The sequence below is a fragment of the Carassius carassius genome, chromosome 12, assembly GCF_963082965.1.
Source record: "Carassius carassius chromosome 12, fCarCar2.1, whole genome shotgun sequence".
Taxonomy (NCBI): domain Eukaryota; kingdom Metazoa; phylum Chordata; class Actinopteri; order Cypriniformes; family Cyprinidae; genus Carassius; species Carassius carassius.
In genome coordinates this window covers 18,809,259-18,870,206 of record NC_081766.1, presented here as the reverse complement: position 1 = coordinate 18,870,206, position 60,948 = coordinate 18,809,259, and the positions used below count along the sequence as shown (strand labels likewise).

Genomic DNA, 60,948 nt, shown 5'->3' with positions numbered 1-60,948 from the left:
GTTCAAACCTGATGTATATATGCATTCATGACTTAACACAGAACGTTTAGCTGTGGTTCACCGGGCTATGAACGTTATTTTGTTCTCAATAATTGGTTGTGAGTGCCATTGCCATTCTTTCGGCTTCTGCTCTTCTGTTCGCTTTACCGTCAGTACTTCTACTTGCCACCTATTTGGAATAGACCACTTTTTGTTTGGGAGGGATTGTTTACATGTGTCATACAAATACTTGATTTTCCTATGGTTTAACGTATCCAACATGTTTATGTTGTGTAAGATTTTATAATAAATAAGTAGTTGCCGTTGGGCAATCACAATATTGACATTATTTTAAAATAAATTTTATAAAATTTATGGAGCCCCCCTCAATGAGTCGCAATGCCTTTGTCTGTGGACCATCGAGCAAATATGGCGGCTTCGCAATAGATGGAAAGCTTGAACAGGCAAAAATGAAATGATTTCACTTCAGTGTTATTGTCCACGGTCGCAGCTGCATAAAGGTAGGCTAAAATTGCATTTGCCAACCACATTAAAAGGTGAAACCATCCAAGGCCCGCAGTATTCTGCTAGGTGCAAGTGGTTTTAAGCTTGATGTTGAACATAATGGGGCTTGATTGCTACCTTGCTAGCACACTCTCATAGTATGTAGTAGCAGCAATGCCAGAAAGATGTCAGTAATATATTTCATGTTATTAATTAATGAACGTAAATGTTGATATGTACTGTCACTCTGAATTGTTAAAAAAATACTATTTGTGCTTAAATATGTTGCAGGTTGAATGCATGCTATAATGTTTTGTGAACCAATAATTATGCAATATAGAACCTGATCCACTTAGAACTTGGAGCACAACAACAATAATATAATGACAACTGTTTATGCATTTAAACGTGTCGTTTATACATGCAGACATAAATGTTTGACTATAGGTACTTTTCTCAGATCATGTGATTTATATATCATTGTCATATGACGAGAAGACATTTCTTCTGCTATCTGTTGGTGATTCATTGTACAATAATGACAGCTTTTTTATATATTTGTTTTTGTACAGTGTGTCATAATGCACATAAACAATCTGAACTCCTTCCTGTATAATTATGCACACTGTAGTGCCTGTAGTTGTTATCCCTGTTTCTGCTTAGTATCAAGTGTAATGTTTAATGCATCTATAATAGTGTTATTATAGTATTATTAGATTAAAACCCGTCTAGTTTTTTGTAATTTCCACTTTCACTTCTGTAAGCATTCAAGTCCAACCAGTAGGGGGTGCTTACACACACACACACACACACACACACAAATTAATTAATGTTGAAACTTGCTTTAAATTTTTATTGTTAATCAGCTTGTCAAATGTAGCATGCATTGACATTGTTAACCAGCAATAGTACTGAGCTGTCATGATTGGCCACATTAATATTTTTATTGTATTTTTATTAATAGTGTTTTGAAGTTCACTTATATTATAACAACACAAAAATATATGTTACAGTTAAAACATCTAACTATCATATACACTTGAGTATAGATACTACCCATAAACGAAACTATTGTATTTACAAATGTGAATTGCAAAAAAATCTTTAATACCCATGGCATGTACTGTTAAGTCCATAAAGTGTAGGAGATATTTAAATTGAATTCAGTGTGCATTTCCCATTTGTTTATTTATACTTTGAGAAATCTGTTTATTTTAAAACTGCATTTACAATATATGAAATTTTATCCAGAGTGACTTTGAGGATAATAAAAGCATAATTATTTAGTTTAACATTGGTTTGTGTGCTTTACGAGATTTGATGAGGAGGTATATCATTGTATTGTTGAGATAAAGAGGAAAGTGTGAGTGAACAAACAGCGCTATGTAGAAATTTACTTTTTTTCTGGTGGCATAAAAATAAGGTTAATTACTTTTAAGTGATTGTTTGACAGCTATAATTTAAGCACAAATAATGAAAAAATGCATGTTTTAAAATATGTATGTTCATGCATGGATTTTTGAAAACAAGTAATCTATCTAAACCTAGTCTATTGGTTGATTATTCCAGGTATATATTTGCACGAAGCAGGTGTACATGGTCAACAGTGGCCAAGTTACTTTGCAACTTGCCACAATAATATGCAGACATAAAAAAAAATCACCTTTATTTATATAGCGCTTTAAACAAAATACATTGCGTTAAAGCAACTGAACAACATTCATTAGGAAAACTGTGTCAATAATGCAAAATGACAGTTAAAGGCAGCTCATCATTGAATTCAGTGATGTCATTAGAGCTGCAACTAACGATTATTATTTTTTCTGTTGACTAATCTAACGATTATTTTTTTCGATTAGTCGACTACTCTAACGATTATTTTTATTACAATAATTAATCTAATGTTCTTTTTTTGATTAGCTAATGAATCCTTTGGATAACTTTACAAAAAAATATAAGTACAACTTCTAATATAATATTTCAACCTTTATTCATTTTCAACCAATGTGGTTGAAGTTTTTACAGTATACAAGAATAAAAAGGCAACGAAAATGATTTTACTATGGTAAATATGAGTTTACGATAGCGTTTATAATTAAACCACAGTAGCCACAAATTTACAGTTGTCTGAGACGTCATGAAATGTTCTTTAGCATCTTTAACCATAAAATGTAGTCAGGGTTCTGCTCTGGAGCTGATTCGGGGTAGCTCGGTGGTTTGTGACTGTTGTCTCGTGGCGCGCTGTCTTTTAAGGGCCCGTTCACATATTCACAAGTTCGTTATTTCCAATGTAGGTGTGCGGTATGCGCGCTCATAATGGAACCGACGCGCATGCGAAAACAGCATTGAGTTAAAAACATCTCAACTTTTCAGAATGCCGCAAGTGCACCGCGGGTCATGTGACAAGAACTAACCTATCAGTAGGGCTGGACGATTATGGCCTAAAATCAAAACCTCGATTAATTGAACATTTTACCTCGATTACGATTAATGAACGATTATTTTGTTTCTGTTTTATTTTTTTGCCCTCATAGTTCACTGACAAGGTTTGTACTGTAAATAGGATTAACTATCAGCAGTTATTTTATCTATGTTCGTAACATTTCTTACTAGGGTTGGGTATCGTTTGAATTTTATCGATTCTGATTCTGCTTATCGATTCTGATTCTTATCGATTCCAATAAGATAAAAAATCCAATATAAAAAAATTAAGTCAAATATTTAGATGTCAAACATCTTTTCAAAGCATTCTGTTGCAGCTGAATAACATGAGCAAAAATCAGCAGCCTCAAAACACTGCAAGAGGAATTTTGCCTGTGATTAAAAAAATACCATAGCAAAAACAACTAGATTAATATAAATACAAATATTAAAGTGTTAAAGACAAGTAAACAGTCAGTAATAAGATAGGAACAAACAAATCAATTAGCAATATCATAAATAAATGCAACTAAACAAAATTTCAGGTACAGAAACTGTAATTAAAAGTTTAAAAACAATGCATAGTTTTCTTTTTATAAATAAAATAAAGATTAATCAAGTAAAGTTATTAAATCTATTCAGTCAAGATCAGTGAATGATTTTCTTTTGTTCTTTGATTAACATTAATGACAGACAGCGAGTTTATTAGGCTGTTGTCTCTTTAAGCAAAAATACTGCACATGTGTGTTTTCTTTCTCATCTATTTATGTTCACGTAAGACAAAAACGGCTGCGTTTATGATGATATCCTGATGTAGTTTTCTGTATCGTATTTTTGACTCGGAACAACCTTTTCTACAGTTAAAATATACAGAACAGTCCGAGAACTTCACGTGCGCTGCACACAAACATGCTATAATAAGTTTTGAGATTCTAAGCTACTTTAGTGATAAATCACAGGACAGCGCTGACAACTAGTTTCTGTGTTCCTCTGTGCACGCGATCTTCATAGCTCCTGTTTATATGAGTGTTCGTGCCACAATGCAGCTGCGCGAACATGGCTCGATATAATAATACACATCCGATCGTCTAATCGCTTGAATTTCGAAACCATAAAACAAATACAACTGACAAAGTTTAGTGAAGACGCAAGGCTCACCGCTCGCGCACCATCAGTATGTGTTGAACCGGCGTTCACCTCCGTGTTTTGCTTTTATGCCACTGACTGGACGGGGCAGAGTCATGTAGTATGACATACGCGCTAGTATGCTTTTGAGGGGGAAGTATTAACAGGATTAAATAACCGAAATAACCGACATGGGTAAATTACGTCGGTTAGAGGTTATGATTTTCGGTTTTGATTACTTTTCGATTAATCGTCCAGCCCTACCTATCAGCTTCATCCTTTCCTGTAACAATGTTGAAAGCTTAGATAAGATGAGGGAACAGCTGATCATAGCTGTATATGGATTGCCATTTTGAAATAAATTTAGTAGCAGAGCTACTGCAAGTGGCACGACTAGCGTTTTCCACGTGTTTTTAGGGCGATATGTGAACGCCCCTAACGCGTGTTCGAAACCCGCGCCAACACAGACTTACTTTATTTTTTATTTTATCCTTACTTCAGCCGCTACAGGTGATCATACCAATAACTTGTAATCTTTACAAGAATATCAGAATCATGCAATGAGCAAGTCTGCGTTTATTAGACACTTCACATCAGTTTGTGCTTTTAGAATCGCCGAATCTGCTGCGGTCGTTCCATCACATCTGCAGCAGAGACCTGAACCAGGAAGTTGGTCACCAGACCAAGGGTAAACCGGTTAAACCGTAACACCGGAGAGCACCAGGATGTTTTCCTCTGAGGTGCTCGTGCATCGCAGTTGTGCTGCCGTGGTACACCATATCGGTTTTGCAAAGGGAACAAAGGGCCATTTTATTTGGCCTCTGTTTAAAGTATTCCCATACTTTTGATAACAGTGGTCTCTGTTTTTGTAATAGAATGCAACTTTCTCCTTTCCCAGTATGCCATTACGCGAGATGTAAACAGTGTGACGTGTCGACGCATTTCACGCACGTCAGCGTATTTTTGTAGTCGACGTAATCGATGACGTCAATGCGTCGTTGCAGCACTAGATGTCATCTCTGTTCAGTTTAAATAGTGTCTGTGCATTTATTTGCAATCAAGTCAACGATATCGCTGTAGATGAAGTGACCTCAACAAAGCAAGCCAGAGGTTTGTCCTGGTGGTCATCTGAGACAAGGTCTTTACAGGGGATCTGTATCTGGGGCTCTAGTTGTCCTGGTCCCCCGCTGCCGATCCACCATCTGGTCTGGATATGTACTGTATCCGGGTGACTGCAGTGACCCTCTGATCTGGATACAGACTGGATCTGGTGGCTACGGTGACCTCGGAATAAGAGAGAAACAGACTAATATTAGCGTAGATGCCATTCTTCTAATGATGTAGCACATACATTGGGTGTTATGGGATGTGTTCCCGGTTCCGGTTTACCTTATTAATGCAGCCTAAAAATCCTTTAACGGATTTGGATATTAAAAGCATATTAGTATGTTATGTGTAAGCCAGGTTAAAGAGATGGGTCTTTAATCTAGATTTAAACTGCAAGAGTGTGTTTGCCTCCCGAACAGAGTTTAGGCGCCAAATAGGAAAAGGATCTGCCGCGCGCAGTTGATTTTGATATTCTAGGTATTATCAAATTGCCTGAGTTTTGAGAACGTAGCGAACATATAGGATTATAATGTAAAAGGTAGGGGCGTGCACGGATAGTCGAACATTCGAATATTCATTCTGCTCGAATTATTCGATAAATAAAAATGATATTCGAATTTCGCTATATTTTTGCTTGCCATAAAAATTACACAATAAAGCCTAATTCGGTCACTTTCTGTGATTCTCCACGGCATATTTGTAGATGTATGCAAGCACAAAATAACTAATGAATGAATTAGAACTGCGCTCTTCTACAGTACTTCAAATATGCCTTGGAGAATCACAGAAAGTGACCGAATTCAAAAACATTGTTGCGGCATCTCTCAAGCAACGAATAAACACCGCTAACTTGGAGAATGCAGTGAAAAATCCTCTTCTCGCATCCGCCCTAGACCCTCAGTCCAAACATCTCAGGTTTCTCAAAAAAAAAAAACATGAGAGAAGTAAGAAAAAATTTGAGTGGTGCGGATGCAGCCGCCGCCGCCACCAACGATGAAGAGGATGCGGCAATGCCCACTCGATGGAAAAGGCTGAGCCAGTTCTTCAGCGATGATTACAGAGAGTCCAGCCGAGATGAGTGGGAACAGTTCTTGCTGGAGCCATGTATTCCACCAGATAAGGATCCCATTCAGTGGTGAAACGAAAACACGAAGCTCTTCACAAAACTTATTCGCTTGGCACACCGTTATTGTGAGTCCCGCCAACGTCTGTGCCGTCAGAGCATGTTTTTTTCGCAGCCGCCCTTATTGTTAACAGACTATGGAGCCGACTTTCCCCCGATCATGTTTACATGCCTGTGTTTCTTAACAAGAACATGTACAATAAAAAAAGCAAAAATGATTTGCCGGCAGTTTAAAAGTTTCAAAGTTAAGTGTAGGCTACGTTCTGTACAATAGCCTAATTGCTGCAGGCTTTTAATTACTTGCTTTTAATCTGTACTTTTGTTTGTTTGCACGCATTGTTAAAGGGTTTCAGCTACAAAACACGATGTGTAATTTTCAAGCTTATTGTGTGTAAGCTTGTTCAAAAATGACAGAAACAATAAATGTTGCTGAAAAATAACGTCTGTCTTTATTTAAATAAATGAATATTCGAATATTCGTTTTTTGTGAGCTCAAATATTCGAATGGGATATTTGCGGAAAACGCCCATACCTAGTAAAAGGAGCTCACACAAATACTGAGGTGCTAAACCATTCAGGGCTTTATAAGTAATAAGCAATATTTTAAAATCTATACAATGTTTGATAGGTAGCCAGTGCAGTGTTGACAGGACCGGGCTAATATGGTCATACTTCCTGGTTCTAGTAAGAACTCTTGCTGCTGCATTTTGGACTAGCTGTAATTTGTTTACTAAGCATGCAGAGCAACCACCCAATAAAGCATTACAATAATCTAACCTTGAGGTCATAAATGCATGGATTAACATTTCTGCATTTGATATTAAGAGCATAGTCCGTAATTTAGATATATTTTTGAGATGGAAAAATGCAGTTTTACAAATGCTAAAAACGTGGCTTTCTAAGGAAAGATTGTGATCAAATAGCACACCTAGGTTCCTAACTGACGACGAAGAATTGACAGAGCAGCCATCAAGTCTTAGACAGTGTTCTAGGTTATTACATGCAGAGTTTTTAGGTCCTATAATGAACACCTCTGTTTTTTCAGAATTTAGCAGTAAGAAATTACTCGTCATCCAGTTTTTTATATCGACTGTGCATTCCATTAGTTTTTCAAATTGGTGTGTTTCACCGGGCCGCGAAGAAATATAGAGCTGAGTATCATCAGCATAACAGTGAAAGCTAACAACATGTTTCCTGATGATATCTTCTAAGGGTAACATATAGAGCGTGAAGAGTAGCGGCCCTAGTACTGAGCCTTGAGGTACTCCATACTGCACTTGTGATCGATATGATACCTCTTCATTCACTGCTACGAGTTTATGACGGTCATACAAGTACGATTTAAACCATGCTAATGCACTTCCATTAATGCCAACAAAGTGTTCAAGTCTATGCAAAAGAATGTTGTGGTCAATTGTGTCAAATGCAGCACTAAGATCCAATAGAACTAATAGAGAGATACAACCATGATCATATGATAAGAGCATTACTGTTACATACAGTAGTGTTGTTTGAAGTTGACACCATTTTGACAGAATGTAGCCTGTTTAATATAGCTAGTTTATGTAATGTTACTTAACAGAACTTATTTCTATAATATACATTTCTTAAACAACATTTCTTTTACAAATTTGCATTGTAGTTTTAATAAAGTACACAATTACTATAAATTCTAGATCTCTGCAGTGGACTGATTTAAAATACTGAAATCTGTTGAATCTTATTATGGTTACTTGTCCTTTGTTAAGCTGTCATGTTACTGACTAGCCATACAATGGCAAAGGGCTGGGCGATATGGCCAAAATATTATCACAATATTTTTTTCCATATAATATCATATGATATTGATATTTATCATTATATTCATTTGCCATTAATGGAGAAGGAAATGCTTTCCACATGTTTGTTAGACCTTGAGAATGAATGTAACGATAATTGGTTTCTTCACAGTTAAACTCCACAAATCTACCTATACTAATAACAACACTGTATAAGTGTAAAATTAATGTAAAAATACCTTGGTTGTTTGATATTCCTTAAAAATATTAGTTACCTATTTTTGTAATAATTTCTTCAAGTTTAACCAGACCTTTATTTTGACGGGTTGTCGTTACATGTGTACGAGTTTGTGTGTCAGACAAAACCATGTCATTCATTTACACAAGGGCACGCAGAACACGCAAACTTGGCCTATTAGTGACAAGCACTGAATGGCTGTTGTTACATTTATTTCTGCTGTAAGATTAATCCATATAAAGTAAAAATGTCCAGAGCTTATCATCAATATCGAAATTTAAACACAATTTCGACATGATATCATTTATCGCCCAGCCTTACAATGGCAGCTGTTGTCTTCTAGCACATTGTCTACACTTGACTGGAAGATGTATTTTTTTAGTTTTATGTAGAATTTTACTGATTAAAACATACTGCAAAAGTTCATTTTTTAAATCCTAAAGTAAATTCTATAAGAAGGGCATGCTATGGATCCAACTGTGCCTATATTTGCTATTGGCATAATTTAATGTTTAATGTCTCTAACTTAGCATTAATTCATTTATACATTGATATCAATGCTCGGCTCATTTTTTGTCCCCAGAAACGGTCCTTAGGACTCCTAGGAATGTCTGGTTTGAGGCTGAGTGCCAGAGTAGAGGAAAATGACACTTCAATGTCAAGCAACTCTCAGGGCCTTATGAACAGCGAGGCATTCTGTGCAGAGGGAACTACATCAGGACCATCATTGCATTTTCCTCAAGAAACCATGGAACTACTCAGTGACCAAGGAGACCTCCTGACCAGTGTTGGTTTTATTGACTCCATCTGCTCAGATGGACCAGCCAAAGCTGCTTATGTCAATGGATCCACCTCACCCCATATCTCAGATGAAATCTTGTTGGATATTTCAAAAAATGTACCAGGATTCCTTCCTAAATCATTACACGCTCAGAATTCTGTCACAACCAACGTCCACTTTGAAGGACCTGATCCACTCAGAAAAGAGGGGGAAATAACAATCAGGCAAACATTGACAGCAGAGGATGTGGAGAATAGGGGAATATGGGGCTTTGATACAGAATCTCCAGAACACCCATTAGATAATTATGATGATGGAAATGAGCTTAGCTGGAATCCCCAAAGAGAATTTATGAAGTTTCTGTGGGATGATGATAATGGTCTTGAAATGGAGGAAAAACTGTCCCCTGTTCCTTCACCACTCGACCATAAAATAAGAAAACGTAAAGAAAAACTGGTGTTAAAAGTCGATCCTTCAGAGGACATCTACTCTGAGTTGAATTTTGATTCAAAAAAAGATCACCTAGGTGAAGGAAGCCGGATAGAATGCAGTCCTGTTAAGAAGACACGTTCCCCAAGGAAACCATCCAAATTAAAGTCACCCATTGTAAAACGTACCAAGTATTTTAATGGAGCTGCTGAGGCAGTCAAACACCTATTTGCCAAACCAGCAAAAAAGCCTATTAGCAAGACTCAAAAGGTGGGATTGATTAGAGAATCTTTGCCCTCGGACTCATGTTCTATAGCGGAACCTAATTTTTTTCAAGAGAAATCTCAAAAACACAGACAAATTACATGTAATACAGACACAACTACTTCAAAACCATTCATATGTAAGGAATGTGGACAGTGTTACCATGATCAGAGTTCACTGTTAAATCACATAACTGTTCACCGGGACAGGCAACAGAAAATTACAAAAAAAATGAATGAGTTGCAACAAATTAAAGATGAAGGAAAAGATGCAAAATTACAGTGCCCCCAGTGCACCTTTGGAACGAACTGTCCGAACACCTTTGTGCAACACGCTAAGACCCATGAGAAGGACAAGCGCTACTATAGTTGTAATAAGTGCGATTTTGTCGAAATGAATGAAGTTGAATTGAGACGCCATTTGCTTCATAAACATGGCGTCAGTGGGGCTGAGCTGACTGTTTGGAAATCAGATGGATTTCAGGAGCGTAAAGTCAATAAATCAGCAGGTCCAATTTCCTTTTCCCGGTCTTTTCAAAGAAAAACTAAAAGCATCATTGGAAATCATGTTGAGGCTTCGTGTCAACCGCAGTTTAATGAAAAACGGGCATCCTCCCATTCCCTTGACAATAAGGATGAAGAACCATCTCCAACTGAACAGCCATTCTCTGTTTGCAAAGTTCTTACATCATGTGCAAAACCAACAGCAAGGTCACCAAAATTGTCGTTAAAGCTCCAGGCACCGGACAAAAACAAAAGCTTGTCATCCAATGAGAAATGCGGTCTTGTGCGGAAGAAGAAAGTGTGGATGAATAAAGGTGTCCAAAGCCAATCAAGACTTGACAAATCAATTCAAACACTTTTATCCAGGAAGAAACATAGTGACCAGAGTGCCTCAGAATGCAACACTCATCAGGAGCCTGATGGAAACAGTACAAGAGAGTGTCTTGATGATTCCCTCAGTTGCGAGACCACATTCTCTGGAACAAGAGCTAGTTCGTCCCCCTTAAAGTATCTGAAAAGATCAGCTCATTCTAAAGAAGGGAACACTAAAAGAACTTCTAAGTCTGATGAAAACATTATTTGTTCAGAAGATGTTGGAAACACCAACTACACGCATTTAAGTTTGGAAAAGCAAAAGTTTAAGAAGTCACCTTCCAAAAGGAAAATGTCTACTCCATTCCACAATATGCAGGGTCAAGATATTCTTTTAGATTTCCCCAAATGTCGACAACATTTTAAGAAACGTAGAACATCCAAAAGGAGTAAAGAATTGAACAACTGTCACTTTACGTGTGATTCTAGTGATAAACTTGAAGAATGTGAAAGTAATGAGAATGGTAATGCACGTTTTGTAAAAAAACAGACTTCAAGTCTTGGTGCCTCAACTAGTCACTTTGAGAAAAATCACAGTTCCCCAAGGATGTTTCCTGTAAAAGATGAATGCAAGGATGAAGAAATCTCAGAACAGGTCAAAGCTGTAAAGCATGAACTGAGCTCAGACGTTGAGACTGATCTGAAGGCTTGTTCGTACTGTCCTGCTGTATTTGAGTCAGGAATTAGCCTCTCTAATCATATAAGAGGACATTTGCACAGAGTGGGCCTCAAAACACGGAAAGTTGTATCTGCAGCTAAGGTGACTTCTCCTGACAAAGTACCTCCAGTTCGACGACGAACACTGCCAGAAGTCAAAACAGGTAATGCTTCTCTTATACTTGATATACTTTCTTGCATCTATACAGAGGTTTATCATTTGTTAATAAAATCAATGAACAGTAGGTAGTTATCCAGTTAGCGACCATAACTTGACAATAATTATTGGCTTATCATTATCGACCAAAATTTGTTATTTTAGTGTGTCCCTAGAATATTTTGTTTACTAGGCATATACCAGTAGCATAATTTATATACAAGTGCTACTAAGTTTAGAAATGCCACAACATCATTTAGCAATTCATTTTTCAGGTTTGTTCCAAAGTAACTGATAGGTCTGTATTTTTTAGTGGACTTAATTGTATAAATGTGCACACCATCCACTCCACTTTTAGAATAGTAATGCCAACCTCATGCATGGTGTGAAGCACTCAAATTAGACATACTTGATTTGTTTATAGTCAGGAAAGGTGTGTGTTGGAGCATCACTGATAGGTGTACACTCTGGGTGTTTAAAGTTCCCATCAAAGTAATAGTTTAAAATTCCCATGCAACCAGTGTGTTGCAAGTTAGCTATATGCAGGCTGGTTAGTGTAGACATTTTCAGTATGGGCAAATTTAATTGGCTTCTGAGCAATAAATATCTTTTGTATATGAAGCTGATTACATATGGCTTCCCTGTTGCCTTCTGATCCCAACAGAAGAGTGTACATCCCAGACTGAACATCCAGCACAGCTGAAAACTGACTGCCAACAGACAGAGCTTATCTGTCCTCTGTGTAGGGAGTGGTTTGACAACAGGACTGGGCTGTCCAACCATGTACGAGGCCACCTGAAGCGCCTGGGCAAACCTTCTTCCACCTCGTCTAAATCTCCTGTGATCATATTGAAAGAATTGATGCGTGACAAGAAACAGTTTCAGATGAAGCTGCAGGTTCTTGAGAAGAAGTGCCGTGCCACCAATTCTTTCCATCCTTTTAGGTTGAGTAATGGTTTAACCTTTGCATCTACTGTCAAACGGGAGAAAGATGATAAGGAGGAAAAGAAAAGGATAGACATTAATAAAGGCTCACCACCAAGTGATCTGATTGGAATTTTGAAGAGGAGAAGAGCCCTTGAAGAGACCAAAGCAAAGCACTCGTCCTACACTGCCAGAAAGTCTCTCCTTTTATCTCCAGGCAAAGACTGTGACATGGAGATACAACCTTTCAGAGCTGTGCCAAATTCACTAGCAGGTAACGTTTCATTGAAGGGACGGTCCATGCAAAATTCTGTAACTATTTACTCGCTCTCATGTTTGAACGATTCGATTTTGAATGATTCAACAAATGCAAAATAGAACAAGCATACATTTTTTTGACATGAGGGAGTTAATAGTGACAGAATTTGTATTTGGAGGGGACTATCTCTTTAAACAACATAAAAAGAGATTTATAAACCTTCTATAGCTATAGGCTAACGATTTCAAATGTAACTATAGAACTAATTTTGACTATGGGCCCTTTTTTCACGTTTTTGGGTTTCTCAGAAGCAAAAGTCATAGTTGGGTGATATTTTATAGAGATTTATGGGAGACCAAAGCAAATTTTATTCATGCTTTCACATTTGTTCAAATAGCAAAAGAAAAAAAAATCCACAATAGTGTTTCCATGATTATCCAAAACAGATTTTTTTTTGATTCCGACTGTCAGAAGAGAGAAAAATCTAATTTGCTATAACTTGCTCTAGAGTTCTGCAGTTAACTGAAATAATTTCAATTTCGGTTGAACGATTATGAAAATGCAATAATTGAGTTCAAACAATTATTATGGTCCATTCCGCCATTTTCAGCAGTGCAGTTTCGCTCCTACATAAGAGCTTAAACTTTCCTTGCAAATTTGTAAAATCATGTAAAATGAGACGTGCTTGATTTATTGATGTTAATTAGAATTTAGAGTTTTTAAAAGCGAGAAAGATAACTTGCGCTGTTCTGTGACACGGTACAGAACACGGACGGTTAACTTTTAGCTTAAGGTGCGTGCTTAAACGGTCAAACACATGCAAAAATGTGTCAAAATGCATCTCTTGGTGATTATTCATGTAAAACCTTGTCAGTTATGTCAGAAGTGAACATAAACAGTTGGGAATGAAAATATATTGGAGTTGTGCGGCTCTTAAAGTGACAGCAGGCTTATATTCCTGCTGTTGACTGTGTGCTTAATATTTATTTAAAGAACAAAAGATAGAGAAAATCACTCAGCCCTAACTTTATTAGCCATTGTATTAGAAACACCCTTGTGCAGTGTTGTAATTTAACACAAAGCATCATCTTATAAATGTACAATAAATTGTATATAAAACATATAATAATATATTTTTTAAATAAAAACAATAGTTTAATCGTGTCATATCCGTCTGTGAAAAGGTTCCATATAAAATAAGTCTGCATATTATATTTACCATACATTAACATATTTTATATAAATATAATAATATAAATCAAATATATATCTCCAAATATAGGCTTATTGCTACTGCTAAATAATCATTTAATGACAGGCCTGGACTTTAATGAATTGAACATGAGTACATTGGCATGTATTACAGTATCTATAATGACTGTAAGTGTTTAATTTTATGTATTGTGTATTCTTTTACAGAAAAAAGTGAACTCAATAGAAAAGTGTGTGTGCACTGTAATACCACATTCCACAGTGGTGTTAGTCTCTCCAATCATTTGAGGGCATATGCACATAGAAAGAAAAAAGCTCTTCTGGACGGAACTAGTATGTATCTTTCTTTTCTCCTATGCAAAAGCATTTTTGTACTTACATATGACTTCCTGTTTATGAAGGATGCTGCACGCCACCGTCTACTTTCATCTATCATCTACTGCAGAATGTCACATGCTCACTCCTTTTACTAAACTTTGCTTTGACTGTAAAATATATCATTGTTTTTGATATGATTCAGGTGCTTTTGGTAGAAGACATTTACTCTTAACACCTGATGGTTTTTCAGATTATTGTTGCTGCATGATGGCATTGTTATCATTTGATTTAAGTTATTCACAATTAATCGACTATAATAGAGGGTTACTGTGAGTGTTATTCGGCCGGTCGTGTGATCTCAATATGGCTACCAGTCGGCCACCACATGGGTAATAACATTTACATTACTCATGAAAGGTGTGAAACCATATATGTAATATATGGATTTGGTGCTCAAACATATTTTGCTAAACATGTAAGAAGACTTCATTGTTGTCATAGGTGAAAACCTATGGTGTGCTTTTTAAAATGCCCTTATTTTGTTTGTATCGTTTCTAATAAACACATTGTTTATTATTGCAGCTTTTGACTGTAAACAGAGAAAGCAAAGATCAAGGTCTGGGTCGAAGAAGAAAATGTACCCGCTGCTGCACACACCAGAAGAAATCTATAGACTTACTTGCAGGTAACCGCTATGCTAAAAATGTAAAAGAAAGATAAAAAATTATTATAAAAACAAAAAAGTTTAATACGTCTTTAAATAATTATTTATGTACATTAGAATGTGTCCCGTTTAATTTTTTTCTGAGCATAAAATAATGACAATCATACATTTTTTTTACATTATTTACAGTAGACACCCACTAAAAAGTTCAGTGTAACAATAGTTTATGTAACAAAAAATCTTGTCAGACATTTTTAGAACACGAATTATTACACTATTTAAAAGACTATTTAAGGATCACAGTGCAGCCCCCAAAATACTAATTAATTAAACCCATCTTTGCCACTTTTCATCAAATAACAAGGTTTTACCCACTTGTCAGCAAATAGTTTTCATAATTTAAAATACAACTAATACAACTTAAGAAAGATCACCGGTCAGAATAAGTACGTTGTTACAAAAATCATTTACACTGAATGGCGATGGAACATTATTTGAAACATTAAAGCAGACAATTTACTTCCATTTAATAGGCTCTCAATGTACAGTATATAAAATAATTTTTAAAGTTTAATTTGATGCAGATAGTGAAATTAGATGTTTCGTCTTTGAAAAATTTAATTAAATGTATATTACATATTTACGTTTTAATAAAAATAGCTTTGTGTGGATCTTTGTAATCTAATGTGTAATTGTTTCCATGTTCAGGTTTTGTGATCTAGTCTTCCAAGGCCCTTTGTCAGTGCAGGAGGACTGGATAAAACATTTACAGAGGCACATCATGAATACCGCTGTACCGCACACAGGGGCAGGGATGGTGGAAGTCATCTTCCCTAAGGACTCTTGCCCCAACACCATCACAGTACCACTGGCACAACCTTCAGTGATGCAAACAGCCTAAGAACACACTACTTGTCCTTGGAATATCACTTGTATGTAAATTGTTTGGTTCCCATTTAAATTGTATATTGCCATCAGTAAGAACTTTTGTTTTTTACTCTTAGTGAGGATCCATTCTTATCACAAACCACTTTTTAGATATTGTTACATTGTGCTGGTGTTGTACACGGACAAAGAACGCACGAACGGTGGTGAATATGTCGAGATTTTAGTGGAACCCACCACCAAAAGACAACCTTTACCTCAGATGCTTCTCATATTGAGTTTAATCTCTCATTGCAGATTTATGCTCTACAAAAACTGAAATGAAATTCTGTATGTGGATTTTATAACAACCCATTTTAATTTGAGAACCAACGTGATTTTTTTTGTTGTTGTCCCATCCAGGGATTTTAGAAGGTGCACATATGATGCATATATGTATACATTTTATTAAAGTCTAAACATTTACTTCAGAAGTTTGACTTGATGCCAACACATCAGTCATTGTGAAGCCACCCATTCTATTAATATTAACAGATCAGACAGTATGCATGTCATTATTCTCTGTTTACACCATTTCCTGTAACATTTAGGTTTTTGTTTATAACCCTTTTTTGATTTTATCTTAAAGCTGTAAGTTTGCCACGTATGCAAAAAACAAAACAAAAAAAACATTAACTGTTACTTGTGTAGACCATTTTTTACGGTTAAACTATTTTTTGTGTATAAACCTTTTTAGGTAATTTATGTGAAAAAAAAAATGTAAATCACTATAAAGAATTTTGCCGTTCAGAATAAAATGTTTTTGTTGTCTTCAGCTTAAGCTACGAATGTAACGATTCGTTTGTAAATGTGTTCATATTATCAGTTTGTGCCACATAATTTACATATTGCAAGAGTAGCAGTCATTTCCCTCATATACACCTGAATACTGAATATTTGTGGTTTGTATATGCTACTAAAATGTGAACTATATAAAGTGCTAGTTTATATATAAACGTGTGAAATGTAATAACAACTATGCCACCTCCATTCACAAACACTGGCAGACTATTGAACTGTAAGGCTCAGTATCTTAGGCCAATTTTTCACCAGCTATAACTATAAACACTTATTAAAAAATAGTAAGTGTTTGTTCAAAAAATGGAAGCGGGTGGGCCAATCATTTATAAACCGACGTGTTTAAAATTAGAAAGCAAACAAGTAAAAACATGTATGCATGCACAAGTGTAGTATGTAAAGTTAAATATGCGTCTGAATTCCAAGACAAAAATCAGAGTCAAAAAGAGAATCAAAAAACGGAAGTCACAATCTTTTTTAATTAAATTCATTTATTTTGTACATTTTTGCAGGAATTGTTCTTTGTAATATTAGCCCTTAGTGCTTAAACTGAAGGTTAATCTTATTGCTTTTTAAAAACATTGTACTGTTGTACTTTCAAAACATTGTAACATATATCCAAATCTTGTTCATACACAACATTTAATAACAATCAGAGAACAGACAAAATAAGACATTAATAATTACACAACAGAGAATGTTAAGGACAACTGCCCTTTTAGTTCTAGATGTTCTTTCACAAGTGTGTGGCTTATTCTAAGATATAATCATAATGACAGTGCATAAGTTAATCGTGGGCAGCTTTTTAAAGTCACTGAGGTTCTAATCATGAGATGCCCCCCCCCCCATTCTGGCAGTTTTAGTCCTTGATATGCCTCTTATCAGCAGAATACAGCAAAAAACATTTCATACGTTTCACTCTTAACAAAGGAAATGCAAAAAACGCATTCTCACTCAAAAACATGCTGCAATACTGCTGTTATTGCTAAAGAGAAAAGTTGAACTTTCATCATCTTTCTTCACATATTTCATCATGCCAGATCATGTCTGTTGGAGAATATAAATTGTTGAGAAGTGCTGCTCCTAACAGTCCAAATCTAATAAAATGAATGTTTTTAATGTATAAAAACATTGAATGTATTCTTAGTTTTAGGAATTGTTTTCATGACTAAAGAGTTAAAGAAAAGACCTCGAACTGGTGTGGATAGACACTTTTGAAAACAAACTACTGACCTTTCAATACTTAAAGGGATAGTTCTCCCAGAAATGGTCATTCTGTCATAATTTACTCACTCTTGTGCTGTTCCAAACTAGGCCTGTCCCGATAAAAACTTTTTGTTGTGCGAAATATTGCCACAAAAAATGTAATGCCATAAACCATATTATTATCATTTTAAGACCATTTTATGCCATTGAATATATAATAATAATAATATAACAACATAATAATGCAAGAACTACAAAACTGTTACAGACTTCATTAAGACCCTCAAGAATCATATCAACTTGTGGAAAATGGGCATCCGATGACCCTTTTTCTCTGTAAATTCAGGGTACAATGTATTGCTGAAAAACACAATCCCTACTCATCAGTCAGATGTCTGTATGCACAAAGGCACATATCCCCATACAAGGCCATATCTGCTGATTTTTGCAGACATATTTTTACATTTGAATTAGCACAGAGTACACCTCATTATGTTCGAGAAGCTGCAAAAGACACGGGTGCCAGTGGAATGCAAAAAACATGGTGACATTCATTTTTATGTAAATATAATGGGCAATAATTACTGAGGTCATGTACATATATTGTGCAATAAGTCGATATATTGATTATAGCAACAGGTCTATACCAAACCTGTATGACATATGGAGGAACATAGATGATATTTAGAATAATATCTGAGTGTTTTCTGTCCATTCAATAAGAGTCAGTGGGGTTGGATGTTGTTTTGGAGCCCATTAAATGGACAATTTTTTTTTTGTCCATTTAATGGGCTCCAAAACAACAAAATATATATTTTTTTTAAGTCAGGTTTGGAATGACAAGTAAATGACAGAACTTTCATTTTTGGGTGCAATGTCCCTTTAAAATATGCGTAAGCCTGCAAATTAAATATGCCAACAAAAAAAATATGTAAATAACAGAACATACATATGTAAATGTATAACAGAACATAATGTAAACTATATAGATCTTCTAACTGGCAAACAGAAGCAAGCACAAACCTGTTGTTTGTAACGTTTCTGGTGTATTTTTTCTTCCTATCTTTGAGGCCCATTTACAGACTATATTGTTGATGACAGGCCTGTAGAAATTACTGGAGATGCCTACAGAACTGAAATGTCCATCAGCCCATTAGTCACTACTGATACTTTCCTTGACCTCAAGAGGCAGTGTGTCGAAAAGATGATCCTCCACGAAGAGAAGGTTTCTCTGAAGAAGGCGACACTGGCCAAGCTGGAAAGGCAGGCAATCTAAGCAGTTCCCTTTGAGCTCAAGATGAGACAGCTGAACTAACTGCCCAATCGCCTCTGGTACAGAAGTGATGCGGTTATGACCCACACATAAAACCTTTAGTTTGGAACATTTAAACAGCTGATTAGGCAAAACTTCTACCTTGTTCTCTGTGATTGCGAAATGTTGAAGATTCTGAAGGAATCCAACCTCCACTGGTATACTTGAGATGAAATTGTGGCTGAGGTCAATGTGTCTCAGCTTGGGCAGATTAAATAGAGCTGGAGGAAGAGTCTCCAGTTTATTCTGACAGATAATGAGGGACTCCAGACTCTTTACTAGGCCTATTGATGGTGGAATGGCAGTGATCTTGTTGTACCACAACTTGAGGCACATCAATCTTCTCAGGTGCTGAAAGCTGATGATCTCCTCAATGGTCCGGATATTATTATTTTTCAAATCCAGTTCTTGCAAGTTAGCCAAGCTAAAGATGGCATGGGGGATCCTCTCCAAATCACAATTCTGGAGCTCCAAATCAACCAGGCTGGTTATCTTCTTGAGGCTGTTCAATACCGTTAACTTAGTCCCATCATTGTGTATCATAAGTTTGGTGAGATGCGGCGAGAGTTCTGTTAGATTATTTGGTATTTTGTTGAGATTGCTTTTGAGGTACAACGTCCTCAAGTGTCTCAGATCTCTCAGTGACTCCAAACCTATCATCTTGTTGTGTTCAGAGCTCAAGTTCCCAATCAGGTTCAGTTCCTTAAGGCTCCTCAACATATAAATCCACGGTGGGATTTCTGCAACATCAGTAAACTTAATGTGAAGGCATCGCAGATGGTCGCGGAGAAAAGTGAAAGCAGTTTGTTCGACTTTAGCGGGGCAGTGATACAGATGTAGTTCCCGTAGGTTGGTCATCTGAGAAACTTTGGCTGAAATCCTGACCTCAGGAATAAGCTCTAACTTGAGGACTTCCAGGTCGGTGAGGTCAAATACAGCATTAGGGAGTCCCGACAGCATAAAGAGGTGAAGTTCTTGTTCATCCTGAGCATTGGAGTTCACATGCTGACGTAGTTTTTCGAATGTCCACTCGTGGTTAAGGCTTATTTCTCGTAGTTTGTTCTCACTAACCTCCGATAGAAATACACCGAATCGTTTGGAGTACAACTGGTCGTACTGGTCGACCATGTGTAGAAGAAACGCAAAGTCATTTTTGACATCAGGAATATCACTAAAGCTACTTTCCTCTCTGACTTTTTCAAAAGAGTACTCCTTAAGAGGTCTCCTGAAGAGCCAGTACAGCTTATACAAACACAACAGTCCATAGAGACATATCAGAGCCATGAAAGTGAAAACAAGTTTCCTCAACATGAATGCCATGTTGTGTGTGCAACAGAACTGATTATACCCGGTCAAACTTTCGATTTCAACTTGGCATTTATGGCAGAAACTGATCTCTGAGGCAAATGTTGATGTATAGCTCAAGATCAAAACGATTTTTAGTGCTTTTATGGCTGTCTGAGCCACGTAGAGTTTATAGATGAAGTCACTGTCTTCTACATGGACCCGAAATTTGCGCACTTTCTCAAAAAGAGCCTTGGCTTGTTCTCCATCTTTTTTATCTAAAGTGGTCAAGCTAGGAGCTTCTGCGATAAGCTTTTCGGTTGGAAACTGCACCGTTGGAGTTTCTATCAAAGGTGTAGACTGACTGCTGTCCTCCGAGGATACGTGTTTCTGGAAAACCACACCACCTGTGAACCTCTGCTTTTCCTCAGAATCTTCACAAGCGGTTTCAGACAAGGCTTTGGTTGTCCATGGTGATTCAAAGCACCGCCCCAAAATTGAAACAAAGTGTTCAATCTTTGAGCTGGTCTTTGGGTACTTGAACCAAAAATTGCTGCTTACCATCAGCAATATGGTGTGTATGAGGGCAAGGTAAGGGAAGTATTTGTTGTACCATGGTAGGGCCTCATGGTAGCACATTTGGTTGACAAAAACATACTGCTGAAAGTCCAGATTTGTTTTTCGTCCTGTTTGTTGAGACCCCATATCGTCTCCTTTTGGTGGGGGGGTAAAGTTGCAGTTTGTGCTTTCCTCAAGAATGGGAAGACACGCCACTTGGTCTTTGGACAACTGCATAGTCCCCGAAAAGATGGCTAACATCAACATTATCACCCCAATATAATCCATGAACACGTCCCACCATGGTTTCAGAATACGGTAGTTCGGCTGGACGTCATTAAGGGAGGCAACTTCAGTTAGAGTAAACATCCCTGTAATAAAGAATAGTGCAGTCAGTGCATATGAAACCAGTGCAACTTTGAACAGAATTAATTTGAGTCTACATGTATCAACATTTAGAGATGTTATTGGTGTACACATTTGAAAGTCTTAGGTGTTTATTCTTAAATAAAATAAACAAATACTATATTTGATTGAGTAGATTTACATTTTGTCAGATTCTTTCACCGAAAGTGACTTAAACAGTACAAATGTGTACACAAGAGAGCGAGTTAAACCACACAGAGTGCATGTACTGACTGTGCATGATTAGACAAATGCCTGCTGGCCACATGTGGCTTCAAGTTACACAATGAAAGGTCTGAAACATCCCAAGAGCATGTCATGTTTGAAATGGCACTTCACTGTGATGAATAACATGTTCATGTGGCAAGAGAAACACAAGTCCATTCACTTCAGATATAGTACGATTCCTGATTCTAGGTTAAAACATTTGTGGCTGCCAATGTCTTATTAATAGCCCAATTCTGTTTTTAAACTCCCAGTAGCATGCACACAGTTCGAGCACTGCTTTATTTGATGCCTGCTATTTTCTCAAAGTGGTGCGTGAGAAATAGTCTGGAAACACATGGCAGCTGTTAATCATTAAGAGTTGTCTTTGTTAACCATTTCTGGCCATTAAGAAATATAGAATCTAAGAAGCCTACATATCGAACTTTGAGGTGATTGCATAACTGCGTCATTCCACAAAAAAACTGTGTTTGATGTGTTTTTACCTTGACTTTTATATAGTGAACTTTCCAAGACAAGTTTAAGCGTCCTCCATCACATCAATTCACATTTTGTTATTTTTGTCAGTAGAGGGCCATCGTAAAAATACAAAAAACTGTTTTAATGTACCGTATGTATTTATTGGATCAAAAAAAGTTGTAAAGAAATTATTATCAGTAAACTTTTAAAAATCATTTCAGAATGGAAATGCAGACACATTTAGTCGATGACCCTGTAAATTTAAATAAAAAATGTATCTAGGTGGTTCTGAAATGGATATTACTAGGCTAATGAAACATTGTCTTAAAATAGAAATATCTGAAACGCTAAACGGCTGAACTCACATAACCTGCAACCCCAGGGAATAATGTATTTCTATGTAGTAATAAGAAATAAGTCTCAAAGACCCAGATGCAAACAGTAAACCGGTTCACTTACTGTCTCTATGTTGTTTTTCACTAGAATGGAAGAGTGCGCGCTCTCGTTATCTTGATTGTCATATTGCTTAGACGCTAGATTTGTCAAAAGTTGTCGTTGAGCAGGAAACGGGCTACAAAAGTCGAATACCAAAACCCCACAGAACAATCTTCTTTTCCGTCAACCACTGTACACGCTGTCCAGAGAAGTCTGAGTGCGGCGAGTGGTTTAAAATATGCAATTGTTCGTCCGAGCTGCTCCCACTCGTAGTTCAGCAGTCAAGATGACGGGGTCGTTCTGTTCCGTTGGTCAGCTGCCGAGCTCATTGGACGCTGACAGCGTAGCGTTTATGAACGCACTGGATAAAGGTGAATTACCACCAAAAAGTCTTTTAGAGATGCAGACGCGCCCTGTACACAAAGCAGTGTTTTAGATGAAGTTATTATTATTATTATCATTAAATAAAGTAGAGTCTATGAGGTATTACAGTTCTGACAGTCATAACTATTAAGACTAACCCTTTGCACTATCTTCCACTTTTTTTTCCCTCTTCCTTTTATTATGAGGAAACTAGGACCCAGATGCTTAAATGATGCAGCAATGGCTGGCACAGTGCGCAGGAAATGTTTTGGTAACTAAAACCAACCCACTCCAAATGTTTATTTTTTTCACGTTTCAAGTTTCAGCTAGTTTGTAAGAGGAACATACTGTAGATTTTCCTTTGCTGTCTTACTGAATCATAAACACGTGCATTTTTCTTCTTCTTCTGTCATTTTTCCCCCATCAGTGTTTCCAATGCTTTTAATTATTATTATTATTAATAATAATAATAATAAACCATGATAGTCTATAATTTATGACATGCATACTTATTTCTCTAAATTACATAAGCCCAAATGATCTACATATTTCAACAGTTTATGCAAGTTTAACACTTTATTTTACACATGCAGCTGCCATAAAAACAGATAAGATGTCATGGCCTGTTTATCAGTACATTTGCTTCTTTATTGCTCTTGAGTTTCATTAGAAGGGAATGGGTGATCACTTTAGAGAGATATGAGTGTTCTCGCCATAGCATGATTATAAAAAGGCCCAACCCTTGGTTTTTGAGGGCATTACAAGTGGAATTAATCCAGTAATAACTTTGAATGAGACATCTGCGTTACTAAGCACAAATGTTTAAAGAATTTAGGGATGGTATATGATTTTTAAACAGAGCATGATTGTTGGAACTCTGAACGCCTTGTCAATAAACAGTGGAATTAAAAAGAACAAATAGTGTCAAATAGTTTTAAAACGAGACTGCAAATCACGTGCATTTTCCATTGTAGTCAAATTAAAGCCACGTGTAATACTGGACAAGTAGAATGTGTTTCATACCAGCCATTTATTCAGTAGCCTACTGTTTATAATCAATTTGAGCTAAAACAAACTACACAATTAGATGCACATTGTGCTAGGACTGGCTCTAACGTCGAAGTTGGGCTTCTTTTAATATAAACAATTTTATTATAAAGAACATAGCAAATCAGATGTGAAAACAGTTATGAGCAAAACACCTTAACTCCTGGAATTTCAGAAAATAGACTACATCGTGTGAAAAATAGGACAAATTGAACATTTAAAATGTGGCGACCAAAAAACGGAATGTATTTAAACGCAAGAAACATCTTATGTTTTGAACATGAATGAGTTTGTCGAATCATAAATAAGTAAATTTGGTCCGTGTGGCTTTCCGTCTCCGCCCTGTACACGTGACCTAGAAAACCTATTAGCGGGCGTCCATTGTGTTCAGCAGAGAGTCACTGCTGTGTAAAACAGTAACAGTATGGCGTCAACCAGCCGGTTAGTCACATTTCTTTTGGTTTTGTGTCTCTATGATCTTGATCTGTAAACGCATGGCATAGATGTCCTTTGAATCTGTACAGTGTGGGCCTCTGTAGGCTTTTAGTCGTAGTTTGTTGTCGTGCGTATAAAGGAGATCTTGGATAATGAATACACTGTCATTTTATGCTAGCGCATGTTACCTATCCGTCCGCATCTTATGAAATAAGACTAAATGAGAGCTTAATGCTGCTAATAATTTTTTAACCAATGCAGTCAGATTAGTTGTTTCAACTACGTTGAAGGTTTAGATGCCTGTCAAAACCAAACCAAAGAGCACCGTCACGTCCGAGCTAAAGCGCTAACTGCATGCGCATCTCTAACCAGCGGGGCGCTTCACAACTCACCGGAAGTGATTCCCATTGATTATTTATCTAATAAATATATTGATTTATCTCGACACATGTCTGCGTTGTTGTGGCTATAACATCAGTGTTTAGTAGCAGTCATCTGCTGTAACAGTCGAAGCCACCCTTCAGTCCACTGTTAATAATGAACCTGTTCTGGATTTTGACATGTTGAGACATGTTTTTTTTATTGTGTAGCTGCTGAAATGACCAGGGCAAAGACAGATTCTTCAATATTCGATTTTTATTTTTTTTCTGTATTATTATTTGTTTTATTTTTTTGGAACGGATTCGTCATAATTGAGATCTGATGCAAACAGAAGCTTATGATTGAATCTATCTTTCTATCTATCTACCTATCTATCTATTTGCACAAATGTATAAAATTATGCATAACAAGCCCTCAGCTGAGCATATGTCATATTCAAAATAATGGATAACTTAATACAATAGGGGTCAGGAAGGGACACTGAAAGTTGATGTGAAAAATGAATAAAAGGAAAAATAATGCAAATAGAACTTTCTGTATGATGCATATAGGATTAATCTGTATCTAATTAAAAGAGAAAAATCTAATATGTCCCTGCTTTATATAAACATCTGTGCTGGCTTGTTTAACATATTGTAGTGTTTACTGTATCCACAGACAAACAGCTTTTTTTAATGTCAGTAGAGTTCAAGAGTTCATGTGGATTTTTCCTGACCTCTGGAATTTTGTGTGTTATAGTGGAGACTATATTCCCAAGGTGCAATGCCCCAATCACCCCGAAGCAATACTGGTGGAGGACTACAGGGCAGGAGACATGATCTGTCCTGAATGTGGCCTTGTAGTAGGTACGAGTTTCCACCTGCTTCTGAATATTAGTGCTTGTTTAAAATGTACTCACCCCCATGTCAGCCAATGTTAATGTCTTTTTATCTTCAATCGCAAAGAAATGTAGCTTTTTAAGAAAATCATTCCTGGTATTTTCTCCATATAATGGATCTCAATGGTGGCCAACGGCTGCAGGTCCAAATTGCAGTTTCAGTGCAGCTACGAAGGTCTCTACACTATCCCAGCTGAGGAATAAAGGTCTTACCTAGCCAAACGTTCTGTAATTTTCTTAAAAAAAATACAAATTTATATACTATTTAACCACAAATGCTCGTCCTGCATATCGGAAAGGTCACATGTGAAAAGTGAATGGGCAAAGAAAGTCAAATGCCCTTTAAAAAAAAGGTAAGACAACGATGTCAGACGATTTTTATGTTGGAGGAGAAAATGAGATGGAGTTTTTTGACCCAACCTTCTTTTTTGACCCGGAGTACACAGATGAAGATTTAACCACACGTGACCTTTTCAACATGATTATGTAACGTGTGAATTTGTGGATGCAGATCACGGAGCTAGTCCAAGATGTACATTTGTGGTTAAAGTATATAAATCTGTCTGTTTTTAAAAGAATATTATCGATCACTTTGCTAGATAAGACCCTTATCCCTCGGCTGAGATTGTGTAGAGCCCTTTGAAGCTGCATTAAAAAGTCCTGTAATGTTTTCTACAAAAACCTTACCGTATTTTCTGGACTATAAGTTGCACTTTTTTTCATAGTTTGGCCGGTTCTTATAGTCAGGTGCGACTTATTTATCAAAATTAATTTGATATGAACAGGGGGGTTGCACAAGATCCCGGGCCCTATGCACTGGCAGTCCTCATGGGCCCCCAAATAAAAAATAAAATATATTCCAGACTTTTCAAGGGCCCTCTCTTCCTTTGGGGCCCTGGTAATCAGTACTGGTTTTACCCCCAGTCCGACGCCCCTGGACATGAACCAAGAGAAATGAACCAAGAGAAAACATTACCGTCTACAGCCACAAGAGTTCAATTGCTCCTGTAGCCTGACACTGAGCAGCATAGAGCGCCCTCTCGGGGCTGTAAATGGTAATGTTTTCTCTTGGGTCTAAATAAATGCGACTTATAGTCCAGTGCGACTTGTATGTTTTTTTTTTTTTCTCATCGTGACGTATTTTTGAACTGATGCGACTTATAATCTGAAAAATATGGTAATTTCTTTTCAATTTAAGACAGAAAGATGTGAACATATTTAGGGCCCTATGAAATCCGTTTTATTTTTTCCCAAATTCCGTTTTATTTTTTTCCGAATTCCGTTTTTCCGTTTTTATTTTTATTATTTTATGTTTTAATTTTTCTCAACTCATTTTTAATGGTTAAATCTAATTTGTATTAATCAAGTCTAATTAATTAAAATCATAACACTTTTTCACAACAATGTATTAACAGTTTAACAAAAATTACATGTTTAGGGCCCTATGAAATGTTTTATTTTTTCTTCACGATATGTTTTTTTGTTACCTAATTCTGTATTGTAGCACATCTATTTATTTAAATGCATAAAAACAACTTAATTTATTCTAATTTCTTAAAATAGCCTTATGAAATGTTTTTTTTTCTCAGAAATTCTGTTTTGTATTTACATTTTTCTGTTTATCAAATGAAGCCATAAAACATTCATAAAAGTTTTCTTTCAATTGAAAATTAAGCAAACTTTATTTTTTGGTAAACAAAGGGGCTTTACTATTAAAAATAAAAAATGGAGGAAATGTTGTGTGTTTATTCCTTAAAAAAATAATGTTTCATTTTAATAGTAGTAGTAGTAGTAGGCAGCTATGTGCATTCTGCTGAACAATAGTAATACATTTCTGGCAAATACTTGTCTTTACATTAAACCGGACTTTTATTTTGACGGGTTACCTGTTGTGCCCAATTTTGACCCCCTTCCAAATTATTAACCCCCCCCCGTTCGAATCGCTACCTGATTGTCTAATCCTAACCCCTCCATCAAACCTACTCCTAAACCTACCAATACTAGTGGGGTAATAATTTGGCAGTTGGTCAGAATTGGGCACAACACCAGGAATACCTTTACAGTTCTGTGCGATATGACACTAGTTTTACTCAAATCAAACAGTCAAATGCTCAAAATCAAACAGTCAAATGCTTATGAAGTCACTCTCAGAGCAGTTCTGGAGATGTTCCTCATGTGTTCACATCCTTATTTAGTGAGATGACAGAAGCTGAAATCACCGCGAGCGTCACGCGCTCTTCAGTGTGTGTAATAAACAAAGTCGCACTTCCACGGCTGCGCCATTCATTAACACAGACACGCAGGAACCATATTTAAATAGACTTTTCCGGCTTAATATTTACAGATATTATTCCATATTGCAATTTGATGTAAGTGCAATGACCTACTTTTGATTAATTCATTCAAAATTCTGTGAAAATCCACGTTAAACTGTAAATTCCTTTTTTATGACTGGATTCTGTGATTCTGTCCGCATTTTCTGCATCGCGGAAATCATAGGGCCTTACATATTGCATGACATGGGGGTGAGTAAATTATCAGGAAATGTTTCTTCTGAAAGTGAACATGCTTTAAGTGGACATATTTAATCAATAGCTTAATAAGACAATAAGCTTTTGGTTGTTTTCTTCCTCAGGTGACCGTGTAATTGATGTAGGGTCAGAGTGGAGAACGTTCACCAATGAGAAAGAAACTAAAGACCCGTCTCGTGTTGGTGACGCTCAGAATCCTCTCCTCAATGGAGGAGACCTCACCACCATGATCAGCAAAGTAGGGAACTCGTCTGCCTATTTAGTACCTTTGCATTTGGAAGGTTTGGAGCATAATTGTATGTTCTCATCATGATTTATTTTTTAAATATATATTTTCCATCTGATATTTCAGGGAACAGGTGCAGCAAGCTTTGATGAGTTCGGAAATTCCAAGTACCAGAACCGGAGAACCATGAGCAGCTCTGATCGAGCCATGTTGAATGCCTTCAAAGAGATCACCACCATGGCCGACCGGATCAACCTCCCCAGAAACATCATTGTGAGTGTCTCAGCCTGCTGTTATTCAATTAGATGGTACCATAGTTATGCTGCTTTCAAGTGCACCTGGAAAGTCGGGCAGTCTGTATATTGTCACACATTCAGGTCGGAAAGATGATGGAGGTAGGCTAAACAAAACCAGAAAATTATATTGTGAACAATAAAGCCAAATAACTACTTCTGAATTGTGAAAATGATTCATTTCAGGCACATGCTTTATACATGATTTTGAGCAAAATGTAGTTTTCATAAAGAAAACCATGAGTTATTATCTTTACACTTTTCTATGAGCTTCTTCATACATTTGATGAGTGAACGATTGAAATACAGCATGCAAAAATCATTCATTTCCATTTACTGTAGATGGTTTCTTCTCACTGATCTCTATATATAGATTACAGAAATTTGATTATGTATTATAGATCGTGTTTCACATCGATTACCTTCCGATGTCACAACTTCAGTTTCACACTTGGTTATCCATTTGACTAATATTTCCAACCTCACTTGGCAAACACATTCCTCCATCCTCTCCGTAAACTTCTCTTTCTCTGTTACAGGACCGAACAAACAACTTGTTCAAACAGGTTTATGAACAAAAGAGTCTGAAAGGCAGAAGTAATGATGCGATCGCTTCGGCCTGCCTTTACATAGCTTGCAGACAGGAGGGCGTCCCTAGAACATTTAAAGGTTGGAACTGCATATTCCTTTTCTTGTGATGTTGTTGATAGACATTATTATACTGAATTGATTGTGTCTGCCGTCTACATTAGCTGAACCCATAGTGTGCCACAGTCGGGTTCTGGAATTAAAATCCTGCTAATTTTCTCCATAATTGGTTGGAGGAATTGATTTGTAACTAACTTAAAAACACACTTGCTGTGAGATTGTTAATCGATGGCATTTGCTTTTGTTGAAGCTATCAGACCACATTATATAAATTAATTTTTTTAAAGAGTTGTGCTTAACAGAACAATACCTGGTGAAAAACTGCATTACCCTTGATTCCACAAAGTATGAAATTTGCACCAAAAAACTGTTTTAAATAAATATTTGTATTATATTTCGATTTTGCTATACATGTAAAAAAAAAAAAATATATATATATATATATAAATCTAATAATATTTTAATCAGTTTTGTAACTCTTAAAATACTTTTCTAAATTCCCTATGGGAAAAATACTTCCAGAACAAAGGCTGTTAAAAAGTGGGTGGGCACTTTTGCCCTCAGTAGCATGAGTTTACTTGTTTGAGCAACCAATAGAAGGCAGAGGGAGTGGAAAACCTCTCAGTTTTGTACCCGTTTTTTGGTGATGCTAGTGATGCAGAAATGACATGTTTCATCTTATGCATTATGCTGGATAACTCTATAACTGAAGATATTTAGCTAGCAATGCTCCAGCAGGTTTGTTCGTTTAATAATTTCGATCTCCCTCCGCCTCAGAAATCTGTGCCGTGTCTCGGATCTCGAAGAAGGAGATTGGCCGGTGCTTCAAGCTTATCCTGAAGGCTCTTGAGACGAGCGTGGACCTCATCACAACCGGCGACTTCATGTCCCGTTTCTGCTCCAACTTGGGCTTGCCCAAACAGGTGCAGATGGCGGCCACTTACATCGCCAGGAAGGCCGTTGAACTAGACTTGGTTCCAGGGCGCAGTCCGATCTCCGTGGCAGCTGCAGCCATTTACATGGCCTCTCAAGCGTCTGCCGAAAAGAAGACACAGAAGGGTGAGAGAAATCAAATGAAGACTTCATATGCAAAAGTATTTTTATCAGGCTCCTATGTTTATGTAGGACCTATTCATTGCCAATAAAGTGCGATCACTGAACCGGAGTCTGATAAAAACGCTTAAGAAAAAACTAGAGGCTCAAATATGTAATCCAGTCTTTGCAATTATCCCATAATAAAGGGTGATCTGTTAGTGTCCTTGATTAATGGAATTTGTTTCTTGTGCAGAGATTGGGGACATTGCTGGAGTGGCAGACGTCACCATCCGTCAGTCCTACCGTCTCATCTATCCCCGCGCAGCCGATCTCTTTCCTCCAGACTTCAAGTTTGACACACCGGTGGATAAACTGCCTCAGCTGTGAACACCCTTGTGCCCCACTCTCACCGCTCGTTGTACTGTCTGAATTATTGCCCTTTTTTCGCTTTGAAATTGGCATGGTTTGCTCTTCCCTCGTGAAGGCACAAGCCTTTTGAAAAGACGACGGCAGGGATTCGACAAAGTACAGAAGGCACATTCCAAAATTAATCACAGATTGCAGGCTGTACTTTCATTTGTGTGTGTGTATATAAATTGTACATATGTCTAAGTGAGGATTCGGTGGTTGCAACTAGGCATATTTCTTACTGTAACATTTTCTTTTGTAGGAAATGATTTGTTAGCTTGTTTGCATATTTAGTAACTTAATAAATGCTTTTCAGAAAAGCATGGTGAACGTCTTGGAAATCCCCAAAACTGCTTACCTTGAGCTCTGAAAGCGTGTAGCTCACAGATGGTTTTATTTCCCCCTCTTTTTTTTTAGGTCACGAGGGGAATGGTATGAGGCGAAAGTTTCTGTTTGTGTGTTTCTGTTCCTGTACTCACAGCTCTCAGTTATTATAAAGATTTCATGAAACACCAGAGCATCCTTTTTGAAGTGACAATAAACCACTTGTAACCTCGTAAGGTCTACAAAAAGCAGAAAGTCTCACAACTTACATAATAAACATTTAATTTTTGCATTCATGATGGCTGACAGTTTTAGCGAAACCCTGGTATTTACACCATTGTCAAGTCAAACTTCACAACTGTACCTTTGAAACTTTTCTTCTGCATCATGCTCAGACATACGAGTATAGTGGGTAGAAAACCTTTGTACAGTCCTTTGTTTTCCAACAATTTATATAAAACATGGATATTTTTGTCAAAAGTTAGTGCTTCCAGCTTGATGTTATGTAGTGTAGCCTTTATAATGCACCAGACCTCAAACTAGCACCTACCCCTCCACTTGCTTATTACACATACGAAGCTTCAGGCCTAGTTTTGAACATCTAGACCAGTTATTGGTATATTCATTTTGATATTTGGTGTCTAGCATAGATTCCAGTCTGTCATGTCTCATGACCACTTATGGAAAAACATGAAATGGAGGAAGTTCAGTAGGGAATAATGAGGTAATGTGATCGCTTGTCTCACGCACACACTACTGCTCAAAAGTCTGAGGTTGGTATCATTTTGCAATGTTTTTGAAAGAAATCTCTTAAGCTCACCAAGGCTGCATTCATTTGAACAAAAATATGATTAAAAACAGCAACACTGAAATATTATAAACATTTTAAATTACTGGTTACTAGAATATATTTGAAAAATGTAATTTATTTCTGTGATGTCAAAGCTGAATTTTCAGCCCTTTTTTTGTTTTTTCAAACAAATCCTACTGACCCCAACCTTTTGAACGGTAGTGTAAATCCACTGACAGCTTAAGTCTGGTATCAAAAACAAAACATGACCCTATCCTGAAACATGATAGAAAAATAACTTCCTGAATGGAAGTAAATGCATTTCATCTTTTAAAACACTGACATATACCAAAGTACTTTTATAAACTGTCATATATATATATATATATATATGAGCAGAGTTGTAACTGGTAGTTCATATTTGAGATTCGTTGAAACTAGGATCATGATGCATTGATATTGTACTTTAGGGAAGAGCGAAGACTCCATTACATAAAAATGGCTAGATGTTTTGGTAATAGTGGCAAACTATACATTCACTGGACGAGGTACAAAGTATCACCGGTCTATGGCTTTGAAACACTTCCACATAATTATCATTGACAGCTGACAGACTTTTAACCAGTCGCACTGTAAATGCTTCAAATACAAAACTATGAAAATCAAGGCTCATCATTCTCCGTTAAGTGATGAAATTCTGTGGGCAAGTTGAATGTGGATGTGGCCTATTGACTTCCTCAACACTAGGGGGTGTCAGAGAAGCACCGGATCACATGCTTCACATGTCACGAGCTGCGGTAAGTCAACAGTACAGTTGAAAACTATACTACTGGGTGCATGGTTTTCATGAACAGTGCTTAGGCCCTGGTGAAAATGAATAATTATCTCGAACATGTTGGTAATACAATACTCCATTGTTATGTTTTTTAAAAAAGAAAAGTTTCTTCATCATGTTAATACGGAAAAGGGGATCTGGTAATTCTAAAATAACACTGACAACAACAACAACAAAAGGACATTTGCAAATGGTCTGATTCACATTTTCTGTCTTGTGTGTGTGTAGAGAGAGGGAGGGATGCCAACACATGGCTAACACCAGTCTGCGATATAGTCAAAGTCTGCAAACAGGTCCTGCTGGTGCTGGGTCAAGGGCCGGGGTTCTCTGGGGGGGGTGAGCACCGGAGCCTCTGAGGTAAATTCATCGTCAAAATTACTAACGTCACTAGAACTCTGGATTATGGGTACAAATGGTGGCTTCAATTTCTTTGCTAATAGTCCATCCCAGTCAATATTCTAGAAAAAGATAAGGTACACATAATTTATATTCAGAGAAAGAGAGAGAGGAAAATACAATGCTTGGAACTGCTGTAGATACGTAGCCAGATTGTTTGGAGCTTACTCTGAAGAACAGTTGTTTCTTCACATCCTCTGCGTCACGTTCACCGGCTCCAAGTCGTCGCTCGGGATTCCTTCTTAATAACTGCGTGCAAAAAAGAAAGATTTGAATAACAAGATTGATATTAGTGTTAACAGCTGGTAAATCCACACTGATAAAGCTGCTCTTGGTACCAACCCTTCTCATAATGGAGATGGCCTCTGTTGAGAGGAATCTTGGGTAGCGGACTTCATCGTTTACAATGCTGTCAAAAACCTCTTCTTCATCATCACCGGGAAATGGAGACTATGGAAAAATTTTAATAACACAAAACAGTTCCAGAAATACTCAAGCAAATGTATTAAATGTGAAAGTGGCAGTATGAATATGAATATCATCTTGTCCAGGTACACTCAAAATTTTGAGGTCAGTAAGCTCTTGTTGTTTTTTTTTTTTTTTTAAGAAATTAATGCTTTTATTATGCATTCAGGAAGGACATTCGTCTAAACTGACAGTAAAGACATTTACAATTCATTTGTATCTCAAATAAATGCATCAAATTATCAAATAATTCTGAAAAAAAAAATTATCACAGTTTACACAAAAATATTAAGTGATTTCAACACTGATAATAATTTATTGGGCAGAAAATCAGCGTATTAACGGGTTTCTGATGGATCATGTGACACAGAAGACTGGAGTAATGACTGCTGAAAATTCAGCTTTGCCACTACAGGAATAAATTACATTTTCAAATGTTTTAAAATAAAAAAACTATTATTTTAAATTGCTAAAATATTTGACTTTTTACTGTATTAAAAAAAAGAGCCTTGGTGAGCATAAGAAAAAACAGATAAATAAAACAAAAATCAAAACATACAGACCAAAACTTTTAAGCAGCAGTTTATTTAGAGAGATGATGAAGAAGAAATTAATAAACCAAAGTGAATGAGGTCTGACCTCCCCGACAAGCATCTCAAAGATGAGCACGCCGAGCCCCCACCAGTCCACCGCACGCGTGTAGGACGTTTCAGTTAACACCTCAGGAGCCAGAAACTCAGGAGTGCCACAGAAAGTGCTCGTCCTGTCCTGGTAACCCATTCCTAACACACAAACAGGTAGAACATTTGCCTCTGGTGCTTGTACAGTGGACAACACAACAACAAACATATCCGTACCTTCTTTACAAAGACCAAAATCAGCAATCTTGACGAATCCCTCTGTGTCAAGCAGTAAGTTATCCAACTTCAGATCTCTAAAGAATTCATTTATTAATCCTCAAATTAATATAATGGAAAACAATGAAATCTGTGTCAAAATGTAAAGAGTTATGTACAGAGCACCACCATTTTTTCTTATACCTGTATACAATCTCATGCTCGTGTAAAAACTGTAACCCCAGGACAACACAAGCTGCATAAAACCTGCAACAATCAAGAACAACAGAACCTGAGATGCTGCTAAAGACTCGATTACAATCATCTAAAAAGCATGATTTTCGTGTCACTCACGTCGCCCGGGGCTCTGAAAACACATCGGCATGAATGTGCATCATGAGGTCTCCTCCCGCCGCGTACTCCATCACAAAACACACATGCTCCTTGGTCTGGAAACATGCAAAAAGATTGACGAGGAATGGGTGCCGCACGCTGTTCACAGTCTCAAATATCCTCTTTTCACACATCAAACTGGGAAAACAGAAAATAATACAGGATAAAATAAGACAGCTAGTAGCTGATGAGTGTTGCGCACAAATGAGCATATATAAAATGTAAATTTGAAATAAAATGTACCTTTCAACCTCATCACGGGCAACAATATCTCCCTTCTTAAGGGCCTTGATGGCAAACATTTCACCTGTAATACTGTATTCCGCTAATAACACCTGAAAGAAAAGATGTAATGACATTTAGATTCTGTGAGTGTTTTCTGTCACTATTTGGGGTATTTGTCAAGGTATATGTAGTGCTATATGGTTGTTAGGGCAACTAGTCAAATAAGACCACCCTAAAGTCTCTACAATATCATGCCAAAGACATCAGAGTCTCTCCCTCAAGTGTAAACATATAGCTTTTTTTGTCAGCTGTCTGATCACTTTTTAAAAAAATGAACAGCCAAACATTAGGAATGTCAGATGCTAATAAAATGTTCATGTAATGGACAATAACCCATAAATGATCTAAATAAAATAAAAATAGTAAATAAATAAATATATTTTATTTTTATAATACAGGATATATTATATAAAATATATATTACATATAAATTTGTCCAAATTAAATAAAACATTAAAATGTAATTTAAATGCTACAAATATATTAAGGCATCAAAATATGATAACGTCCAATACAAAAAAAAGGTTATTTTGAGATATTTGTAGTTCAATTAATATAACATTTAAATAAATAACATTTTACAATAAGCTTCCATTTGTTAATATTAGTTAACCACATTATTTACCATAAACTAACAATGAAAAAATCAGTCTAAAGCATTTATTAATCATAGTTAATGTTAATTTCAACATTTACTAATACATTACTAAAATCCAAAGTTGTAGCTGTTAATATTATTTAATGGGCATACGCAACCATGAACTAACAATGAACAGTTGTATTTTTATTAAACATTAACAAAGATCAATAAATGCTGTAACATGTGTTGCTCGTGGTTATTTAATGTTAGTTAATGCATTATCTAACATGAACTAATGGGACCTTATTGTAGCGTTACATAAATATCCTATAATAAATGACTGCCTTAACAAAAAAAGGGGGGGAAAGGGAAATTATAACCATAAATAGCCTCATACCTTTCCAAAATGTCCACGGCCTAACACTGCAACACATTTAAAGTCTTTAAGACTGAAATGAAACTGTTCTTCCTCCTCTTCATCCCTACAACAACAAAAGTCCTTTAGTAGTGTCTAGTCGAATATATTTGCTAGTACACGAAGAATATAAAAACTATGAATGGCTCACCTTATTTCTGTGTGCTTTTGGACAGTTATAAGCTGTAACGCTGATGGCTGAGTCTCACGTTCCTGTGTTTCTTCAAGGCCAGACTGAACAATGATGCTATTCCTGTCATTTCGGTAGTCAAATGAGGTCAAAGTGCCCTGCAGAAGAAGAAAAAAAGCCTTTCAGCTGCCGCTGTTTATACAAGATGACACTGGATAACGGTTATCTTTATGTTAATAAAGGTAACGACGAAGGCATTTCCTTTTCCTTTCAAGTGCAAGGGGGCAGATGAAAGACTAAACATGAATTACACGTTTAAAGAAGTCTTTAACTGCTCTTTTCTAGGAAACAGAAGACATCAATGCAGATGCCTGGGCAGCTTATCTCTACGTTGTAGCGTGCCCACACATCATAGCGTGCGATGTTACCCGTTTTTGCTCTTTGTTGGGGATCTTGTCCTCAGGCAGGACTTCTGAGAAAAGCTTTGGTGTGGCATCTTTGTCAAAGTCCAGTTTTGTCACTATTGGGTCACTAGAGAGGGTAGACAAACACAAACAGACACGTAAAAGCACTGCCTTGATGAAAAAAAAAAAAGACTAGTTTAACAAAGTACTTGTGTTGATTGTATTGTATGTTCATACTGTACCTCCTCAGAGCAGGGGTTCCTGGGTGACTGCTGTGTAGCGTCTCAGCTGCCAGCACTGCCACTTGAGGACTAAATGAGTTATTGGGGGAGGGAATGGCCCTCCTTACCAGCCGGCCCCAGGTACCAATGCTCATCTGAGGGGCCCGCAGGAACGGCTTCCCTGCAGACGTGGGAGATGAGAGGAAACACATTTATCAGACCCCTATAAAATCTCTTTACTTCGAGGTCAGGGTCATATAAACAAGAAGCTACAATGACAATAACAAAACTAAACCAAAGAGTGTTTCATAAAGGAAAGCTTGCAGAAGGTGCAGGTGCAGGTTTGGGACTGAAGCCCAGGTTTGTTGACAGGTGGGAATAAATCACGGTTTTGCTTTATTACAAGCAGTTGGCCTGTATTATGAAAAGGGATTTTATTTATAATTGGCCCATACGTAGTTGAAAATCTTTCGCTTTTTGTGACGGTTTTAAAAACTGCTCTTAAAAATCAACATTTTCTATTTGAAATGAACTGTCTGAATTTCTATGGAAACATACTGTAGCTTTCTCCCCAGCTTGCTATGAAATTTAAGATTTTGTGACATCACCAAAATAAATACATAAAAAAAAAAACATCCTGCACAGCATTAGACATAAACGCAAACCTGTTAGCTATGTTCATGAAAGAATACTAGTTGGCTAGTAAACTTAATAAAACAGCATATACTACCGTTCAAAAGTTTGGGATCAGTGAGATTTAATATGAATACTTTAATTCTGCAAAGATGCATTAAATAGATCAAAAGTGACAGTAAAAATATCTATAATGTTAAAAAGATTTCTAAATCAAATAAATGCTGATATTTTGAATATTCCATTAATCAAAAAAATTATTTAGTTTTACCGTATTTTTCGGACTATAAGTTGCACCTGAGTATAAGTTGCATCAGTCCAAAAATACATCATGATGAGGAAAAAAACATAAGTCGCACTGGACTATAAGTCGCATTTATTTAGAACCAAGAACCAAGAGAAAACATTACCGCCTACAGCCGAGAGGGGGCGCTCTATGCTGCTCAGTGGTAGACTACAGGAGCACTGAGCAGCATCTCTGGCAGCATAGAGCGCCCTCTCGTGGCTGGAGACCGTAATGGTTTCTCTTAGTTCGTTTCTCTTGGTTCATGTCAAATTAATTTTGATAAATAAGTCGCAGGACCAGCCAAACTATGAAAAAAAGTGCGACTTATAGTCCGGAAAATACGGTACATTAATTATTAAATATTACGGTTTCCACATAAATATTAAGTAATATTAAATAATAATAACTGATTTCATGCGATTCCTGAAGGATCATGTGACACTGAAGACTGGAGTTACAGTTACTGAAAATTCAGCTTTGCATCACAGGCTTTTGATCAGTAATTTAAAGTGTGAAAATAAAATTTCTCATGTGATTCCCATGCAAAGTGTCTTTCAGTAAGTGGCACCCAGTTACTATATCTTGTAAGAAAAAATATATTTTGCATCTTTAACCAAATTCTGTGTATGTTTTCACTTTTGGAAGTCCAATCAAATAAAAAAAAAAATTGTGACTGATATTACTTTAGGTTCATCTCTCACACTGGAAATAAAACGTTGTGTGTATTGCACTGTGGGATACAATAAGCAGCACATTAAAGCTCTGTTGCATACTATTCTTTTTGGCAAATGCAGCAGGTCATCTGGTTATTCTATACATACAGACAATCTGCATACTGCACACAATACATGCAATTTGGGTGTCAAATACAAACCTTGAATGTGCACCACCAAAAAAAGTCTACAGGTCTGGCAAATGAGTCTATTTTTTGAACAGTTTTTTTTGTCCAATAAACCCTAATATGACAATTTAAAAGGCTCCAATTAAAATAATTTCTTAATATTCTGCCATGTAGAAGAAATTACCCTCACCTTGTTGCTTTGAGAAGATCTTTTTCTGCCTTTGGAGTTTGGTTCTTCGCTCAATGACTGGATTAAAAAAGGTAACCTGTAACAAAAACAGATTTTAGGTCAAGCTCTGAAAACTAATCCAATTCCACTTCAGATCTACTAGGATCAGTTTCTTTAGAAAAGCAAAGGTGGGAAAACCTGCCCGGGGGTTTCAAGGGCCACTAAGCGTGAGGAATTCCTCTTTGATTTTCTCACACAGCTCCGGGCGGCTTATCAGAGGGCTCTTTGTGGGACAATTATTGATCGCTGAGAGACAATATTGTAAAGGTACCTCTGCAAACAGAGTTCCTTTTGGCTCAAGGTAAAGGCACATTCCGTGCCGCTGGTTGTCCAGGAAGTCTTCCAGTCGTAGGAATTTCACCGCACAAAGGGACCGCCAATCTCTCCAATACACAGAGATCTCCAGCTCACGAGACTAACATATAGAAACAAGACCACAGAAGCGTTATGAATGTTGCATGTGTAAATAACGTTTTATGATTAAACAAACCTAATGTACAGTGAGTTTACCCGGTCTAGTTCTAATGTAAACTTCTGGTCCCATGACTGATTACTGACAGGTTTCCAACTGGTCTGACCAACAACAGTGTTGTCAAGCTTCAGGACAGCACTAATCTCATCTGGAGACAAACAGACAAAGACATGTACACATATTAAGCTCCTTTACCAGCACAGCTTTTCTTTTTCATTTGCAAAGTCTAACGAAAGGCTTGTGAAAAGCCACTTGAAAGTAAACACTGAGAACTACTCAACTGGACAAGTCATCGTTTTTGGAGAGATTTCGAACGCTGGTTCCTCTGCGGCTCCCACGGCTCATGAAAGAGGAGCGCGTTTCACTGGGGCTCCAACCGGGCAGTGGCACCGACGTGGCTTTAGACCGGCCAGGAACACGGTCTAACAGGTCCTGACATCCCATGAGACGAACCTCTAACCTGCCTGTTTTAGTCAATAACAATCACTATTAAAATATGCTGCCATTTAAAGGATTGGGTAAAATACAGTAAAACAGTAATACTGTGAAATATTACAATTTAAAATAATGGTTTATATTTTAGCACATTTTAAAATGTAATTAATCAGCCATTACTCCAGTCTTCAGTGTCGCGTGATCTTCAGAAATCATTCTAATATGCTGATTTGCTGCTCAAGAAACATTTCTTGTATGCTGGAAACAGCTGTACTGATTAATATTTTTGTGTAAAACCGTGACACATTTTATTTCAGGATTCTTTGATGAACAGAGAGTTCAAAAGAACAGTATTTATTTGAAATAGAAATCTTTTGAAAGATTAAAATGTCTTTACTCTTGGTTCTGATCAATTTAATGTGTTCTTGCTGAGTGTTAATTTCTTTTAAAAAATCTTACTAACCCCAGTTTACAGCTTCATATAACACTTAAATAACATATTAAGGTAAATCTGAAGGTAATTCATGCTGGTCACCTGTGAGCGCAGCTGGTTTGGTGCTGTACTGGTTTTTAACAGTGCTGTTGTGGTTCTGTATGGATATGAAGCTCTGACGGGGACTGAGAGCCGGAGAGGACATGAGCGATAACTCCTCCATGATCAGACTGCTCTTGGGGTGGTTCTTCGGAAGCTCATTGAGTCTCTGCTCCAGCGAATACTTCAACAAATCCAGCTTCTGACTGGACTCATTGAATCTGGCTTGGGCCTGGATTTCACAGAATCACAGCAGAGGAATTAATGGCAGATGGATGCATAGATATAAACCTAAAGGCATGGTCACATTTACTGTTGCTCGTTGAAGTTTTGAGGACGAAATCCAGTTATAGCAACAGAAATCCACACAACTGGGAGTTTCAGAGCACAAATTTTGATTATACTCAAGCTGATCATGCAAATTTGCTACACTGATGGACAGAAAGCTGCTTGGTTTGAAAGTAACTTCTATGAGTTGTGCTTCATACATCACTTCACTATTGACAATAGACTATGGACCTTTTCTGCATGCAAATTTTCGCCTGCATTTTTTTCTGTTTTTTTGTAAACAAACGCCTGTAGTTGACTATAGCTGGGAGCTATTAGCTGGAAAACACAATGGGATCACAGCATGAAGTTTTGTTGGCGGTCTGACAAAAACACTGGTAGTACCTGCTGTGTTGATAATATCTTAAAATGCATCATTCGAATCACTTGAATCTCAGCTTTCAAACGATATGAGACATGTTTAGCTTTTCTTTTGAGATTTCATGAAGTTAACCTTCAAAAACATGCAGTGTACCGTGGACGGTAACTTATCCACGTTGTTCCAAAACCTGTATACTATTTCTTACATGGAATTAAAACAAAAACTTTTCATGCAGTCCTTTTGCATACAGTGATGATCCATCCGGTTGTTGAGCCTGAAATCACATGTCACCGTTTCAGGGTCCCAGCACTCTATCAGATCCCAAATGGAAACAATGATATTCTCACAGTGTGCGGTCACCACAAATCATGATCCTATCCTTTATATCCATACCAAAATCTCAGATGGCCAAACAGTGATTCATCTTTTCTTAATCACTTAAATCTTGATGTCCAGGACACGGTGAGCCAGTAGACTCTTGTGCACGCCATGGGTTTTTAAAAGCTTAGCTAAATGTTTCCTATAAATATAAAGTGCTCATAAGTGACTGTTGAGATAATATTCTCATTTGAAATGGTGTAGAGACTTGGACCCAGAAACTTAATAAATTATACAATTAATAAATAATCAATAAAAAAAATTATATGTGACTATTTTTTTCTATTCTCTGTCAATCTTGTACACTACTGGTGGTCTCTCAGGCCATCGTGTTTTCCATGACTGCAAGGGTCAAAAGGTCAAAGCTATGGACATGTTAAAACTTAAAAATAGTGCTAAAGGTCACCAGATGCACCAACAAGGTCAGTTCAGAAGGTGATGAGGACAACAATACAATTGAAAATACCTCTGAGTGAGCCCTTTTCTCAGCCAGTTTACCAGAGCCCAACAGCTTCATGACATTCTTGGCCCCCTCGGCCACAGCGTACTCTATCCGTGTGTGATGGCAAAGTTCCTCCACCCGCAGGTCCAGTGGACTGATGATGGGTTTGGCTGCACCACAACACCACAAATACATTTATTGTTTTGTGTTTGTTGAACTGTGAATGCTAACGCTGGAGGAACTATGTTTGAGTGGTACCAATGACATCATTGTCGTCGAAGCTGAGCTCGCTGGTTTGGCTGGCTTTGAGGATCTGCATGCGGATGAACTCGATCTTGGTTTTGCTGTCCTGGAGCATCTGCTGTGCTGTTTCAAGCAGTTTTCTGTCCTGCAAGGTCAATGACATAAAAAAGTGTCATAAAAGTAATGCAAAAACAAATACAGATTTTATGCGGTGATGGGAAATTCTCTTACTGCTAAACTCATTATCCTTTTAAAAATATTATTATTTTTTTTACTTCCCTTTATTAATGAATGTAATATATTTTACACTGGTAGCACTTTTAAACAAGCCATGGACTGTTACCGTGCTGAGAGAGTGTGAGAAAGAAAGGTTTTCATTTACAAGTCATTTCCTGGTTGACATCAGCCCTTGCTAATTTCCCATAGGGCTGCACTCTGTGTGTGTGTGTGTGCGTGTGTGTGTAGCCAGAGGGGATTAAGCTCATCACCAGTGCCACTCCTATGGCCAAACCTCTCAGGCAAGTTGCAGTAGCTGCACTCATAGAAGTAAAGCAGTAGTTCTGGGACCCGTGTTTCCATCCAAATGAATTTAGGCATATTTTATGTCTGTTGGCCTTTTTTCCTTATACATACACTATTATTTAAAAGTTTGCTGTCAGTAAGATTTTTTGTAAGGATATGAATACTTTTTTTCAGAAAGGATGCAATAAATTGATTAAAAGTAACAGTTGAGTTATCTATAATATTCCAAAATTCTATTTTGATATGGTTCATTTATTTCTATTCAGCAAATATGGTTTCCACAATCATATTACATGGTTTAAAGATTGATAATAATTAGAAATGTTTCTTGTGTAGCAAAGAATCATATTACAATGATTCTGAAGGATCATGTGACACTGAAGACTGGAGTAACCGCTGCTTAAAATTCAGCTTTACCATCACAGGAATAAAATTACATTTTAAACTATAGTGAAATGGGGAAAAAAATAATTTAATTTGCAATATTATTTTACAATATTACTATTTTTATTATGTTTTTAATCATAAAAGTACAGCCTCCAAACTTTTGACTTGTAGTGTATGCAGATTCTGGGCCAGGATGGTTAAAAGGTGTTCACTCGTGTGCTTCGTAAATAACAGAATACTGGATTCTACATTACTGGTTAAAAGAAAGAAAGAAAAAAAAAGCCTTAAGTAAAAGTAGTCATTAAATAAAACCAAACGGTACATTACCTTTGAGGAGCCATTTGAATACATCTGGATCATGTTCTCAGCCCCCTGTTTCACCTTTAATTCAATGTCGTTCTGTTTTTTCAGGGCTGCTAGTCTGCTGCTGATAGTGAATGTTCGTGCTTCACTTTTAGGGCTGTCCAGCATAAGAGGGCTCTCTGGGAAAAAAAGGCAGAACGTTAGTAGGATCTAAAGAGATTACAAGGACAGACTTCCTGCAACAATCTAGAGTTAAAAGGATAGTTCTCCCAAAAACAAAAAGTCTGTCTGGTTTATTTACCCTCATGTCATTAGAATCTGTATGACTTGAAGATATTTTAAGAAATGTCTAAGTGTTTTTTATCAATACAAAATCAATGGACTACAATGCTGTTTGGCTGAAAGCTCTTACAACCCGAATTCCGGAAAAGTTGGGACGTTTTTTAAATTTTAATAAAATGAAAACTAAAGGAATTTCAAATCACATGAGCCAATATTTTATTCACAATAGAACATAGATAACGTAGCAAATGTTTAAATTGAGAAATTTTACACTTTTATCCACTTAATTAGCTCATTTAAAATTTAATGCCTGCTACAGGTCTCAAAAAAGTTGGCACGGGGGCAACAAATGGCTAAAAAAGCAAGCAGTTTTGAAAAGATTCAGCTGAGAGAACATCTAGTGATTAAGTTAATTGATATCAGGTCTGTAACATGATTAGCTGTAAAAGCTTTGTCTTAGAGAAGCAGAGTCTCTCAGAAGTAAAGATGGGCAGAGGCTCTCCAATCTGTGAAAGACTGCGTAAAAAATTGTGGAAAACTTTAAAAACAATGTTCCTCAACGTCAAATTGCAAAGGCTTTGCAAATCTCATCATCTACAGTGCATAACATCATCAAAAGATTCAGAGAAACTGGAGAAATCTCTGTGCGTAAGGGACAAGGCCGGAGACCTTTATTGGATGCCCGTGGTCTTCGGGCTCTCAGACGACACTGCATCACTCATCGGCATGATTGTGTCAATGACATTACTAAATGGGCCCAGGAATACTTTCAGAAACCACTGTCGGTAAACACAATCCGCCGTGCCATCAGCAGATGCCAACTAAAGCTCTATCATGCAAAAAGGAAGCCATATGTGAACATGGTCCAGAAGCGCCGTCGTGTCCTGTGGGCCAAGGCTCATTTAAAATGGACTATTTCAAAGTGGAATAGTGTTTTATGGTCAGACGAGTCCAAATTTGACATTCTTGTTGGAAATCACGGACGCCGTGTCCTCCGGGCTAAAGAGGAGGGAGACCTTCCAGCATGTTATCAGCGTTCAGTTCAACAGCCAGCATCTCTGATGGTATGGGGGTGCATAAGTGCATACGGTATGGGCAGCTTGCATGTTTTGGAAGGCTCTGTGAATGCTGAAAGGTATATAAAGGTTTTAGAGCAACATATGCTTCCCTCCAAACAACGTCTATTTCAGGGAAGGCCTTGTTTATTTCAGCAGGACAATGCAAAACCACATACTGCAGCTATAACAACAGCATGGCTTCGTCGTAGAAGAGTCCGGGTGCTTACCTGGCCTGCCTGCAGTCCAGATCTTTCACCTATAGAGAACATTTGGCGCATCATTAAACGAAAAATACGTCAAAGACGACCACGAACTCTTCAGCAGCTGGAAATCTATATAAGGCAAGAATGGGACCAAATTCCAACAGCAAAACTCCAGCAACTCATAGCCTCAATGCCCAGACGTCTTCAAACTGTCTTGAAAAGAAAAGGAGATGCTACACCATGGTAAACATGCCCCGTCCCAACTATTTTGAGACCTGTAGCAGAAATCAAAATTGAAATGAGCTCATTTTGTGCATAAAATTTTAAACTTTCTCAGTTTAAACATTTGCTATGTTATCTATGTTCTATTGTGAATAAAATATTGGCTCATGTGATTTGAAAGTCTTTTAGTTTTCATTTTATTAAAATTTAAAAAACGTCCCAACTTTTCCGGAATTCGGGTTGTAACTATTTAACTACTTCACAACACCAGCACCAGAAAGGACCAACTGAATAATGATACTTTATTTGGGTCAGAAGAGAGAGTGGAGTAGTCTGAGAGCAACAGAAATTAAGTTGTTGCAGATTTCTGTGGCAACTTCCAGATTTTTATACAAAACAGGAAGGATGTTGCAACAAGAGTACCTGACTCTTTGTTTGAGCTTTGAGTAACATTAAGAGTCAAGTTTAGAAGCTGCACTAATGCAAGGGAAAAAATATTAATACTTTGGAATCATTTGAAAACTTGTGTTGTTGTTTTTTGGTGCAGCAACATTCAAAAAGCTGGCCATATGGGGCGAGCACTCTTATGAGGGTGCCTGTTTAATTCTGTAAGTTTTGCAGTTTTTCAGGAATGTTCTGGGGTTGCTTTGATGAAGGACTATGAAGACTGAAATTATTTCAATGAAGCACATCACTACTTATCATGTCCAGACAAGTAAAAATTCCCCCACCTCGACACATAAATGAAACCTGTTAGACTTCTGCTAATAACAAACAAAAACATCAGCTCTCACAAAGGTACTTTATGTGAAAGCATAGCTGGGAAATATAGAAAAATACAGTGTCATGAAAAAACACACAAGTTGGTAGCATCTTTGATTTAAAAAATCAAATCATACAATTTTCAGCAGCATAACTGTGTTTAACATTGATAATAGGAAGAAATGTTTGTTGAGCTCCACATCAACATAGTAGAATGATTTCTGAAGGATCAAGGACTAGAGTAATGGCTGCTGAAAATTCAGCTTTTCACAGGAATAAATTACACTTTAAAATGTATTAAAATAGAAAGCAGTTATTTTGAATTGTAATAATATTTCACAATATTACCGTTTTCCCTTTGTTTCTGATCAAATAAATGCTTGGAGACAATGGAGAGCATAAGAGACTTCTTTCAAAACATTTAAAACAGTATTGCATATATTTTATATCACCAGATACCTGAAAATATTGAAATTTGGAATTTGAATCATGATTATTGTTTATATCAACTAGCCATATATGTGGCTCTCTCTATATATATGGCGTTACAGTCAGCCTCAAACAATACGCACCATCAATGACATCCAAATATCACCGAACACAAATAAAAAAACTCCAAAAAACATCTGCTTCATAGACAACACACAGACAGAGTATGAACACCTCTCTACATGATGATTTAGCCTACTACAAAACCTCCAGGAGGATGTTGAGGTTCAGAGCGGAAGGGAGGAGATTGTCTGTGATAAATAAATCTTCACAAAGCACCTTAGTGTGGAAGCACATGGTAATGAGGAACAATCGTCTTTTGTTAAGCACCTGGAGACTCCTGAGTCACATCATTATGCAATGTATAAATACAGATGCCTCTTATTATAAACAGAGTCCGCAGGGTAAGGAATAACGCACCCACACAAGCAGGTATTACTAACCTATTACAGACTTTGAGACTTCAGAGATGCTTATAATTTAATCAAAGTCCTATACCACACTGTACTAACTAGTTACTAGCAAATAGATGTGTCTGTGCAATGGATGTAATAAGAGCTGATGATATAATGAGGTGCAGAAGGCTTGACCCGGGTCATCAGCGAGTGTAATAGCCTGCCATATTTCACTGTCTGGACTCTCAACAAGTGCTGAGCAACTATGACATCACCCGCGAGGCACTGGCACTGGAGCGCTGTTGTCTTCCAGTGGCATCTGCTGATTTCTGCTTAGCGGACACACACTGAGGAGGTCAACACAGAGGTGTGACACGCGGCAACATTCCTCTTGCGCTGAGTCACCAAACAAAAGCCCTTTCTCATCAGATAAGGTTTCTATGCCAGGCTACATCTTGTCCCGTACAAGGATGTGGTTAGTAGGGTGAGAGATCTGATCATGCTTCTGGCAGATATACTAATAAATAAATATTGTGGTCTAGAGAAGGTTGCTCTGTGACTATTCAGTTTAGACGAACTGCTACTGCTTACCCTCTGGACTCACATATCTCACATGTAAAGACTATTTATGTTAAACAATCAAAAAGTGATTTGTGGACACTGGAGAAGTACGTCATATAATAATTTAAAAAAAATCGGTAGGGCTCAACTATGAGGATGACCCACTGGAAACTGCAAGAATGACTTGTAAAGTTTTGTCAGGATCAGTAAGAATGGGTGAAATGTTTAACATTAAGTAAAAAAAATGTCAGTTTCTGTTAATTAAAAGATATTCTTTTTAATCCAAAGAGAAGCTAAAATTTATGGAGGCCTGGAAAACGTAGTGTTTTTATAAAGAGAAAACTCACTGGACTCCAACGGTTTATTGTTCATTTATCAAAGAGCATGAGCGTTGGTAGTAACAAAAAAGGCTGTATTAAATAATATGGTAAAGACTTAAATATTGTGTAATATTAATTACCATCTTAAATGGCTGTTTACTATTTGAATCTATTATAAAATATAAAGTATTCCTGTGATGGCAAACTTTTCAGCATCATTACTCCAGTCTTCAGTGTCATATGATCCTTCAGAAATCGTCTTAATATGCTGATTTGCTGCTCAAGAAACATTTATTATAACTATTTATGTTGAAAGATTATGCTGCTTAATATTTTTGTGGAAACCATGATACTTTTTTCCTGGACTCTTCAAAATTCAAAAGAACAGCTTTAGTTTTGTAACATTATAAATGCATTTATTGACACTTCATGCATCCTTGTTAAATTAAAGTATGCAATTCTTTTAAAAAATATATCTTCATTCTGACCTCAAAGTTTTGGATGGTAGAGTGTGTATGTGTGTATATAAATACAGGTGGCACTACAGATGGTTCAAGTTTACTGGTGAAAGCTTTGATCATACCTAATAGAAGATCCTCTGGATCCTTCACCACAATATGAGCGTTGAGTTCCTGCAGCTCTTGATGAAGCTCCTCTAACTTCTTGTTGGACTTCTTGAGCATATTATCAACATATGCCAGTCTCTTTTTTTCCGTGGTGACCTTTCTAAGGTTCTCCACCCCCTCTTTGATCTTCAGCTCTTTGCGGATCTCCCTCTTGATCTGCTCCTTGATTTCGTCTAGCTTCTGCTGTACCATGGTATCAGACAGGTCAAGGTTGTGCCCCAGGCCCAGCTGGTCCGAAACCATGTGAGCCTGTACAAAATAAACATTTTACAGTCATCACAAAATATATTACCATATTTTGACGTCAATACCCTTCAACTTTTACATCAAATTTCTTTAGAAAACTATTTTAAATACTTTAGTTTCTTAGGTATTTTTTCATGCAAAAAAAAACAACAACAACAACATACAAACAAAAAAAAATGGTTCCAAGCAAACACCTGAAGGAAATTCCCTCCTAAGGCATAATTGTCGCCTGCAGTAACATTAGTCATGATATATTGCACCATACACTAATCACTAAGCATGAACAAAAACACACAGAGGTACACATATACACATAAAGAAACACAGTATGGCTGACATCAGCAGGGAGGATAAAGTGGGTGAGCCAAATCCTGCTTAGCCCAGCTCTTCATGAGCTCACCGACAACATGCAGGAGAACTGACACGGCTCCTTTAATCTTCCTCCGGGGAAAGTGGAGCCATAAATAAAGCCTAAAAACAAAGCACTGAAAAACATTCAGCAGAATATGCTCATTCAGATCTAAAGGAGGGTGAAAGTGAGGTTCGACAACCATCCACAGTTAATAAGTAAAATACATCTGATTCCATAATGGTCATATTATTCAAATACAAACATTCATATAACAAAAGTAGGGATGCATTGATAATATTTCTCTGGAAGATACCAATAAGATACTGAAAACTGAAAAATGGCTTATGTTAAATTCAAAACTATATTGTCTAAATGCATAAAAAAGCAAACACTAACAACTAAAATCAGTCAAATCATTGCTAAAAGTGAGGCATTACAACATTATAATGAACAGCGTGAAAAATGTTGAGACTTGCTGACAATTTACATTTAACAGTGTTTATTAAATAATGAGTATTTTTAACTTGTTTAGCTTTGAGTGAGCGTTAGATGACAGCAGAGGTAATCTAAATGTAAAAATAAGGGTGAGTTTGCCAATTTTAAACCAGCTTTGTATTGTTACAATGTCTGTAGTGAAAGTTAATTAACAGTTGTTGTTTTTTTCCCCACATGCTACCAGGACAAAGATATGGCCTTTCATTTTCCAGCAAAAATCTGCCAGACAGACAGATTTTTATTAAAACCCCATCTTGCCAATGGTGAATTATCTCTTTAAATATCCAATATTGACAGATAAAGATAAATTATACAGGGATAAAATATCTCTGATGTTTGGTGGATAATTGATATGTTAGTGACATATTGTGTAGGCTATCCTTAATTCAAAATATAAAGCCGAACTGTAGTAAATGTTCTGAAATTTTAGCTTTGGTGACCCTTTTGTTTACATCTTTCACCCATGACTGTCTGCGGAAAGAAAGAAATAAAAACTAACTGGTATGTATGTTTTGACACTGCGCTTGCAGGTACAGCACTGACCCATGGATCAACTGAAGGTCATGGAAAAGCAACTGTCCTACATTTTAGGTAATGAGAGGAAAAAGCCAGTTGCACCTTATCTCTTCCTCACTTGTGCTGCTACACTAAAAATCAATATTAAAACAACACAACCTGCCGGACAAAAAGGTTCCATTAATAATGTGTTTTGCTCATTAATACTCAAACTGATGAGGGTTAAAATCTCCCTTCATATGCCTGAAAATAATGATTTTACTGGAATAGTTTATATATAATTTAGTTTACATTAACCAACAAACCACTCGAGTTATTAAAGGACAAGTTTAGACCTTCAGATGAACTTGATAACTAGTTTCAAAGAGTTAGAAACAAGACTGCAGTTCAGCACGGAACAAAAAGACAAGCCCCAACCAAATAACTACAAAATAATTTGTAGAAAAACGCATAAACAAACAGAACAGAACTTCATTCTAAACTTTCCCACATCTCACATTAGAGATAATGTGGTAATAAGATGGTAGAAACAGTGGACTTATTTAACTACTGTCTATCAGCTTCATTTAAATCCGTTTTAGTTTCTTCAACCAGGTTTGCTGTCTAGGTAGGCAGCTCACTAGATTTTGAGACACAGCCAGTGTGTACAATTCCAATCCATCACAACTCCGTGTTATCAACAGGCAACATGCAATGTTTTCAAAAAAAAAAAAATTACATTTTATCTGGAGACGCTACTATATGACTGTACGAAAACAATAAAACCTCTTAACTCCTGCCATACGCGTTTTTCGGACCCCATTCCCGTTTTCCCGTGTCATGAGCTCTTCGGCGGAGGGAGCAGCTCGTCCCACAGGAAGAAAAAGTTGTGGTTTGAAAGTGCGCGAGAGAGCTGCGACTATGGCGCATAATATGTTTTTAAAGCATACTTTAAGATTCTTTACATCTATACTGTATGGAATAAAATAAAAAACTTTTCCTACCTGCATGGGATCGGCGGCCATCTTGGTTGTGAACTCTTTTTTTGAATCAAACTCTGGGGAAGGGGAGGTGAGTCACTCCCAAAAAAAACAATCCTGTTATGTTTCCGTCTCAGGCGAAAGTTGCTTTATCTGGGATACGATCCACAGCATTGGCGGGATACGGAGAGGGTCCCATTGTTAAACTGCATGCCTGTCGGTTTGTTGTAAACGCAAGGGTTTTGACCCGGGCTCAGAGTGAAGATCCGCGCTTTTGGGGTGAACGCAGAGCACAACAAGGGGAGGCGGGTGACAGGCCGACCCAAGTGCACGTTTCTGTTCCCGCACCCAGTTCAGCCACGGCCAGTCCACCCGCGATCATGTGATCAATAACAGCTTCACAGAGGCAAAAAAGCTGGACCACGAATTCTGTTTGGACTTACTTTATAAGGACTTTATTTCTTTTTGAAAACAACACAAGTTACTGTAGCTACTGCGATTAGCAGAATTATATTGCATTGGGGTTTATTTTACAGAAGTAGCACACTGTAATGAGGACATTTTTTAAAATTATTGTATTAAAATAATGTAGATTAAAAATGCTAACATTTAAAAATAATCAAAGAAGCAAGATGCAAATGTATTTGTTTTAACATTTGTCTTCTTGAATAACGATCAATTTTATCCAAGAATGTACAGTTTAATCACAAAATAATTGGGTGGGGTCTTCAAATATAGTGTTAGACAAAGAGAGGCCTTCAATGATATATTCCACATAACACAGCACTCATTCTATTGTGATTTATTCTGTATAGCAACACATTTAGTTTTTATTGCAACTTATTCTATAGCACCAGCATTACTTAATCTATAAGGATTCATATGGAAGTAATACAACAGTCATTTTGTGATTCTATAAGAGCAGGACCGCTTATATTTTATTTTGACTTATAGGATTGTTATGCTGTTGCATCAGTGCAACTCATTTCTTTGTGATTTATTTTATAGAATCATAAATAGCATCCTGTATTATTATTCTATAGGGACATATTCTGTAGAAGCAACTAATTCATTATTTATTTATAGGTGCAGGACCACATTCACTTCAGTGAGTTATTTATTTTTTCTTCTGGTCAATTAATTTATTTACTCTGCAGTAACAGCAATAGACATTCAATAAGGATTTACTCTATAAAAGCAGCTCCACTTATTCTGTCGTGAAATATTTTATAACAGCTCCCAATGTATTTTACTTTACAGCTCATATAAAGGACAAATGGTTAATTAATCAATATTTCTCATCAAAAACATGCACTAAAGTCAGACTGGTGAAGTATGAAAAGCATAGACAGGAGGTATATTAATCAGAAGAAAATATCAACATTACAATAATCAGAGATTGGGATATGATGGAATGGCCTTAAACACATGACATTCAGCATGACACATCAATGCTTTAATAATGTATAGTGTATTTTATTATTTATTCTGTAAACAATTTTTTTATGTTTTATATAATGGTCCCTCTGAGTAGTTGTTTTTCTAAATTCATAATTCCGAATATTTCTGCACTTACCTTCAGATGAAAAAAAAAAAAAGGGGTCACATTTTTTAACAAAGGCTTATATAAAGAGTTCCTATTGAAAGTGACAGAATTACCTTCAGCCAACAGAGGGTGTTGTTTTCTATAAATAGTGTGTCTGAGAACATTATTTAGAAAGCATTTAGAATGCATCACAACTGAAACCACAACTCAAAGTCTGTGAAGAGATCCTTTCTGGGGGTTTTAAAGATTTTTAATTATTCTGAATAAAGCAAATATTACTTCTCACACACAACACATTTTACAGTTTGGTCCTTTATAGTGAGCTCAGAATAGTGTTTTCTAATAAAAAAAAAAACATTATGCCCTCTAAGAGATCATCTGGAGGTCTGCTACAAATGATACAGAGAATGTGGACTCTTTGGATGCTACCAGAGTTGATTTAAGAACAGGTTAATAGCAGTGATACTGTAACTGCAGACCAGGAAGAATAGCCATCCCATAACCAAAAGATAAATGTCACACACACACACACCAGATGAAGGTGGTGTGTTTTCACTGCCTGAAAGTGAAGTACACAGCACTATATCAATACTAACAGACACCACAACTAAATTGCAGGTCCACAACATATAAGAAAGGTCATTCTGTGCAAAACCAATTCATAATTGATTATGATACGCAAGAATGCTCGCCGATATTGCTTTTCAGCTCCAATGGTTAACCTCATTTAAACTGCCAGATATTACCATATACGTTGAATTTCCACAATATTAGACCTTCACAAAATGGTCTGTAGCTGACAAAGCAACTACTGGGTTATATGAGGTCCTGAATATGAAACTAGGGGCTCCATTAGTGTCTCTTTCTCAGAGTTCAGCAAAAAATGATGAGCTCAGGACTTCTGTTCAGATATGTTGTGCTCCCTGAGTGAATCCAAGTGGTCGCATCTGTGCGCAGAAGCTGTCGGTCTGTCCTGCTCACAGTACAGTTTTCCATTCGTGTAGTGAAAACGGTCACCAGGTACTAGCTGGTTATGACAGATGGAGCATACAAAACACTACAAGAGTAAAGAAAGAAATGACTGTGAGGGAAACATATTACAATGCACCCGTTCTCCTCCAAAACACACTTTAACATATCAACCTACATACTTTAAGGAGTAAAACTGTAGATCATTTTTAATTAACTGTATTTCAATGGGTCAGTTTATTAGAGTAAATTACCTTGACATGGAAAACATTGTCCTGTGCTCGCATAACCATTTCATTTGCTGGGATGGACTTACTGCAAGCCCTGCAGGCTCCGCTGTGACCAAACAATCTGTAGTAAACATCACAAAATCACAAATATACCTTTAATAAGCAAGTCTATTTAAGCTATTTTCTATGCGGTTTCCTCATTTAATGGGATAATTCACCCAAAAATGAAATTCTGTCATCTTAATCACCTTCATGTTGTTTCTAACCTGTATGCATTTCTTTCTTTTATAAGGGTATATAAGGGTGCGTATAATCAACCCCATATTGTCTTTGCTAGACTTATTAGATGTACGTTATGATAGAATTTCTCTCATTTGTCTAGAAAATTTGTTAGCTCAGGGTGTGATTGAAAGTAAATTATAAAAGGATGACAATAACAAAACAGTGTTGTTCCTGTAGTCTGACCTTATATAGTCACTTTTGCAGAGGATCAAGCCACGCTTTGTGAAACAGGAGGAGCCGATTTCTGCCAGCTGGGCTTGACAGCAGGAGCACTTGAGGCAGTGGCAGTGCCAGTATCCATCCAGAGCAAACAGGAGGAAGCGGTCTGAAATCTTGCATCCACATCCAACGCACCGCTTCCATGCCAGGGCCCCCATCCTGACATGAGCTGGTTGTGTATTACAAGCAGTGTTTACCGTAATAGCTGGGTCACTACCTAGAATAGAATGCATGTCAACTGAACAGATGTTACTAACTGGACAACAAACACAAACTGTTTTCAATTAGTTTGTAAGTAGGCAATAAATTAATTTGACCGGTGGGCCTCTATCTGTATGACACTGACAGATAAACAATTTATCAAAGTAAACAAGTTCACACACTTATACTTGATTGACACACTCACCTGCTTCACAACTTTCAGATGATTTCCCAGAGTCATCGATACAGAACAGATGATCGCGTTCAGTCTGTCAGCTCGGATAGACGCAGACGCCGGTCCATAGCTTGTCTTCAGGCAAAAAGCAGAGGTCATGAACGCGGATATAACTTCATTTACCTACATTTAAATGACGTCTCGCTTGTATATCCTCATAAGGTCTGACCGTTGTAAATTAACGGCGCTCTTTACGTTGCTCTATTACCGGACTTCTATCCCCTTTAAACATCCGTGAGGTGACGTCAGGCGCGCTTCAGCCAATCACCACTCACTTAAATTGTGGTCTCTCGCTGAAGCAGCCCAGCTGCAGATGCAGTATTTAGATGCTAGTACGTTATTGATGCTGTCAACAATGCGCGTTCGTCATTTGCACTGCCATTTCACTATATTTAATGTAGCCTACTATTTTAATTTTAATTGTAAATCACAAAATTAGCTAGCAGAAATTGATTTGTCAAAGTGACTTGAAGAAGTTTAGAAGGACTGCCTCCCATTTCTCATTCGGTGTCCTTTACAATGGGGCCTTAATCACCCATATTAAAGACCTAATTACAGCACACAGGCAGCGTCACGGCCAAATCACTAGGAAAAGAAACCTTGACAGCTGTCTGATTGGGTGGCCATAGAAAATCATCCCTGAGAAAATGATCCTGCCTTTCTTATCATCTGTCATTTAGCCACGATTACCATCAGATTAAATATAATCAAAGCAGTTTGGGTGAAAAGTGGTAGTCATGGGAACCAGTGAAAACTGTTTTATCTTGACAATTGATCTTAATTCAAACCTGCACACTCTAGATTACAGAGATGTAGGAGCTGAGAGGGAGGAAAGAGGGGAGAGGGCTGTGTTTGTCGGCTTCTGTCACTCATTATAGTGTATTATGTCACTATTCAATGCAGAAAATGAGTCTCTGATGACATGACGAAGCCGTAACAGTGGCTTAGTGTTAATAGGCTAGTGTGCTGTTTGCTTTGAGGAACTAAAGCCTTCTAACTCAATGTTTGGTTTTATTTGGAGGTTGCTAATATCTGTATTGCACTCTGTTTGTCACATATTCCCCTTTGGGTGTCTGGTTTTGGACATTTTAGCTGAAGGTTAAGTCTTGGTTGTCTTCCCTGGTGTTTAGTTGTTCTTTGTTTTTATTCTTTATATTGTTTTGGAATTCTTTGGTTTATCTGCATCTGGATCCTGTTCTCCCCCGTTTCTGAGTTCACCACTGTCACATTGTTATATGAGAAAAAGAACAAAACACTACTATAAAAAACAGAAAAAAAAACAGTTTAAATTAACATTAAAACCAACAAAAAACATTAACTCTGACATTAATGGTTGCTAGAAATTAAAAATGTGTAACAATTAGTGGTATGATATAATGTTAATATACCAAAATCTGCCTTTTTCTTTAAAATGTACTGATAACCACAATAAAAAAAGTTAAATTAAAAAACAGGTCAAACAGAAAGTCACGTGGTAAATCAAAGTCAGCCTATAAACAGTAGTAAATAAGTATGCACAGGATCATAAACACAAATCATAACCATCAAAAGGCACATTAAATAAATAACAACAAATGTGATGCAAAAAACATCCTAATACATATTACCGGTATAAGAACAACACAATTTATGTAGAATATGTGATATATTATGTGAAATATTATGCATATACTTCAGGGAATGACACCCCCCCCCCCCCCTTTTTTTTGTTACCATAAATTATACAGTAATTCATATTAATTTAATTACATTTTTAATTGCAAAAATTTTAAACCATTTACCGTTTTCACCTTATAATGAAAACTTACAGTTAATCAGTTTTTTCAGTTAATTCAAATTTTTACTTTTTATATTGTTACTCAAAAACTTTTTGTTACTCATTACCCCTAGCCTATTTATCCAACATTAAGGGATGTAATAATATTAAAAAGAGACATATGGACGCATATGAATGTGCATGAAGCCAGACTAATTATGTTCTGCATGAGCTATTACTTTTTTCAGCCCCTATTGTTGGTTTTGCCAGTCTAGATTTCCTGTAAACGAGACCAGCAACCCCCCATTTTTTTTTTTTTTTGCTGTGGTCCCCAAGTAAACCCGGCTGCAGCCTGCAGATCGAGGCGGGGCTGCATCTGGGGCGGGGTTGTACGTGCAGTCATGCCCCACACCTACTCTGATTGGTTCGATCGTCTTTCAAAGACATACATGATAGGAAATGTGTGCGTAGTTGGTGGAGACACCCCTCGCTGCAGACTGTAGCGCGGTGATGTCACGTACGTATGTACGTCTTTTTTTTATTTTTATTTTTTATTATGCCATACATCAAAACAATACAACGAGAAACATTAAAATGAGAAGGAAAAAACATGAACAACAATATGAAAACCATGCCATAGGACAATAACAACCATAAAAATAAAAAAAAATAAAATAAATAAATCAATATTTTGGGGGGTGTCACTTTATACAATAGCATACCTGTTTACAATATTATAAGTTCAAATAGCTTTCTTACTTGTACAATTACATAGAATCTTACAATACAGCTTGAAATCATTTAGAAAATGAGAAAAGTTTGGTTTGGAGCCTGACCACTTCATTTTATGGATATGAAACTTCCCCATTAAAATTAACAATTGTATGAGATATGCTTCATCTTTGCCAACTCCATGATCACTGAAGTATATTATTACATCATATCCACTCAACTGCAAAGAAATTTCCAATATTTCCTAAATAAAATACTCCATATCAATCCAAAATATTTTTGTATGTATACAATGAAAAAATAAATGAAAAATAGTTTCCTTTTCACCTTTACAAAAATCACAAGAGTAATCAATTTCTAATTTAAAGCGTTCCAGCACATGTTTAACTGGATATATTCTATGCATTATTTTAAAAGAAACCTATTTTACTTTATTATTAATATAAAATTTGTCTACTGTTCGCCAAGCTTTACGCCAATTAACATCTCCAAATACAGAAAACCAGAAAAAGCAAGCTGGAGGATAAACAATGTTATTAAGTATATTCCTAATATAATTATTTGAGACTCTATTTGGTATAATATTTGTATTACCAATAAATATTTTACTCTTGATCTCTTAAAAATTCAAATCTTTCTCATGTGATGCATTTCTAAGAAGAAACAAAACTTTTTGAGGGATTGCATCCATTACAACAGCAAATTCCTTAGGTTTAACTGGTATTTTAAATTTATTCAAAAATTCTTTATATGTTAATAAAACTCCATCATTGTTTAGGAGCTGGCTAGCTGCTATAATATTGTTTTCAAACCAGTAATCAAAATATAAAGTGTTATTTTTATAAAAGATGTCTTTGTTGTTCCAAATATAGTACCTCCTTGGTGAGAAATTATGTTTATTGGTCCATGCCATAAGAGCTTGTTTATGAAATTTTGCAAGCTTCACCGGTATTTTTTCAATTGAATAATTGCACTTCAACAAAAATTCGAGATCACCCAATTGCTTGAACAAATAGTTGGGAAAGGAGTTCCAAATACTGTCTTTATTTTTTAAATATTGAATATTTATTTTAAATACATTGTTTAACGTATCATAACTCAACACTTCAAGAGCCCCATGATCTTTGGAGTTGCATAAAATGTATTTTCTCAGGTAATGAGGCTTGTTTTCCAGACAAAATTAATAAGCATTTTATCCAATTGCTTGGTAACTTTAGGAGGAATATCCAATGATAAGGAAGTATAGACTGATCTGGAAATACCTTCAGCTTTTGACACAAGTACCCGCCCCTGAATAGACAAATCCCTTTGCAACCACATATTAAACCTCTTATTTGTTTTAGTAATAATTGGATTGAAATTTAAATCATTACGCAAATATTCATCTTTACATATAACAACTCCCAGATATGTTACTTGGTTTTTAATTGGAATATTATGGAAATTATTTAAAAAACATTTGTTGAGAGGAAACAGAACTGACTTCATATTCATTTTTATCCCTGATACTTCGGAATATTCTTTTATACAGTTCACTGCTTTAATGAGTTCATTCAAATCTTTCACAGCAACCCCCCATCTCCTGGATCATTATGTTTATGTAATGAGGTCACAGTCATTGATCTAATGGCGCAGTGCAGTTTAAAATTTGTGTGGTGGGAAGGGGGGTGTAATGGAAAATAAGTCATTTTCTCTACAGCTCCATTACTTTAATTGTTTACTGAGCAGAGGCATGTTATGATGATTCAGGTAAAGCACAGCAGTCACATTAACAAAGAGCGCGAGCTGTCTGAGCACATACAGTTAGATAAACAGCAGATAGAAAGCGTAAGACAGAGAGGACTCATTATTTAGAGCCGGAAAGGGCCGATGTCTTTTAAGCACAAGATTTTCATCATTGCTCAATAACTAAATCTGTGAAACCTTCGACAATGATGTGCATTTCTGTTCTGGCAATTAGAAGGACATTTCCAAACAAATCTACCGAATTACTTTAGCTGGTTATTTTAACGAAACAATTTCCCCCTAATTAATGTATCCTCTCCCCACTGACAATAGCCAACAATTATGATGTTCATTAAAAATGAAGGGAAGCCTGACTGTCGATCAAACACAGAAAGGGATTGTTTGAAAGGCCCTTTATTTGTTGCTGTGACAGCTCAATCACCCATCATGATCTAACCGGGGGGAGGTAAAACCCCCCAACAATGACCATCAGAGACTACAGACAGCCCTTCATTCGAGTGCTAATTAGAAAAATTATATCTCTGAAAGGCATCCTGGTATCTGTTCCCAATGTGCTGAGAGAGACAAGCTGGAGAGACAACAATGAGTTAATAGAAAAATTAATTATTTACACTATTATCTAGGCCAGGGCCATTGAAAGAATGACTCAATACTGCTTTAATTGTGTTGCTGATTACATTTCCACTGAGAAAGACTGGAAAGCATATCAAAAGCTCTGTTTATTAAATGTATGTGCTCTGATGAGATAACATGAATATTGCAGCGGTGCAATCAGCGGATCTTGTGTATTTCTATAATGTCAATGGTGAAAGCTTCTGCAGAAGAGGAGATGGTAGACCAATGGGTTACACCCAGTTATATTAGATCAGAGGGTTGTGGTGTGAGACGAGTGGGACAGGGCCGAGAGCCGTGGGGGCGGAGCCAGGCCGCTGGAGGAAGCAACGACAGTGCAAGGACCTGGGACATTTTATGTAATTTTCCCCTGAGTTTGTTAGCCTACATGTTTTTTTTTCCTCTATGAAAAGACAAACGTGGACCATCATTCAAAATTTGGGGGTCAGTAATATATATTTTTAAAGAAGTTAAAACTGTTTTTCAAAAATGATGCTTTGAATTGGACAAAAAGGAGAGTAAAGACAAAGTTTTCAAATCAACGCTGTTCTCTTGATCTCAATTCTATTCATCAAAGAATCCTGAAGAAAAACGTATCACGGTTTGTTTTCACGAAGACATTAATCGGCACAACTATTTTCAACATAGATAATAACAATAAATGTTTCTTCAGCAGCAAATCAGCATATAATGATTTCTGAAAGATCACTGAACACTGGAGTAGTGACTGCTGAAAACTCAGCTTTACTATCACAGGAATAAATTACATTTGAAAATATCTAAAAATAGAAACAGTCATTTTAAATTTATAATAATGTTTCATGATGCCGCTTTAACTGTATTTTTTTGATCACATAAACGCAGCCTTGGTGAGCATAAGAGACTTTCATAAACATTAAAAAAATCTTACTGACCCTTAACTTTTGAACCGCCTGTTTAATTTGTGTTTGCGTTGTCGGAATATTAAATGAAATATAAGCCTCCATATATTTTAGTTTCTCCTTTGTTTGAATAAATGAATACAACTACTCTTAGCAGACAGAAAATACTGAGATATTTTATCAAAATTACATTATTGATAAGGGACTGACAGAATAGAAAAAAAAGAAAAAGAAATCAAACTATTTTTATTGTGGCTGACCTATCCAAAAATCTGTTTTCAAATCTACGACAGCAGAAAGAAAAGCAAGGCTCCTGGAGTTTCATTAATCAAAAAAAAAAACAAATACAGGCTCACATGATGGTACTGCGAAATAGAGATATTAAACCAATACAACGTGTACAGGTTACTCTAGTGTTTCTTATACAGTACATATTGGTTTTGATACTCTAAAAATATCCAAGAGGACATCTATAATATTTTGTACATGTTCTACTTATTGTGTCTTGGAGACTTTAGGGGACAACTGCAATCCAGCACCCATTTCATGCACAAATGTGTGTTTAGAAAAGATGTACATAAACACTGGAATTGTACTCAGGACGCAAATTTCCATTTTCAAAATTCATTAGTTCCACTCTTGTAGTACCATCAACAAGGCAAACAATTTCATATGATGGTTGCCCATTTCCACACTGATATTAATAATGACAATCAATGCAACTGTACCCATTTCAAATTGTAAAACAATTCCTCATCAATTTATATGCCGAGACGTCAAGTCATATTTACACTGGCTATAATAACAGCTCTGTGTTTTCGGGAAAAAGGCACAGTCTCAATGAATTCAGAGTCTTTCTTTCAATGAACACATTTACAGTCCATGATCTCTGAATCAAAGCAGCAGACTAATGTTACGTTGCTATGAGAAGTCCTTGAAAAAAGTTTGTTTTATCAAACAAT

At 36.7% G+C, this 60,948-nt stretch overlaps 5 protein-coding genes and 1 long non-coding RNA gene across 9 annotated transcripts in view; 3 read left to right on the top strand and 3 right to left on the bottom strand.

The window, feature by feature from the left end:
• Positions 1 to 374: 374 nt before the first annotated feature.
• On the top strand, positions 375 to 16,502 carry znf644a (zinc finger protein 644a). The gene is made up of 6 exons (XM_059563792.1): positions 375 to 500; positions 8,859 to 11,445; positions 12,103 to 12,636; positions 14,041 to 14,166; positions 14,734 to 14,836; positions 15,524 to 16,502. The coding sequence occupies exons 2-6, from the start codon at positions 8,883 to 8,885 to the stop codon at positions 15,714 to 15,716; spliced, it is 3,519 nt and encodes a 1,172-aa protein (XP_059419775.1). The 5' UTR covers positions 375 to 500; positions 8,859 to 8,882; the 3' UTR covers positions 15,717 to 16,502.
• A 2,069-nt stretch (positions 16,503 to 18,571) lies between these two features.
• LOC132155029 (volume-regulated anion channel subunit LRRC8D-like) lies at positions 18,572 to 22,964 on the bottom strand. The gene is made up of 2 exons (XM_059563793.1): positions 22,446 to 22,964; positions 18,572 to 21,268 (listed from the first exon to the last, which is right to left on the bottom strand). The coding sequence occupies exon 2, from the start codon at positions 21,264 to 21,266 to the stop codon at positions 18,897 to 18,899; it is 2,370 nt and encodes a 789-aa protein (XP_059419776.1). The 5' UTR covers positions 21,267 to 21,268; positions 22,446 to 22,964; the 3' UTR covers positions 18,572 to 18,896.
• A 1,206-nt stretch (positions 22,965 to 24,170) lies between these two features.
• On the top strand, positions 24,171 to 31,177 carry gtf2b (general transcription factor IIB). The gene is made up of 7 exons (XM_059563791.1): positions 24,171 to 24,272; positions 25,386 to 25,492; positions 28,160 to 28,293; positions 28,408 to 28,554; positions 29,114 to 29,243; positions 30,000 to 30,281; positions 30,511 to 31,177. The coding sequence occupies exons 1-7, from the start codon at positions 24,256 to 24,258 to the stop codon at positions 30,642 to 30,644; spliced, it is 951 nt and encodes a 316-aa protein (XP_059419774.1). The 5' UTR covers positions 24,171 to 24,255; the 3' UTR covers positions 30,645 to 31,177.
• A 1,020-nt stretch (positions 31,178 to 32,197) lies between these two features.
• The window catches only part of LOC132155024 (serine/threonine-protein kinase N2-like), a 328,421-nt gene continuing 299,670 nt past the window's right edge, over positions 32,198 to 60,948 (bottom strand). The window contains exons 1-22 of one of the 4 annotated variants that reach the window (XM_059563789.1): positions 50,602 to 50,948; positions 47,967 to 48,258; positions 43,116 to 43,270; positions 41,895 to 42,024; positions 41,661 to 41,806; positions 40,171 to 40,399; positions 39,482 to 39,664; positions 39,239 to 39,348; positions 39,000 to 39,143; positions 38,690 to 38,765; positions 36,761 to 36,920; positions 36,543 to 36,645; positions 36,136 to 36,272; positions 35,967 to 36,051; positions 34,948 to 35,039; positions 34,666 to 34,842; positions 34,516 to 34,578; positions 34,333 to 34,409; positions 34,115 to 34,257; positions 33,353 to 33,460; positions 33,179 to 33,259; positions 32,198 to 33,072 (exon numbers count right to left, since the gene is read on the bottom strand). In XM_059563789.1, the coding sequence (XP_059419772.1) occupies positions 32,869 to 33,072; positions 33,179 to 33,259; positions 33,353 to 33,460; positions 34,115 to 34,257; positions 34,333 to 34,409; positions 34,516 to 34,578; positions 34,666 to 34,842; positions 34,948 to 35,039; positions 35,967 to 36,051; positions 36,136 to 36,272; positions 36,543 to 36,645; positions 36,761 to 36,920; positions 38,690 to 38,765; positions 39,000 to 39,143; positions 39,239 to 39,348; positions 39,482 to 39,664; positions 40,171 to 40,399; positions 41,661 to 41,806; positions 41,895 to 42,024; positions 43,116 to 43,270; positions 47,967 to 48,258; positions 50,602 to 50,622 (2,916 nt within the window). In that variant the 5' untranslated portion in view covers positions 50,623 to 50,948 and the 3' untranslated portion in view covers positions 32,198 to 32,868. The other 3 variants (XM_059563790.1, XM_059563787.1, XM_059563788.1) reach the window with 3 other exon arrangements.
• LOC132155026 (uncharacterized) lies at positions 32,846 to 36,767 on the top strand. Its single transcript, XR_009437217.1, has 3 exons — positions 32,846 to 32,971; positions 36,213 to 36,356; positions 36,460 to 36,767. It is a non-coding gene; the product is annotated as an uncharacterized LOC132155026 (long non-coding RNA).
• Positions 52,348 to 54,953, bottom strand: lmo4 (LIM domain only 4). Its single transcript, XM_059563786.1, has 4 exons — positions 54,230 to 54,953; positions 53,788 to 54,061; positions 53,347 to 53,443; positions 52,348 to 53,180 (listed from the first exon to the last, which is right to left on the bottom strand). Exons 2-4 carry the CDS (start codon positions 54,054 to 54,056, stop codon positions 53,016 to 53,018), a joined length of 531 nt encoding a protein of 176 aa, XP_059419769.1. The 5' UTR covers positions 54,057 to 54,061; positions 54,230 to 54,953; the 3' UTR covers positions 52,348 to 53,015.

Coding starts and splice junctions, on each gene's coding strand:
- gtf2b (XM_059563791.1), top strand. Junction 25,493..28,159: donor TGAATGTGGCCTTGTAGTAG/GTACGAGTTTCC, acceptor TTTCTTCCTCAG/GTGACCGTGTAATTGATGTA. Junction 28,555..29,113: donor ACCTCCCCAGAAACATCATT/GTGAGTGTCTCA, acceptor TCTCTGTTACAG/GACCGAACAAACAACTTGTT.
- lmo4 (XM_059563786.1), bottom strand. CDS start 54,056: ATGCATTCTATTCTAGGTAGTGACCCAGCTATTACGGTAAACACTGCT. Junction 53,444..53,787: donor TGCAAAAGTGACTATATAAG/GTCAGACTACAG, acceptor TGTTTACTACAG/ATTGTTTGGTCACAGCGGAG. Junction 53,181..53,346: donor ACAATGTTTTCCATGTCAAG/GTAATTTACTCT, acceptor TTACTCTTGTAG/TGTTTTGTATGCTCCATCTG.
- znf644a (XM_059563792.1), top strand. CDS start 8,883: ATGTCTGGTTTGAGGCTGAGTGCCAGAGTAGAGGAAAATGACACTTCA. Junction 11,446..12,102: donor ACTGCCAGAAGTCAAAACAG/GTAATGCTTCTC, acceptor TGATCCCAACAG/AAGAGTGTACATCCCAGACT. Junction 12,637..14,040: donor TGTGCCAAATTCACTAGCAG/GTAACGTTTCAT, acceptor ATTCTTTTACAG/AAAAAAGTGAACTCAATAGA.
- LOC132155029 (XM_059563793.1), bottom strand. CDS start 21,266: ATGTTTACTCTAACTGAAGTTGCCTCCCTTAATGACGTCCAGCCGAAC.